Here is a 72,089-nt window from a genome sequence, read left to right as displayed (position 1 = left end):
CTTCATCTCTTTAGCTGAAAACAAAGCACTAGGTTATCAATAAATTATTACAACGTTAATGCAGTCTCTATTTCTTCACACATTCATAATTATTATATCTGTCGGTGCGCTGTGACAAGGTTCTTTGTGTGTGCTTGAGTGCTTATCAGGCTTTATTGGCAGTTAAAAGCTCATTATTCTGATTTATATTGTTTATTATAAAACATGCGATTAATAATGGACCAATGAATGACTACTAGTCAACCAGAAAAATCTTTAGTCGAGGGCAGCTGTAATATTTATATTGTATGTATTGAGAGCTATTTGAATTCTGTGGGATAATATTTATCCTTTATTTATATCTTTTGTCTGTTTTTTTATTGTTGCTTCAAAAGAAACCCCTCCACCTGCTTATATGCCCCCAGAGGAGCCAATGACACAGGACTGTCCCCAGCCAATGGACACTAACCTGCTAGGTCAGAACCTGCCACTGGAGCTCAACAACCAACCAGGTACACTCCATTTAAATTATAAAAACCACAGCAAAATGAGACATCACACTAAGCTTCAGCCACTCTGGCAAAGATATTGCCCGTTACTTACAGTATGACTTGGGCTGCTTAGCTATCAGCAGCTGCCTGCCCACACTGCAGGTGCAGGAAGTTCAAACACAAACATACTCTCACACACACAAAGTCGCAGACAGTCTGACTTTTTGTTCTTTAAATCTGGTTAATCCTGCAGGAAAGTATGTCACGTGATTATGAGCAAAATTGCATATGCTAAGTTACAGTTATACAGTATCAGAAAATAATGTTGTTCTTTAAATAACTGTAAACAGTAACTTTAATCATTAGTTCATTTTCTGTATTTTATTTCACATCCTGCTCACTGTTATCCTCCACAAAATGTTCAGATTGAAGGCAAAGAAAACAAATTAAAGGGATCGTTCAGCAAAAAATGAGAATTCTGTCATTAATTACTCATGAAGCCCTTTGATCATCTTTGGAATACAAATTAAGACAATTTTGATGAAATTCAAAGCATTCTGACCCTCCATAGACAGTAACGCAACTGACACATTCAAGGCCCAGAAAGGTAGCAAGGACATCGATAAAACAGCGACTTTATTCAACAGTTTTTTCACTTGCTCAGTTTTCAGGAGAGTATCACGACCGAATGGTGCTCTCGTGAATGTGCATCGAAGACTGACATGTAAGAGAAGAAATTGTTGAATAAAGTCATTATTTTAGCTTTCTTTGCGCACAAAAAGTATACTTGTAGCTTCATAACATTACAGTTGAACCACTGATGTCACATGGACAATTATAACAATTTCCTTACTACTTTTCTGGGTGTTGAACATGGTAGTTGTGTTGCTATATATAGAGGGTCAGAAAGCTCTCGGATTTCATCAAAAATATCTTAATTAGTGTCCCAAAGATGAACAAAGGTCTTATGGGGTTGGAACAACATAAGGGTGATTAATTAATGACAGAATTTTCATTTTCTGGTAAACAATCCCTTTAACACAGTGTTTAAAACACAAATTGGTGTTCATGAGGCATGAAAACAGCCTTGCACTTCAGAATCCCCGATTCCAGGTAATGTCCTTATGCAACACATTAAATGTACATTTTGTATGTAGTGACACACGGGAGGTGAGGGTGTGCGCAGAGAGAAGGCGAGCTGTTGAAATATTTGTGGAAGTTGTGGTACCATCACAGTTTTGGGATGCACACTCAAGCTGCATCCTGTGGAGTGCTCGCTTCTATTGTGATAGGCTACTGGGAAAATTGTAGACAAAACACACCTGTGGCCCAGTGTCACAGACCAGAGGAAGCTGGGTAGAAATATGCCATAGATAAACACATTACCCTCTCTTTGGGATTTGCACAGTTGGCACAGATGAGCTGTGGATATCAGAAAGAGGACATTTTAATGACTGGTGTTTTATGGGACCCACACATTTGCTTGCACTGTGGTGGGATTTGATACGGACACTTGTATTATGCTGATTTGGATGTATTTTGTTGGCCCTTGAATAGTGCAGGGTAATAACCACCAATCACTGCAGCCTATTGCTAAAGTGTTACCATTAATAGCCTAGCAACAGTGACCTCATAGAAATACCCTAGTAAAATCGATATGCCCTCTGCTGTAAGAGATGAGATGCAAGTCTAAATCTGTTAATCATATTGCTTAATCACATTCAAAGACATTGGGGGTTGTGTCAATACGGTCAAAAGCAAATAAAAATAATAATATAAAACATGTTAACCTGTGAACTTGTCTTAAAAGGTCATAAATTTTATAAATATTAATATTAAAAATACACACTGCTGTTAAACAGTTGGGGGTCAGTAAGTTTTTTTTTTAAATAATAATACTTTTATTCAGCAAGGATGGATTAAATTGTTTAAATGTAATAGTAAAGGTTTATAATGTTACAAAATATTTCTATTTTAAATAAATGCTGTTCTTTTAAACTTTTTTTTTTCTAAAACAGCCTTGGTGATCTTGGTTAGTTCACTCAAAAATGAAAATTACCCCATGATTTGCTCACTCTTAAGCTGTCCTTGGTGTATATGACTTTCTTCTTTCAGACGAATACAATTGGAGTTATATTTAAAAAAGTCTTGACTCTTACAAACTTTATAATAGCAGTGAATGGGTGTTAAGATAAAGTAGCCCAATAAAAGTCCAAAAGTGGATCAATCCATTATAAAAAGTACTCTACATTGCTCCAGGGTTTAATAAAGGCCTTCTGAAGCAGATCAATGCAATTTTGTAAAAAAATCCATATTTAAAACTTTATAAACCGTAATCTCTTCTGCTAACTGTCGTACGCATGTAGCGCAAGCTCTGGAGAGAAGTGATGAAAGCGGAAGTGCAGTAAAGAGAGCAAAACAACACACCGGTCACAAATTAGAAGTACAAAATGAGGATTTGTAAAGAAAAATGTCACACGATTTTGATATAAGCCAAGAGGAGACTGGTTTTCCTTTGTTAAACGAAGGAAACTTTCCTTATTTTGCTCCTGTAAACAAAACAAGACTAATATATTCTCACCAGAGCTTACGCTACACCTACGTCCTATTTCATCCGCTGGAACGCATATGGATAAGTTTCTTACACAAACGCATCGATTCACTTCAGGAGGCCTTTATTAACCTCCCAGAGCGATTTGGAGTACTTTTTATGATGGATGGATGTACTTTATTGGACTTAATAATGTCAACACCCATTCACTGCCATTATAAAGCTTGAAAGACACTTTTTAAAGGACATTTTTTAATATAACTCCGATTGTATCCATCTGAAAGAAGTCATAAACACCTAGGCTGAGGCTTAAGGGTGAGTAAATCAGAGGTAATTTTGATTTTTGGGTGAACTATCCCTTTAAGAGTTACTTTGTTTTAATGTAGTAAGTGTATGCGCGCTTGTGTTAAGTGAGTTCCTAATCATCTGTGCAGATGTTCAGCCTGTGGCGTATGCGGAACCCAAACACTGGTGCTCCATTGTGTACTATGAGCTGAATAATCGTGTGGGAGAGGCTTTCCAGGCCTCCTCAACCAGCGTACTGGTGGACGGCTTTACCGACCCCTCCAACAACCGTAACCGTTTCTGCCTTGGTCTGCTGTCGAATGTCAACCGCAACTCGACCATCGAGAACACTCGACGCCACATCGGAAAAGGTTTGACTTGTCACTCAAATGATCTCTGTGTAAAACAAATGTTGTTTGTTGAATTGCACTAGATATGTAATTAAGTTGATGTGATAGTAACTGCTTGTCTCAGAAATACTGTTATTAGCTAAATATTCATAATGCAAACTCACAATCACCTTTTCATATATTTTGCAGGAGTCCACTTGTACTATGTGGGAGGAGAGGTATACGCTGAATGTTTGAGCGACAGCAGCATCTTTGTCCAGAGCCGCAACTGCAACTATCACCATGGTTTCCACCCCACCACCGTATGCAAGATCCCCAGTCGCTGCAGCCTGAAGATCTTCAACAACCAGGAGTTTGCTGAGCTCTTGGCACAGTCCGTCAATCACGGCTTTGAAGCCGTCTATGAACTCACCAAGATGTGCACCATCCGCATGAGCTTTGTAAAGGTAAGGTAGACTATATAAGCAAATAATTCAAGGGTACGGTCAGCCAAAAATGGCAGTTCTATTACCATTTACTCCTCATGTGGTTCCAAACCTGTATGACTTTTCTTCTAATGGGAAAGACAAAAGAAGATATTTTGAAGAATGTTACTGTCAAACACCAGCCAAAAGTTTGGCAAAATGATTTTTTTAATGTTTTTGAAATAAGCCTTTTATCCTCACCAAGGCTGCATTTATTTGATTAAAAATCCAGTAAAATAGTAATATTGATAAATATTACAATTTTAGAGAACTTTTCATTCAGCAGCATTACTTACACTACCGTTCAAAAGTTTGGGTTTAGTAACTTTTTATTTTTTATGTTTCTTTTTTTTTTTTTTTAGAAATTAATACTTTTATTCACCGCGGATGTATTAAGTTAATAATTAAAAGTTTATTAAAAGTTAATAATAAATCATTTACATTGTTATAAAATATTTATATTTTGAATAAACACTGTACTTTTTAAACTTATTCATGAAAATCCTGAAAAAAAAATCACAGGTTCCAAAACATATTTGGCAGCACAACTGTTGATATTATCCAACATTGATCATTCTAATAATAAATCAGCATATTAGAATGATTTCTAAAGGATCGTGTGACACTGAAGACTGGAGTAACAGCTGATAAAAATTCAGCTTTTCATCAGAGGAATAAATTTTATTTTAAAGTATGTTAAAATAAAAAGCATTATTTTATATTGTAAAAACATTTTGCAATATTACTGCTTTTCTGTATTTTTAATCAAATAAATGCAGCCTTAATGAGCATAAGAGACTTCTTTAAAGACTATTACAAGTCTTACTGACCCCAAACTTTTGAACGGTAGTGTATTACAGTATTCAGTGTCACATGATCCTTCAGAAATCATTCTAAAATTTTGATTTATTACCAGTGCTAAAAACAGTTGTGTTGCTTAATATTTTTTTGGAACCTGTGATACTTTTTTCAGCATTCTCTGATGAATAAAAAGCTAAAAAGAACAGCATTTATTCAAAATAGAAATCTTTTCTAACAATATACACTACCTTTCAAAAGTTTGGGGTTTTTTGAAAGAAATTAATACTTTTATTCAGCAAGGATGTGATAAATTGATTAAAAAAAGTGATAGCAAAGACTTATATTGTTAGAAGGGATTTATCCTAAGGAAAGAATCCTAAAAAAAAGTATCAGGTTCACAAAAAATATTTGGCAGTACAACTGTTGCCAACACTGATAATTCTATTAATAAATCAGCATACTAGAATGATTTCTTAAAGGGATAGTTTACCCAAAAATGAAAATTTTAAGTTTATCCGCTTACCCCCACAGCGTCCAAGATGTAGGTGACTTTGTTTCTTCAGTAGAACACAAACGAAGATTTTTAACTCAAATCGTTGCAGTCTGTCAGTCATGTAATGGCAGTCAATGGGCACCAAATCATTGAGAGTAAAAAAAACATACACAGACAAAACCAAATGAAACCCTGCGGCTCGTGATGATACATTGAGGTCTTAAGACATAAAACGATCGGTATGTGCAAGAAACTGAACAGTATTTATATCATTATTTACCTCTGATCCACCGCACCGTTCAATTGTCCTGAGCGCGTTCACAACAGCCGGCGCGTGTTTGACTGTGTTTGTACTTCTGTTTCAGGGTTGGGGTGCAGAGTATCATCGACAGGATGTGACAAGCACCCCATGCTGGATTGAGATTCATCTTCACGGACCCCTGCAGTGGCTGGATAAAGTCCTCACCCAGATGGGCTCTCCTCACAACCCCATTTCCTCCGTGTCCTAGACAAAGCTGACCAAAAGGCAACTGCAGATGTAACCCTGTCCGTCTGGGTTCCCACGCAGAAGCCGATTGGTCGAAGGGATGGCTGGGAGGCGGGAGGAGGGTGGGGTTTGTATTCTACTTGAAGGCAGTTTGTTTGGGGGCATCAATTTTGGCTGAAGAGTCCTCAGTTCTCAGCCCGTGAGAATCTGGAAGATACTTGACAACTTCGTGTGACCAAGCATGTTAAATGATGAGGCCATCATACTTGTGGCAAGTATCCTCCTTTGGTCTTTGTTTGTGAGAGAAGTTGGGTTTTTAAGCCAATTGTTTGTCTTTCTTTTTCTTTTTCTTTTTGTTCTCTTTTTTGCAGTTTACAAATCAGTATTCCATTGGCGAAAAAAAGATCTGCATCGTAGCTTAGAGACTAGTACAGTGTTGTACAGAGTAGCGTATAGCGCGGAAATGTCTGGTAGACAGAAACGTGCAGAAATATAATGCTTTAAACGAACTGAACGGCATGTAGCTGTGAGAAGGATAACGAGGTTATTGATGCAAAATTTCTCACAGCTGGCGAGAAGAAAAAATGTAGCAAAAGTGGACAAAAATGTCTATTGTAGAATGAAAAATACATATATTTGAACACAAAACTTTTGAATGGGATAAACGTATGGGAGTTAGGGCATGTTAGTAGTGGGTAGGGATGCATGAGCAAACTCATGCGTATGTTGCGCTACTTTTATTGCAGTTGTCTTCGACTGATTCAAAAAATGGTGTGTAAATGTACTTATTAGTAGAGAAAGTGCTGTGCAGTCTGTTTTTTTGCAAGTGTGGTTTGATCCCCGGGATTGTAAGTCTTTGATATCTATGAAAGCAGAGGCAGGCTTTGTTTACTTTGTCCGTATATTGTGCATCGCACCACTGTGCTGCACGGAAGAACGTCCTCCTTTCTCTGTTTGTTTTTTTTTTTCTTCTGAAATGCCATGAATAATCTGTTTTCATAAAACACCTTTAAAAAAGCAAGAGAAAAAATGTATATGATGCCTATGCGTTTTTGGCATTTTAAATATTGACCTTTTTTTTGACTAAGTTCTAAATGGCACTAGTAATATTGTTTTGTAAAAAAAATAGTTAATTTTTGATTAACTTGCTCTCAGTTTTTTATTCATAGTGAAATCCCATCCACTGTTAAAATGTAAACATTTTTGTATTTTTTGAAGAAAATATATAATGTTGTTCCTTCATATCTGCACTTTCATAAGCGGCTTCTTGTCTCTGTCCCTTTTTTTGTGCTGTTCTTGCTTACTTGTACTATCAGAAAGCAGTTTTATTCCATGAATATCAAGTCTCTACTGGAAGATTCAATAAAATTGTTTCATTACCACTGTCTTTTTGTCTCTTTATGTTTAGAAAGTTTTAAGGCAAACAAACACTTTTACAAACGTTACCTGCAAATAATGTTACGGTACCAGTCAAACGTTTTTGAACAGTAAGATTTTTAATGTTTTTTGAAAATTGTGAAATAGTTTTCTATTTTGAAAATGTAATGGTTCCTGTGATTTCAAAGGTTTCAGAAATCACTCTAATATTCTGCTTTTTTGCTGCTCAAAATAAAATGTTGAAAACAGCTGAGTAGATTTTGTCAGGTTTCTTTGATCAACAGAAAGTTCAGAAGAACAGCATTTATCTGAAATAGAAATCTTTTGTAACATTAGAAATGTCTTTATGATCACTTTTGACCAATTTAAAGCATCCTTTCAAAATAAAAGAAATTTCTAAATTAAATGAAAAATGAAAATGAAAAATTAAGATAATTAGTGTGTTACAAAAGCTTTTAATTTCAAATAAATGCTGATATTTGGATCTTTCTGCTCATTAAAGAATCCTGAATTTTTTTTACTCAACTGTTTTAAATATTGATAAAAAATAAATGTTTTGAACAGCAAATCAGCTTATTAGAATGTTTGCTGAAGGATCATGTGACACTGAAGACTGCAGTAATGATGCTGAAAATGTATAGTAATGTAAGGCATTTCATAATATCTCATTTTAATGTTGAAATAGTATATTTAAAAGTACTCTTCATCAACCTGTTAAGTAGCCTAACTGTAACCCTACAATTATTATCCCTGACAGTAAAAGCTATTGTACACTAGGCGTAAATTTACAGTTGCAGTTAAATTGCAGTTTTATTGGAACAACACACTAGCTTTATTCATCTGATCCCCGTCTTGTCTTTTGTTTAATGTATTTGAAATGAAGACCTGTTGCAACATCAAGATAATGGTGGTGCCTGTAGGATCAAAAGAAAAGAAAACAGCTCCCTCTAGTGTCAAATCTGAAATTTGTATAGAAATATTGCAAACTGTGGATATGCCACACACAAAAGGTACACAGCTGTTGAAAGTTTTTGAACAGTATGATTTTTTTTAAAGAATTCTCTTCTGCCCACCAAGCCTATTTGATTCTAAATACAGCAAAATGAGTAATATTGTGAAATATTTTTACTTTTGCTATGTATTTGAATGTTTTAAAATGTAATTTATTCCTGTGATCAAAGCTACAAATTAAATTGATCAAAAGTGATGATAAATACATTTATATTGTCACTAAATGTTTTTATTTCTGATAAATGCTTTTTCTGAACTTTATATTTAATTAAAGAAACCTGAACAAATTCTCCTCAGCTGTTTTTAACACAATCATAATGGGTTTTTTAGGCAGAAAATCAGAATATTAGATTTGACTGGAGCAATCACGTTAAAAAATCAGCTATGAAATCACAGGAATAACTTATATACTCAAATAGAAAACAATTGTTTTAAATAGTACGAATATTTCAACATTTTTGACTAGTAGTGTAAGTTGGGAGCTATGCATGTTTAGGCATATTTGTGACCCTGGACCACAAAACCAGTCATAAGGTTAAATTTTACAAAACTGAGATGTATATATCATATGAAAGCTCAAAAAATAAGCTTTCTATTGATGTATGGTTTGTTAGGATAGGACTATATTTGGCCGAGATACATCTATTTGAAAATCTGGAATCTGAGGGTGCCAAAAATCAAAATACTGAGAAAATCACCTTTAAAGTTGTCCAAATTAAGTTCTTAACAATGCATATTACTAATCAAAAATTACATTTTGATATGTTTACAGTAGGAATTTTACAAAAAATCTTCATGGAATATGATCTTTACTTAATTTCCTAATGATTTTTGGCATAAAAGAAAAATCTATAATTTTGACCCATACTATGCATTTTTGGCTATTGCTACAAATATACCCCAGCGACTTAAGACTGGTTTTGTGGTCCAGGGTCACATTTTATTTATGTGTACAGTATGCATACCCAAAACAAATAGTTAATAATCTAACTACATTACCTGTGTCTTGAAATTAATTTAAAGGCAACATTTTTAAGAAATGATTAATTAATAATATTAAATATTATTAATAACACCTGTACATCACTGAATAAGACTGTATGCAAGTATTTTATTTATTTACTACTTACCTTGAATATCAGTTTCAAATCTATGCTATTACACACTAAGACTTTTTTTATTAATTTATTTAACCCAATATGACTAACATGTCTGTACACTGTGTGCACAAAGTCAAAACTTCTCAAACCTTGTCCAAATGGAGAACAAGTTAGTTTGAAGAAACATGCTTAGTTTCGTGAATTTTTAAAGCTGTATTAAAAAAAACAAAAAAAAAAACAAGGAAAACTTTCTTTAAAATTTTATTATACATTTTCTTACAAAGTTTTTTTTCTTATACAATTATCTCATACACATATCTATCTTATACATTTATAAACTTATCGTAGACACATCAATCTTATACACTTTTCTTAAACTAAGGTGTGAGTGGAGGGATGGAAAGGCCACTCATGTCAGCTCGCCAGACGCAAAGCTGACCAAAGACAGAAAACAACAGGACGGCCGTGACAGCTGTTTTCTTCAGAGTTGCTCTTCATGTCTTACTCCATGACCTGATAAAAAATAATTCAGCATTTATAGTCTAAATACATTACATTTAGAGTAAGTTTGATTTGGCAAGAAGTTTATGACTGAAGATCAAACCAAAAAGGTACCTGAAACCAGTCATGGAGATGCATCTTCTCCAGATCGATCCTCTGCTGTGGATCAGACTGCAGACATGCAGAGATCATGTGGCAGTATTCTGTGCAAAAAGGCGAGAGATGTTTGATTCATTAGCTTATTCTTTACACCTGCTCTCATCCAAGCTGCAGGTCTTATTTATGTGTGTGATTTAGAATACAGATTGCACTTCGTTCTCCTCTGATGAAGATCTTACCTTGTGACAGGCCACATCTGGTCCAGGTCTTCTTATTGATCAGACCCAGATCGTAGGACAATATCCGCACACCATCATGAATAGGAGGATCCCTAACGACCACACTGTTGTCGGCTTTGGATACATGCCGTTCACAATGACCTCTGGTGGACTGTTGCCTGGAGAAAGACATTTTGTTTATTAAGTACATTTCCACATCATGTTGCCTGTGTGGGATGCAAGTCTGTGAGATAATTAATAAAGTAGTTTATATCACATACCTCTAAAGACTTCATAGGCAAATTTCTTCATTTGCGTGCTACACCCGAAGTCAATCAATTTCACTTCCATGGCGTCTGTGTTCACCAGCAGGTTCTCCATTTTGATGTCTCGATGAAAGACACCATGTTTAACGCAAAAGTTAGCGGCTTCAATGACCTGCCGCATGACCTTTTGTGCTGTCCCCTCATCAAGACACTCTCCGTGGAGCTTCACGAAAGTTTTTAAGTCCATGCAGGGCATGGGCCGCTCCATGACCATGATATAGTGGTCTTTGTTGTCCTCCCAGTCCAGAAGTTTTATGATCTGAGGAATTCTGGAGCTGTTATTGGCTAGGAGTGTCAGGCCTATCTCCACAGGAATGGCTTCAGGATGACCTGGCTAAAGATAGAGAATACAGTCAAACCAAAATTTATTTAGAGACCTTCAACATTTCTGACATTATCACAGTTTATTTGCTATAGTTTAGAAAATGGTAAGAAAATATGTCAAGAACTCAGAGTTAAACTGTGTCAGAACAAATTCATCTTCATACTGTCAGATAACTTTGATAGAAAGGTATAACAAAAGCCAAAGTGTCAAATGTTTTTATCAATTTTACTGGTAGTCCACTGTATGAAGAATTTTTGGGTATGTCAGTTTACTTTATTTCGCAATCCTCACTTACATATATCTTTTATATTTTATTATTTTACATATATGTTTTATATTTGTTTTAATTTATAAATTAACTATAGTGTCCTGCACCTACTAGTAAAAAAATATCAAAAATAATATCTTGAATTTCAATAATTTTTTGGTTTGACTCTTAGATGGAGATGTTTTTTCCCAAATAATGATTTGGTCCACAAATCATTTGTATTCACTGATTAATACTAATATAAGATGTTATAAATGGAAAATGAAGCCGTAATATATAAAGCACAGCCTACTTACCACTCTGATGTATGGCATGTTTGGTGACTTCACTGAGAATTTCACAGCCACCTGTTCAACAAAAGAAAGAATAAAATAACAATTAACATTGCACATAGGTCATATCAGTCCAGCTATTAATTCTGAAGAGATGTGCAAAGTTTTGTAAGTAGAAAAAATAGAAACCTCAGGTCCGTCCTTGCAGAGAGTCCCTTGGTAGACAAAGCCAAATCCTCCTTGACCCAGTTTTGGGCCGATTTTATAATGGCTGCGGATGCGGCCTATTAAAAGACAAGCAATTGCAGTTAGTATGAAATACAATTTTGTATATACATTTTATTATTTCATTATAAAAAAGTTGCTGACTTAAATTTTTAAGTACAATCAACAACGCGTATATATAACATATGTTATATGTCATTCGCAAAATCATACAGTCATTGCTGGAAAGGGTTCAAATACACAAAAATGCTGAAAAACCAAAGAATTTGTGGGACCTAAAGGATTTTTCTAAAGAACAGCGGGCAGTTTAAATGTTCAGGACAAACAAAGGACTCATGGTTTGACGTTTATTACGCTGTAAGAAAAAACATGCATTTATCTGCATTTCCTCAAAAGGTAAAATGTTTGCCACTATTGTATCTTTAAATAAAATATGTTCTGAAATGTTCTAGGCATGCTAGGAACTTTCAGGAAGGTGTGTTGTGGCAAATTGGAGCTAAAGTCTGCAGGACACCGGCCCTCCAGGAACAAGTTTGGAGACCCAAACTTTTTGAGTCTCCATTTCATGACACCTTTTTAACCATATGTCACTAAATATCATCTTAACAGATTTATTGATTTACCTTTTTCACCAAGGCCCCCCCCCCCCCCCCCCCGTTTTTTTTTTTATCCTGCAAATGACATGAGAAAATAAATTTCCCATGAGTTTTTGGCATATAAGTGGCTATTATACCATTAAATCATTCTGCATGTTTCTGAGCTTTAAATAAAAATCCTCATTATAAAAAAGCATTTATTTAGCCAAGCTCCAATAACAGTTTGTGTGTTTTTTTATTTTTATTTTAATTGAAACAAGGAAATAAGGTGAACTTTTTTTGACTAATAATTTACAAATTTTGACAAATTTTGTGTTTATGCTGCAAATTAAGTAATCTGATGTTTGAAAAAATGTATTATAAGTTGTTATAACTGAGTAAGATTGATGCATGGTGATGCATATTGGATGGTACACCATCATCCTGTACATGGTATCTCGAAATACGTTATAATTTAGAATTAAATGTACACTGCCATTAGATTTTGGATATGTACAGAAGGCAGCTGTACAATGGGCTTAGCCCATTTAATGCTCTTATTCACTATGAACTTTAAACACCTATTAGATGTCATGTAACTCATTGACCACTAGAGGCTGATATTTCCTAACAAATCCTATTCACTAAAAAACAGTTCTGAAAGCCTAAGATTAAACAGCTGATGCCAATAAGTTTCATTAGCATCTTGTGTTTTGGACTGGTTTTCTCATTTAATTTTTCTCTGTGAGATTTTGGCCTGATTAACAGGAAATGGAGATATTGTTTTACTATTATAGTAATTCCTTACATTAAAAACAGTTCCATTTAGAAACACTAGACATCATTAGTTTAAGTAATGGGTGATTTAAAATGTATTTATGTATTTATTCTTTTATTTTTTATATTGATACACTGCCATTATTTTTCCAGGTAACCGAGTAACAGAAGCTTGGCAGGTGCTAGTGAGAGGCAAGTGATTCTACCACAGAGTGGTGCACCTCTGACAGATTTCCAGCATCCTATATATTCCAAATGTGTTTACGTAGTGCTATAGCTGTTCATACATGCAATGTGTTTCATGGAGCTTTACCTTAACCACAAGAAATACAGCCTAACAGAGAAAGTACACACAGTAAGCCACTTAGCTAACCATTTAGAATCGTCCCACAGCTGTTCTGACATAATCCACAACACTCCCACTGTTCCACTCGTATTATGAGTACGTTTTAATATTCCATCTCAATCACTGCCAGAAAGTGTCCACCCTTTGACCCCCACCCTCACCAGTAACTGCTGCCTGAGAATGCATATTTGAATCAAGTTACTGGTCTTTTCAGAGCTAAATTTAAGGCATTTAGGCCTCTACTTTGAATTTTATTTTTGGTACAGCTGACACATTTTTCAGCAGCTTAACATGTACTAGATGTGCGAGAACAAACCTAGTTGGTTTTTGTGTGAATTCATCATATAAAGTGTTAAACTGCTAGATTTTTTGGATTGCTTTAATAATGTCTATGAACTTTGTAAAACTAAAAATTATGATGGAATGGACTTTTAATGGATGGACAGAAATCTCTCAGGTTTCTTTAAAAATATAGACAATTGTGTTTTAAAGATAAACTAAAGTCTTTTCGGTTAGGATCTTTTCAAATGATTACATTTGGTCATCTCCCTGTCGAAAAAAACAGCATATGCTGATTACAGTGCCTTGCAAAAGTATTCATTTTTTTCACATTTTGTTTTGTTGCAGCATTATGTTAAACTGCTTTAAATTACTTTTTTTCCCACATCAATCTACATCTCATACACCATAATGACAAAGCACAAAACAGGTTTGTAACAACTTTGGAATTTTATTAAAAATAAAAAACTGAAAAGATCCCGTTGCATAAGTATTCATACCCTTTTCTGGGACACTCGAAATTTAGCTCAGGAGCATTCATATTGCTTCTAGATGTTACTACACTTCGAGTGGAGTTAAACTGTGGCAAATTCATTTGAATGAGTATGATTTAGAAAGGCACACACCTCTCAAAAAAGGTCTTACAGCAGAAAATGCATATCAGAACAAAAAACAAGTCCTGAGGTCAAGATAACTGCCTGTAGAGCTCAGTGACAGACTTGCGTTAAGGCAATGATCTAGGGAAGAGATCAGAAAAAAATCTGCTGCATTGAAGGTTCACAGAAGCATTATCCATAATGGAAGACGATTGGAACAACTAGGACTCTAGAAAATGTCTGCCAGCCCCCATCCAAGCTGACAGAGCTTGAGAGGTGAAAGGTGAGGCAAAGAATGGCAGATAAAGCTTGTCACATCATACCCAAAAAGACTTGAGGCTGTAAAGGTGCTTTAACTATGTACTGAGTTAAGGGTATAAATACTTATGCACTGCACTTATTTCAGTGTTTTATTTTTAATAAATTTGTAAAGTTTGCAAATCTGGTTTTTGCTTTGTCATTATTATGGTGTATGGAGTGTAAATTGATGTGGGGAAAAACTAATTTAAAGCAGTTTAACATAATGCTGCAACAAAACAAAATGTGAAAAAAATGAAGGGGTATGAATACTTTTGCAAGGCACTGTAGGTAGGTTTTGATGCTGGTATGCTGGTTTAAGCTGGTCCTTTGCTGATGACCAGCTGAGGACCAGCATAAACTAGCAAAGGACCAGCATAAACCAGCTATAAGGACCAGGATTAACCAGCAAAGATCCAGCATAAACCAGCTAAAACTAGCATCCCAGAATCAAAATCTACCTAACCAGCATATTCTGTTTTTTTTTTTTTTTTTTTAAATCCTGCAAATGACTAGTCAACAATGCAGTGATGCAACAATGAACATTTGGTTTTTATTTGTGTCAGTTTGCACATTCTCTTGATGAGAAGAGACCCTCATGTGTGGACTGTGGCATTTCCATTTCTGAGGTTTATACATGTAGCTTGAACAACCAGATTCCTAATTGAGCCAGTTGCATCTTGTATGCATATTAACAACCTCTTGAGGTTCTCCATCTCAAATGTGTCTTAAAGGGCATTTACACTCGTGTTTTCATGATCAAATTGCAATCTGATAAATAAGAACACATTAAGTGACCTTTTATGCAGCTGTCATGAATGTTTTCTGGCCCTGTTTCTGAATAATCTTTGGGAATTACAGAAAAAAAATGGTTTGATGAAGGTTTAGAAGTCTTCTCCTGACCTCATTCTTCACCCCTGTACATTCTGGAACATAAAAGTGAATTCAACATCAGAAAAGCATACCTTTCTAGATTAGTTTCAAAATCTTTCCTGTTCTTACAGGATAATCCTTGCGGCAGGGTGCCCTGTGAACATATCTTACATCATTACAGCCTTCATATTCTGGCAAGTTTTTGTGCTTTCTAGGAGCTCTAAAAGATGTTAAGCCTAGTTGGGGACTTAGTGGATTTCAAGCTTTTTAATATACAAATTTGAAGATTGTATAATATATAAAAGCTGTTTATATTAACATTCTTAAACATATATGAAGACAACTTTTCCAAAAGCTCTTTATTTTCTATTTTCTCTTGTTTCTGTGCCATCCACATTATAAACGTACAGTTTTTGGATAGAGCAATTATACGATAGTTGAATTTTCCCAGAATATCATATGAAATTTACATTATGACGGCTAAAGTTTCAACACAAGAACTGCAGGCCAGACCCGACCCATATAGGGCCAAATCCATATTTAGCAATGCAATAAACTTTTGAAGCCAAAAATGTGAGGGAAAATTAAATCAGTCTGTTAACATCTGTCTTTCAGAAGAGAATGTCTTGGTATTTTGTTGTTATTATAGAGGAACTTGCATAAATGGCATCGAAGGTGTTCAATAGGCTATGATTTTTTTGGAGTATTCTTACAAAAAAAAAAAAAAAGAAAATTACCTCAATATTCCATGTTTTCCACATGGTCTTGTATGTGAGCCTAAGCATGTAATTTCTATATTTGTTGGTCATAGTTTCATAACCATGCTTCATAAAGAGGCTCAAATTTACCCTATGGATTTTTGATATTTAAAAAAGAAAAAGAAAAAAAGAATTATAGATAGTTTTCATTTGTACAGTCGTGGCCAAAAGTTTTGAGAATTACATAAATATTGGAAATTGGAAAAGTTGCTGCTTAAGTTTTTATAATAGCAATTTGCATATACTCCAGAATGTTATGAAGAGTGATCAGATGAATTGCATAGTCCTTCTTTGCCATGAAAATTAACTTAATCCCGAAAAAAACCTTCCACTGCATTGTTAAGAAGGCTTCAGGGCATCCAAGAAAGTCCAGCAAGCGCCAGGATGGTCTCCTAAAGAGGATTCAGCTGCGGGATCGGAGTGCCACCAGTGCAGAGCTTGCTCAGGAATGGCAGCAGGCAGGTGTGAGTGCATCTGCACGCACAGTGAGGCCAAGACTTTTGGAAGATGGCCTGGTGTCAAGAAGGGCAGCAAAGAAGCCACTTCTCTCCAAAAAAAACATCAGGGACAGATTGATCTTATGCAAAAACTATGGCGAATGGACTGCTGAGGACTGGGGCAAAGTCATATTCTTCGATGAAGCGTCTTTCCGATTGTTTGGGGCATCTGGAAAAAGGCTTGTCCGGAGAAGAAAAGGTGAGCGCTACCATCAGTCCTGTGTCATGCCAACAGTAAAGCATCCTGAGACCATTCATGTGTGGGGTTGCTTCTCATCCAAGGGAGTGGGCTCACTCACAATTTTGCCCAAAAACACAGCCGTGAATAAAGAATGGTACCAAAACACCCTCCAACAGCAACTTCTTCCAACAATCCAACAACAGTTTGGTGAAGAACAATGCATTTTCCAGCACGATGGAGCACCGTGCCATAAGGCAAAAGTGACTCGGGGACCAAAACATTGAAATTTTGGGTCCATGGCCTGGAAACTCCCCAGATCTTAATCCCATTGAGAACTTGTGGTCAATCCTCAAGAGGCGGGTGGACAAACAAAAACCCACTAATTCTGACAAACTCCAAGAAGTGATTATGAAAGAATGGGTTGCTATCAGTCAGGATTTGGCCCAGAAGTTGATTGAGAGCATGCCCAGTCGAATTGCAGAGGTCCTGAAAAAGAAGGGCCAACACTGCAAATACTGACTCTTTGCATACATGTCATGTAATTGTCGATAAAAGCCTTTGAAACGTATGAAGTGCTTGTAATTATATTTCAGTACATCACAGAAACAACTGAAACAAAGATCTATTTGTGTCATTCTCAAAACTTTTGGCCATGACTGTATATGTCGATTTCATATTTTGTGTTATAAAAAGAAAGGGTCAGTGTAATGTATTCATTACAGAATTTACAAAAAATAAATAAAAAATCGGTAACACTTTATTAGACAGGAATTAGACAGTAATTAATGACTAATAACTGCATTTGTAAATTACTAGTTATGGACTTGTATGCCATTACAAGGTATGTATAAGGCCTTTGTTGGCTGTTGTCTTATGTTGGTCTTATAGACCCTTTATATTTGTTTCTGTCCTAACAGTGTACTAATTAGCTAAACATAAAACAAACTAATAGCTTGTATTGTGCGAATTACAAACTTTATAAGTTCTCAGTTCACTATGCGAATGTGTAGCTTATAAGTATGAAATAAATATAGAATAGGAATTTCATCAGACATTTAAATTAGCTGAAAAACAGTTACACAAAAGTAGTCTTCTAGCAGTTGTTCCATACTAATAAATGATTAATAAACAAAATATTCCCCATTCCCTTAATTTATTAACAGCTAACAAGCACATTTCTCACTAATAAATGCTGTATTACTTAAGATTATGTTCCCTATTCTAAAGTATAAAAGAGACATGACAGATTGCAGTGAAGAAGTCTTTATTGTCTTTATTGTTTGATGGTTCAACAAGAGAACAGATGAGACACATCTGCAAACTTTCACGTTGCTTTTCTACTTTAGAATAGGGAACATAATCTAAAGTAATACTGAATGTATTAGTGAGAAATTAGCTTGTTAGCTATTAATAAATTCAGGGAATGGGGAATATTTAGTTTTTAAATCATTTGTTAGTATGGAACAACTGCTAGAAAGACTGTGCTTTTGTGTAAAAGTGTTTTTCTGTTAATTGAAATGTCTGTGATGAAATGCCTATTCTATATTTATTTTATACTTATAAGCTACACATTCACATAGTGTATTGAGAACTTATAAAGTATGTAATTCACACAATACAAGCTATTAGTTTGTTTTATGTTTAGCTAATTAATACACTGTTAGGACTGACACAAGTATAAAGGTTCTATAAGACAAAAATAAGACAACAACCAATAAAGGCCTTATAAATAGCTTGTAATGGCATACAAGTCCATAACTTGTCACTTACAATTGCAGTTATTAGTCATTAATTACTGTCTAAAGTGTTACAAAAAAATCATATATTCTGCCATTCAAAAGTTTGGGATCAATACAATTTAAAATTTTTCTTGTGCTAAGGCTACATTTATTTGATAAAAATAAATAAAAATTGTACTTTTTGTGAAATATTATTCCAATTTAAAGCAACATTTTTCTATTTTAATAAACTTTAAAATAGAATTTATTCCTGTGAAGCAAAGCTAAATTTTCATCATCGTCACTCCAGTTTTCAGTGTCACATGATCCTTCAGAAATCATTCTAATATACTGATTTATTATCACTGTTGCAAATAGTCGTGCTGCGTAATATTTTTGGGACCTGTGATACTTTTTTCAGGGTTCTTTAATAAATAAAAAGTTAAAAAAGAACAGTGTTTATTCAAAATAGAAATGTGTGTTACAATATACTCTACTATTCAAAAGGGTCAGTACATTTTTTCTTTCTTTTTTTTATAAGAAATGTATATTTTTATTCACCAAGGATGTGTTAAATGGATTAAAAGTGATAGTAAAGACTTATATTGTTAGAAAAGATTTCTATTTTAACTAAATACTGTTTCTTTGTAACCTTTTATTCATTAAAGAATAAAAAAGAATCATGTGACACTGAAGACTGGAGTAAATGGCTAATTAAAATTCAGTGCTGTGTCGCAGAAATAAATTACATTTTAAAGTATATTAAAATAGGAAACCATTATTTTAGACTGTAACAATATTTCACAATGATAGTTTTTTCTGTATTTTTGATCAAATAAATACAGCCTTGATGAGCATAAGAGACTCCATTAACAACATTACAAATCTTATTGATCCTAAACCTTTGAAAAGCAGTGTATATCTTTTAGTTGTTTATTTTTTATATATATTTTATATAAATATTACAACAGATTTGAAGTCATGTTAACCCTCTTTATGCATTCATGTAGGTTTTAGGTCAAGCATTCTAGGGTTAAACATCCTGGTTAGATGCCTTAGTGTCACAACAGGACGTACTTTGAGGACTTACAGGAAATGCTTAAGACCTGCGCCACTTTCTTCTATAACCGGGCAGGTGGCCACTTCAATCACCGGGCTAAGCCCTCGGAAACAGTGTGTTACGTCTCAGAGAGTGGGTGCGTGCCGGAGCACGGTCCCCACCGGGAGACTTGTAGTGCTGCAATAATCGTGGAAAGACTTGCGGATGAAAAAGCCTGTTTGAGATCACCCTAAGTGAATGGGACAGCACGAGTAATACAGGGGTCTGTGTGGTTTTATAGTTCAGTGCCTGAGTTTTGAGCGTGCGCTCTTTTCAGCAACGTGGGTGGCGGGTTACACTATCATCCCTCCACCCTCCAACTCCCCTCAGCTCTGTATTGTCATTGGCTCTTTGCAGCCCTTCCAGTCATCGCTCAGCTGCTTGGAAAATGGTAATATTGTTTTTTTTAATAATGAAAGCCGAGCTGAGGGCTGAATTCCTAAATAGATGGGCCGAAGGAGTTGTTGTAGCTGCAGATGTCCAAATTAGATTTACATATTAATTGTTTTCACTTAATTTAGCACCAATAGCAGCCTCGGTGTTACATTAGCACAAGCGTCCAGCCCTTTGGGCCCTCCGAGTGTCACATAAACAGAACTGAGAAAAATAACTAGAACTTTCCACTGCTGTGTGAGTTTCCTTTTCTCCCCAGGTTCGCTCTCACTCCCTCCTCTCCTTTCTTAGCTTCCTCCACTTGTTTGCTTTTTATTTGTAGTGCCAAGCTTGGCGTTAAATCTTATTTTTCGGTAAATAAACCAGTTTCTGGTAGGAATTACATACAACTTGGTGTGAGGTCTGCTTCATAAAAAGGGGCCTGGAACCTTTTATCTGAAATGTTTCTGTTTGTGTCCTTTGTATAGATGCTTTCTGACAGCTTCGAATGAAAAAGAGCAGGTTTTATCGCGTTTCTTGTGGTGAGTTTGTGGAATGTTTCCCCTCTCCAGGCATTGTGGTCTGAGTTATTCGATGAGGTTGTATGTTCCCCCATTTCGTTCCTTTGTTCTCGGCTGTCCCGTAAGTAGTTCCAGGGTTTCGAGTGCTCTCGATTTCTCTGTGAAGGTCCAAAGTGACACCTGCTGTGGTGAACGTGAATGGAGTAAGGGAGTCTGGATGCAGCTGCCCATTCCCACCGCTGCCAGATCTCTCGCGGTACCAGCAAGAGCTCGACCTGGGCTTCGGCGCACTCGCATTCTTACCGCTTTCCCTTAATTGTGTCAGTCAGCCTTCCCATGTACTCTTGAATATAAAATTCAGAGAACTTGACTGAACATTTCAAAGATCTACAAGATAAATGACTCTATGGAATCTCTTGGTTAAGGGCTAGAAAACATCTTTCCACCAGAGGTCAGTATTTTATTAAGAAGATCATCAGAAATTCTACTGAAACACTATATATTTTTGTTGTTATAACTGAAAGGTTACCAGTAAATCCAAATAACTAACATGCTCTCAAGTGTTCTTGGGGTAATTTTCTGATTTTAGATTGTATAACCATTAAAAAAACGAGGCTAAAGACCCATTTTTCATGACACATATTCTAATATTTTGATATCCCAGCACTGCAGTTGCTATACTGGCCTGATCTGTTTAGAGCGTTTATACTGGAAGTACATAGCGGCCCATGGCAGTCTGTTCCTCCTCTTCCAGCATCTGAAGCCATCTCCAGTGTAGCCCTTCTCACACTGGCAAGTGTATGAGCCTTCTGTGTTCACACAGCTGGCTCGGTGACTGCAGCGATGGTTGCCTGTCAGACACTCATCTTTATCTGTTTGTAAAACACATGAGAGAAGGAAACTCAGGTAAGAACGGTTAATGAACTGTTTTTTTCTGTAACACTATGAAGACTGGTGAGTTATTGTATTTTAGACTGGACATTTGAATTCTGTTAAATTTTTGAGTCAGAATGCTTTAAAAGGTTCCTTTAGCCTTAAACATGGTAGTTGTTTTGCTGTCTATGCAGGGTCAGAAAGCTCTCGGATTTCATCAGAAATATCTTAATTTGTGTTCAGAACATGAGCGAAGCTCTTATGGGTTTGGAACAACATGACGGTGAGTAATTAATGATTTTTTGAGTGAACTAACCCTTTAACACAAATTTACAAATTTACAAATTTCTCTGTAAATATCAAAATGTCAACTTTTAATAAATATCTTCTTTTTTTTCCAAAACCATCATTATGACTCAATTATAAAAATAGCAAATTCAGGTTAACCTGTATTTAATAACTGAGGATACCTCGACATGTGACTGCATCCTTAAGCGTTCCCAAGACATATCCATCCTTACAGACACAAATGAAGCTCCCAAAAGTGTTTCTGCAGGACTGGCGCTCTGTGCAGGAGTGGGAGCGACGATCACACTCATTTACGTCTACAAAAGACAAAACTGATTAGTAGATGCAGTAAGAAACTGTCAAAAGATCAAATTAGCATTTCCGTTGTACTGTATGTCATTGTGGTTCAGTTCAATCACAGGATCAATATGAATGCTCATACAGTGCCTTGCAAAAGTATTCATACCCATTGCATATCAGAGCAAAAACCAAGCCCTGAGGTCAAAAGAACTGCCTGTAGGGCTGAGAGACAGGATTGCGTCACAGATCTGGGGAAATGTTTTAGAAAAAAATTCTGCTGCATTGAAGGTTCACAGAAGCATGTAGCCTCCATTATCCATAATGGAAGAAGTTTGGAAGAAATAGGACTCTTCTTAGAGCTGGCCTCCTGTCCAAACTGAGCAATTGATAGAGAAGGGCCTTGGTTAGACTGGTGACCAAGAAGCTGATGGTCACTCTAGTTAAGCTCCACGATCATATATGCAGATGGTAGAAACCTACAGAAGGCCAAACATCACTGCAAAACTCTACTGATCTAGGCTTTATAGTGCGGTGTCCAAACTCAATCCTCCTCAGTGAAGACACATGAAAGCCCACTTGGAATTTGCAACAAAGCAGCTAAAGAACTCTCAGACTGTGAGAGATTCTCTGGTCTGATGAACCTCAATTCCAAGCATCATGTATGGAGGAAACCAGGCACTGCTCATCACCTGCAGAGTACCATCCCAACAGTAAAGTGTGGTGGTATCAGCCTCATGCTGTGGAGCTTTTTTTCAGTGGCAGGGATTGAAGGACTCATTAGAGGAGAAAGAAAGCTCAATGCATCAAAAAATGTAGATAGCCTTAATTAAAACCCAGTCCAGAGCATTCAGAACCTCAGATTGGGCAGAAGGTTTACCATCCAACAGGACAATGACCCTAAGCACACAGCAAGAGTGGCTTATAGACAATTCTGTGAATGTCCTTGAGTGGCCCAGCCACAGCCTGGGCTTGAACACATTTTTGGAGAAACCTAAAAAATGTCTGCCAGACCCTATCCAAGCTGTCAGCTCGAGAGCTGAAGAGGTGAGGCGAAGAATGGCAGATAATTGCCAAATGCAAAACTTGTCGCATCATACCCAAAAAGACTTGAGGCTGTTAAGGTGCTTCAACTAAGTAGTGAGTTAGGGGTATGAATACTTATGCAAAGTATCTTATTCCAGTGTTTTATTATTAATTAATTTGCTAATAATTAATTAAGTTGTCACAAATCTGTTTTGTTCTTTGTCATTATGGTGTATGGAGTGTAGATTGATGTAGGGAAAAAAGTAATTTAAAGCAAGCTGAAAAATAAAAAAAAAACGTGAAAAATGAAGGGGTATGAAAACTTTTACAGGGCACTGTAAATAATTCCACTTTTTAATTTAATGTTTTTTAATTTTATAAAACTATTCTTTGTGTTTTATTACTTTGCCATTAAATTAACTAGTTAATGCAGCTGTGTGAGAGTTTCTAAAACATTGTTTGAGAGAGTGACAACAAATTGGGAAAAATTAGTTTTTTTTTTTAATTCATAGAAATGCTATCATGGATTTTTTTCAAAGCAATTTTTTCAAAGCAAATGGGAATGCAGGACTTATGTTTGTTGTAGTTTCCATTCACTCAACCTTTACCCAACTATGACGACTTCTGAAATGTGAAAAATGCCCATATGATCAAACAACACACATAATCAAAAACTTTCGCTAAGGATTTCCAACAGACTCTAAACAAATATAACCCTGTTGTAACACTTACACTGGGATACAAGCCAGGATAGAACAAGTGACTGCTTTAACCACTGAAAGGTGCACCTCTGTTAACAACACGGTAGAAAGCCAAGGAGATATTTATGCCCTTTAAGCAAGTAAATTAAAGGCTCCCTGGAAGTCTACAGCAACATTACATGAATTTGCTCTGATGCTCTTGCTCAATGTTAATTTGTGACCTTTACGTTAGACTGTTATATATATAGGGCTGTAAACACCGTGGCTAGTAATTTCTGTAATAACAAAGCACAATATGCTTAAAGCGGCTCTGTGGTGACAGAAAAGGCTTAAAAGTCTTTAACAAGTCCATCTTCATTTAATGAACACTGACCTGCCTTATGGCTTATTTCATTTAGATGAGGACTTTTTAATATTGTTTCTACACAGCCACTGTGCAACTTTAGAGATCCTCTGAAAAATTAACCAATAAATGTCTTTGGCTGGAGGAGAGTATCATGAACATTTAGGCTGAGGGTTTGCTAATGACAGACTTTCTGGCTTGTAGGTAGGAGCCATTAGCTTGCTATGTGGGGGTTGCTGAAATGCCCTGTATGCTGCATGGGAAGCTGTCTCCACACCTGTTCTCAGTGGATGCCAGAGTGATATCTTTTGGCATAGGCTGCTTCACCTCACTCCAACAACTCTGACAGTTCAAAGGAGGCTGATTCCTACACCATCCCTTACCTAGCAACAATGTGCATTTAGAAAGATTTTCCCCCAAGGAAAAATGGCACATTTTTGTAACATTGCCATTTATACTGTATCACTAAGACATCCAATCACTGGCCTATAGTAGGACTCACTAACCACAGGTTTAATCGCTACATGTTAAGTTTACACACGTCTAGTGCATAATGCAAAAGCTAAACAATTATGTCTGTACTGGAGGTTCAAACAAAGTTTAACACAATGGAAAGAGGGATAAGGCAACGCTGGGAATACGGTATCACCTTTGCAGGTTCTGTTATCTGGAGCCAAGTAGAGCCCTGGAGGACACAAACAACCCATTTCACCATCTCTCTCAATCTGGCAACCAAACTGACAGCGAAGGGAGGTGCAATTCAATTTCTCTGGAGAGAGAGAGAAAAACAAACACGTGGAAGCTTGGAAAATGCAGTGTGTACTGTTTACACACTATAATACAGTACCTAAAGATGGAAAACAATTAGGACACATGGGAAATGCATACAGCATGAACTGAGGTTATTTTCTCTTATCACAAATTTGGCAAGCATTTGGTTCCCCAAAGATAATTTGATGCCTTATACATTGCCTTACTGATACAGGATTTGCCATCAGCGTCCAGCGTGTATCCATGATTGCAGAAACAACGGTAACTGCCCATAGTGTTCATGCATCTGTGGGAACAGGGCCTTATAGGTAGCCCACACTCATTGACATCTGTAGTAAAAAGAGTACACAAAAACAGTTAAGTTACTTTGATTTTGAGTTTTTTGCCCTCTAAAATGATCAGGGACCTTATAAAAATTGTAATTTCAGTCACGCTTTCCTAAGGATGGGATTCTTTAGGAAATGCAGAGCAGTAGGTGCTACACACTGCCATTAAAAGCGTGCATTTCGTCAAATGTTCACACATTTTACTTTTATTCTTAGCTCTACTGGTGTCATTTAATGAAGGTATCTGTCCTACTCCCTCTTTATTAATCACAAGACTGCTTTAACCAAATTTCTGAGCGTACACTAAAAAATAAATCACATTCCTTATGAGAAAATTTGTGCTATTTTAAAAATTATATTATCTACCTTACCTTCGTTGCAGTCTTTGCCCTTGTATCCCTCCATGCATGAGCACCGGTCAGGCCCAACACAGAATCCATTCTCACAGGGCTTTTTACATATTGCTATGAGCCAATAATTAAAGACACTAAGTGTTAAGAGTTTACACTATCTATATCCTTGGATTATGTGTATAAGTATGTCATGAGTATGATCTAGCTTGTGACTCAAAAATACAGGTAGGATGATTAGATTGCTCACGTTGGCAGACACCATTAATGTTCCTCCATCCATAGCAGCAGGACATAGACGGCTCTAACGCACAAACCCCTGGTTTCCTTTGTTCTGTTAGCGGGTCTGTCTTTAGTCTGACGGACAATTGAGAACATTTTATAAATGAAAGTCAACTAGTACATCTGCATTGTAACTTTTGACTACTCAAAAAATTTAGTTTGCTCCTGTATCTTAAGAATTAAAATGAACCACTGAAATAACAATTTTGGCAGAAACAGATAAAAGTTGTCCTCACCTCAACAGGTTTTTATCTTTTAACGTTTTGAGATCAATCAGAGTGGATCAAGAGGACAGACATTCAGATGTCATCAACATAATCTGCACTTCATATGTTGCAAACATATGTGACCCTAGACCACAAAACTAGTCATAAGAGTACATTTTTTGAAATTGAGATTTATACATCATCTGAATGCTAAATAAATAAGCTTTCCATTGATGTATGGTTTGTTGGGACAATATTTGGCCAAGATATCTGAAGGTGCAAAAAAAAAAAAAAAAAAAAAAAAATCTAAATATTGAGAAAATTGCCTTCAAATTTGTCCAAATGAAGTTCTTAGCAAAGTATATAACCAAAAATTACGTTTTGATGTAGGCCTATATGGTACAAATTTACAAAATATCTTCATGGAACATGATCTTTACTTAATATCCTAATGATTTGAAAAATCAATAATTTTGACCCATACAGTGTACTTTTGGCTATTGCTACAAATATACACAAATATACCTGTGCTACTTATGACTGTTTTTGTGGTCAAGGGTTACATATATTGTAAAGTATTATTGCAACATTTCAACAGGTTTTGAAAAATATGTACTTAGCTCTGAAAATATATTTTTATTACGGATGAAGGATTTTTTTAAAAAGTCTTAAAAGTTCACATTAATTTATTGTAGTCATGCATAGATCTTAGAGACCCACAATAGACAGTTTTATGGTGAAATAAAAAAATCAATCCTACTCACCTGTTGGGAACGGCTATATCAGGAACTACAAAGAGAAGTCCAATAATGACAAAGTGTTTAAAGATACGACTCTTCATGTAGCTTTTAAATGACATTATATCGAGTCAAGTTAGAAACAGAATTTTTTTCAGTAGACACTGAAAAGCACTTCCCTCACAGCTGTTTTGCTCTCTAGCAGAAGATGCATTTGTGTCAGACGTGACAAAGGACAGTCCCTGATAAATCCCTGACAAATAGATGGGAATTGTATGTGTGTTTTTGGGCAAGTGTAGACAGGTCATGTCACTTGTGTGCAGATGAAAGAGGACTCTGTCTGGTGGGATGTGACTCTGTGGGTAGTCGGGCAGTCTGTTAAGTTCACCATCTGCAACACATGTGGTAAATATGTTGTATATGTATATGTATATATTATCATATAAAATATCACTACAGTGTCACTTCTTTGGCTTTGACACACATTCTTAATCACAAAAAACAGTTTAAGATCAAACAATAATTTGCAGATGCCCTGCAGTACCACAATTGGCCACTTAGTAGGTTAATTAGTAGTCCTGTTAAAGACACTTACTTTAAAGGGGACATCGGATGCAAAATTCACTTTTACATGGTGTTTGCATATAGACTGTTTTTAGCCACACTGAATGTAAACAATGCCACCGAACTAAACGAAACTCGCATATTTTACTGATTATTGCTGCTGAAAATAATCAATTATTGTCATGTTTTGGGCTGTGCTAATTGGTCGGACTGGGAAAAACATTTGGAGTACTATAGACTGCCAAAAGTTATGACAAATCAAGGAGAAGAGGTCAAAAACTGTATGAGGAAAAATGTGTTTGTGGTTGGCCAAACTGAACCAGAATTTCCAGGGCAAGAATCTTAATAACATTTGTGTTTGTTCTTATCATTTCCAGTCAGGTAGGTGAAATATTAGGCTAATATCTTAATTAATACTGCTTGTACATATCTTTACCACCTATTAACTTCAGTTTGTCCAAATAGTGTGCCCTTTTTTGCTTACTAAGTCCTTCTTTATATGATTTAGCAACTTCCACGTGTTTTTTTCCCGTGGTTTAGACAGCATAAATTAGCAGAACAACATATTCAGTAGTACTCTAACATGCAATCCATGCTGTTGTTTACATCTGAGTATTGCCAGTATGGCCGCACATCCAGGAAACTGACCACATCGTGATGTAAGTGCAAACCCTCTACAAATGTGTCTTAGCAGTGTGTGGACACAACCACCCTGCAATGGTAAAAATCCCCCGTCCACAACCACTGACAGACTGTCCTGTATTAGCATATTTCTGCCCTCTTGTACACTGTCCACCATTTTCTCTGTGCTTGAGCAGCTGTAGCGACAGCAGTGTCTCATAATCAATGCAGGTGTTTTGTAGTTTTTGTAGAAAAAGTCTTCATGTTCTCCCAACAAAAGAGCCACTGAGGATGTTGTTAAAGGGGTCATCGGATGCATCTTTAAAAGTAATATCCCCTTCTTAAAATCAGGTCATTCTCAGCTTCTTGTCGGTGTTACGACACACAGTTGATTAACTTATCTTAGACCCGCATTCACCGAGCTGAAACAGTCAGAATATGATCGCCATTGTGTCGACTCCGGTGCAGGGGAAGACTCTAATTGAGCGATTGAGGTGTTCTGTTGTTGGATGTAATAATGAACATAGCAATCGTCATTTACTCCCGACATCTGAGCCGCTGAAGACGCAGAGGACAACGTCACTTTCATTTTTAAAAGGAAAGTGCCGATCTCGATCTACATATGCATCTATGTTCGTGCGAATCATTCGTGATGCAGCTTCACCCACAGCAGAAGTGAGTATAAGGTTATTTTTTATGCATCTTAGCAAATGGTCTTTCTTAATAATGTGCTTGTTTGCAAGTTTCACCGATAAACGCAGCTAAATGCGGCTAAACGCAGCTAAATGTGCCTAAAGTAAACATTACAGCTCGTAATCTCACAGCAGAGAGGGGCGGGGCGAGCAGAGCTCATTTGCATTTAAAGAGACCCTGCAATAAAATGAGCTGATATTTTGCAGAGCTGATTTTGACAAGGTAAAAGGGTGTTTTTTTTCACTACTATTGAGATTTTTTTTAACCAAAATATATTATACACTTTTCATTAAGACCCTAAAGAATCATATGAACTTGTGGAAAATGGCCATCTGATGACCCCTTTAATGATAATGGTCGTCTCCCCACTGAATTGGGAGAGAGGGGTGGAGTGAGCAGAGCTCATTAACATTTAAAGAGACATGTACCAAAACGGGTCACTGTGAACAGAGATGTTTTTGACAAGGTAAAACAGGTGCTTTACTCGTCCACTGAGGAATTTTAGCCAAAGTATGTTGCAGACATTTCATGAAGACCATAGAATCGTACCAACTTGTGGAAATAGGCATTCAATGTCCCATTTAAATCAGTCTTCTAGATACGTTTGTTTTATATTACATGGAGCAAATCACCCCCTCATGTGTGCTGACATCTTTACACCACATGATCAGCCATGTCATGCAATTCACTGGGTTAATTCACTAGTTACAAAAATAATGTGTACTTTATAAAGAGTGTTTTACAATGCATTAACAATATAAACAATATAACAAAAACAACATACCACAGACTGCAGCAAAGTCCAGAGTGATTTTAGGGATTAGCATATGTGCGATCCAGTGGTCCAAACACGAGTGGAAAAATGAAATGACCAAACAATGGTGAATGCAAACACATGACACACAGCAAATTGGCTCTGTCTAACACAGTCTTTCCATGAAGAAACTTCACTGCGGTCCTTTAACAGTGCATTGTAGCATCCAGCTGCATGCCAGCACGAACAACCAAAATGAAAAATACGTTTTTGAAACTGAATCCAAGAACTTGAATTATATGTATGTCTGTACTGAAAAGAGGAACAAAATAAATAGATAAACAACAGAGATGATAATTGGATTGCTTTAAGTTTATGAGTGTAAATTGTATTGGCTACACTCTATACAAAGGTGTGAATACAAAAGTGAATTTGAATTCAGGAGTGAAGGGTAAAGGTATTAATCAAAAATCTAAATATCGAGAAAATTGTCTTTAAAGATGTCCAAATGAAGTTCTTAGCAATGCATATTACTAATCAAAAATTAAGTTTCAATATATTTATGGTAGGACATTTACAAAATATCTTAATGGAACCTGATCTTTACTTAATATCCTAATGATTTTTGGACATAAAAAAAGTCGATAATTTTGACCCATACAATGTTTTTTTTTTTTTTTTTTTTTTTTTTGGGCTATTGCTACAAATATACCCAATTCTTCTCAGGACTGATTTTGTGGTCCAGGGTCACATATATAAACCAATTGAAATAAACTAAATACATTTTTATAGCTGGTATTTTAAACTTGTTAAGCTTATATCTCAGCACCATCATTTGATTTTCTAGTTAAAAAAACATCATTCTGGACTCAACCTAATTTCAAATTCAGACACAACTCTCATAAACAAACAGCTTTGTTGTGAAGTAGCAGCAGTAAATAAACTTTATACATCCACACCTATAGGTGTCAGTACAAAGTTCAAAACCACAGGCACAGCTGGTACAAATAATTCAATGTAAACAAACATTTGTTGAGTACACAATAAAGTCTGTTTAGTTTTAAGTAAAAATAAAGCATTTGACATTTCTTTCTTCTTTATTGAACCACACGGAGAAGCCAGTTAGCCAATGACGGGAGAAAACACACAGATCCTTGCAAAACAGAAGACACACGCAAATAACAAAAATGCTTTTTGTGTACGAAGCCTGCAAGGGGTAATATAGCTCCAACAGCTATGAACCTTGAGTGAATTACACTTTTTTTTTTTCACAGAACGTGTAGACAAGCAAAGTGGCAGAGCACCATGCTAATTATGAGATTACTGCACTTGATGACTCACCCTTAAAGCAGAACTCAAATCAGTCTCATATGGCATAGTATAAAAGCATGTGTGGTGTTTCAACCGCAGTACCTTTTTTAGTCTTTATAGTGACACAGTTGGTGCAGAGCAGCAGCAGTTTTGCGATGCATTTCACTGTGTAAAAGCTTCTTGGATTTGTCAAGTGCACCACTGCACATCACTGGGTGGGTAGAAAGACCAGTAAGCATTATCTGCCTTTGACTCGCCGCCAAACCTCAGAGCCTGTTCATCGTGATAACACAATTAAACATAATCCTGGTACTTGAGCGAGTGTGTTATCATGCAGAGGCGATGCTAAGCTCCTGGGTTGTCACACTGTGTGGTTTTAAGATTGATGTGATGCCACCCACCCCCTTCACCCCACCAGATGATTTAACTATTCGTACATCACATCAAATAACTCCACATCATTTTAAATGAATCTGAGACTCAGAAGGTCACTCATGAAAGTCATTGTACAAATTACAACACATATTTGAGTTTACAGTGACAGTGAAGTATTGGGAACACTCCACTTTTTTTTGGAAATAGGCTCATTCTCCAGCTCCCCCCGAGTTAAAAAGTTGAGTTTTACCTTTTTGAAATACATTCAGCCGTTCTCCTGGTCTGGCGATATCACTTTTAGCATAGCTTAGCATAGATCATTGAATCCTATTAGACCAATAGCATCACGTTAAAAAATGACCAACAAGTTTCGATATTTGTCCTATTTAAAACTTGACTCTTCTTGCAGTTATATTGTGTACTAAGACCAGCGGAAAATGTAAAGATGCGATTTTCTAGATAATAAGATTAGGAACTACACTCCCAATCCGATGTAATAGTCAAGGAAGTTTGCTGCCGTAATATGGACAGAGCAGGCGCAGTAATATCACGCAGCACCTGAAATTAGTTCCCAGCTAGGTAGCTTCTAATGAGGAACGCTCCCTGTGCATGTAGTTGGTCATGTTGTGCTGCGTGATATTACTGCGCCTGCTTCGCCCATGTTACGGCAGCAAACTTCCTTGACTATTACGCCGGAATGGGAGTGTAGTTCCTAATCTTATCGGCCTAGAAAATCACATCTTTACATTTTCCGCCGGTCTTAGTATACAATATAACTGCAGAAGGGTCAAGTTTTAAATAGGACAAATATCGAATCTCGTTGGTCATTTTTGAACGCGATGCTATTGGTCTAATAGGATTCAATAATTTATGCTAAGCTATGCTAAAAGTGATATCGCCTGAACAGGAGAACGGCTGAATGGATTTCAAAACGGTAAAAATTAACTTAATTGATTTTTTTTATCTTTAGTTACTCACCCTCATGTTGTTCCAAACCCTTAAGAACTTTGTTCATCTGCGGAACACAAATTAAGATATTTTTGATGAAATCTGAGAGCTTTCTGACCCTGCATAGACAGCAACACAACTGACACATGCAAGGTCCAGAAAAGTGAAAAGTGAAGTGAAAGTTGTGATGTATTGTCAAGTATGGTGACCCATACTGGCAGTGAGTTCCAAACGGGATATATCGCCCTCCGAAGGGCACTTCTGGGTGAAAACAATCATGGTCGCTATATTGAAGTGTCATTCCAAACCAAAGTGCTCATAACTAGCCACTTTAAAGGGCCCTTTGGAATGAAAGATTTCGAAGGGTACAAGTGATGGACACTTCAGACTCCCATGATCCTTTGCACAGAACGGCTGAGCTACCGAGCAAGCTTGTTACATCCGGTGTTATGGCCAGTTTTGACCCCCTGCCAAATTATTACCCACTCTCATTGAAATCGCTAGATGATTGCCTAATCCTAAACCTATACCTAACCCTAAACCTACCAATACTAAGGGGGTAGTAATCTGGCAGGGGTCAGAATTCAGCACAACACCAGAAAGCAAAACATATGGAGCTGTAATCATAACTGTGTATAAAAACGATTAAAAGTGCTCACTGTTTTTTTTATTTATTATTATTATTTTTTTTTGGAAACTGCAGTGATATGTACTTATTGGTACTCGTTCACATCTTGCGAAAAAGTTCCCACAGGTACTGTACATTTTCGTCATTAAATCAGGTAGTCGTTTACACACTCTCAAGCTGTTCCCAATGGGTATGACTATCTTTATTCTTTCATGACCTCTAGACTGGATTATTGTAATGTGCTACTAAGTGGTTGTCCTGCATCTTCAATAAACAAGCTAGAGTTAGTCAAAAGGTTCTTAACATATCAAGAAAATGTGATCATATCACCCTACCTTCAAAGGAACTGCTCTACATGGCTCCTGGGGGATAATAAAGGCCTTCCGAAGTGAATTGATGCATTTGTGTAAGAAGAATATTTAATGAGATAATCAAACAACAGGTGAACAGAATGACTAATTAAACAGATGGGGAAAAACTAGGGCTGTATCCGAAATCGCCCCCTATACCCTCAAATAGGGCACTATTTGAGGGGACAGCCATTTTAAGTGGTGTTCGAAACCATAGTGGACGTTCTCGAGTGCACTCATTCAATCCCACAATGCACCGCAAAAACGAGTGTACAACCGATGTACGCTCAACAGCTAGAGATAACCCGTAATGCACTGTGAGAGTCGCGCCGACTGAATTCCCGCGTCTCTCCAGACGATGACGCCCGCAGCTGAATCATCCATCTGTTCATTTTACAACGCGCTCGTCCACTGCGTAATGCAGCGTACAACACAGGTACAAATTTGTTGTAAATTGATTATTAAATTGTTTAACCAAGGTTTATACATAAACTCCTTGACATAGTTCAAGATAAATCCTTTAATCTTACTACTCGAACTGTCCGTTTTAAATGATTGTTAAACAGTAAGCAATACTATGCAAAAGCGGCAGTCCTTCCGGTGCACTTAGTGTCCGAATTCACTCACTCGTTTTCATTCACTCCTTCAAGTGAACTGTACGAGTGGACTAATGTAGGGAATAGTGAATAGGGTATAGGGGGCGATTTCGGATACAGCCAGGGTCAAACAGAGCCATTTTGATTAAAAAAACCCCTCTTAATTGTAATATAGAAACAAATCGAATATGAGGAGCTGAAGTGATATGGAAGGGCTGCCCTTTTTTTTTGTCCTGTGTGTGATTATAATAAATTCACAGATTAAGCTTTATCTTTTGCAGTTTATTCTGGAATGTCATTACACTCCATTTTAGACTTGATAAATGTCATTAGGATATACTGAATATGTCATATTACTTGAAAGTTGTGACATTTAAGAAGTGAACCAAAGATTCTTTCCCTCACAACCTGTTGACCTCATGTTGAAAGTCTCTTATGTGAATAGCAGAGCTCTCTGATGTGTTCAACAGGTGCCAGGCAGTGATGAACACAGCAGGGTCAAAAGGTTGTAAGTAACTGGGCTCCTTCCAGATGTTGGAGGTCATAGGCCAAGCCACGGGGTTCAGAGGGTGTGACAAGACACCTGCAGAGGGGCTGACGGGGCATCAGTGATGCATAACTTTGTGACACATTTGACACAACAGGGGTGGGGGACCAAAACGATGAGCTTTTGGGTGGGTCATAGATATAACAACTCAAAGTCATGAAGGCTCTTTGTTGTCCTCTGATTCTTTGAACTAGACATTCTATATACATGACACCTGTGGCAGTAGTGATTTATTGTGTTCTCACATGTCTTATACTTATCTTTAGTGTTGTTGGCATTTCAGCACACTGGTCAGGGTTGTTATTTTGCCAGTTAAACGGTAAAGTTGAATAATTTTATGCTCTTCACATTGTGATAAGGATAAGTGCTTCACCAGAGGGAGCCTCTATCTCACTCACTCACTCCATGTAACACTTTTTTTAACATCAACACACTCAAGTATGCATCTCAATGCAAAGAGAACTTTTGGAATCACCAACTTTTGGAGGTCTAAATAGGAATTATTCTAGAGGATAAATGTGTATTTTGGCACTGGAGATCACTCTTTCGCTCCCAGGTATTTGTTAAAATTGTACAGCTGGATTAAAAATAAATAAATAAATAACAAAACTGAGTTTGATGGATAAGAATGAGCATGAGTGGGGTTTGTTCAATTGTTTGGAATTGTTACTTAAACAGATAGTTCTACCAGAAAGACTCGGGAGAATTTATACTATACCGATTACGTTTATGTAGAAGCTCAGCAAGCAATCAGGTTCTTTGGCGTAGGCCCCGTTCGTAACTCGCGTTCAGAGGGTACGGAAACAGCGAGTCCTAGCTTTAGCTTTATTTCACCCAAAAATGAAAATTAGCCCTTGATTTTTAGCCCTGTTCAATGAATCCTAGGTATGTATGACTTTCTTTTTGCAGTCGAATCCAGTTATATTAAAAATGGTCCTGGCTCTTTCAAGCTTTATAATGGCAGTGGGCGGGTGTTTCTGTTCAACAGTCCAAAACAAGTCCAATAAAGTGCATCCATCCACAATAAAAAGTGCTCCATGCAGCTCCTGTGGTGAACTGATGTGTTTTTGTATGAAAAATATCTATATTTCAAATGTAAAAATCACTTTTCTCTAGCTTGCGCTAACTGTCGTACACGGAATTCGTTCCGGAAGGTGGAAGTGGAAAGGAGAGAGCAAAACAAAACACTGGTCAAGAATTAGAATAAAGAAAATGTTGGAGAGAGGATTTCAATATAAGCCAGGAGGAGACGATATTTTCTTTGCTAAAGTAAGGAAACTTTGCTTCCTTTGCTTCTGTAAACAAACGTTAGTTTTCGCAAAATCCTCCCGGAACAACTTGCATGTATGACAATTGGCGCAAGCTAGATAAAAGTGATTAGCACGTTTTAAATATGGATATTTTTCTAATAAAAATGCATGGATTCGCTACAGGTAGCCTTTATTAACCCCCTGGAGCCATGTGGAGCACTTTTTATTATGGATTGATGCACTTTATTGGACTTCTTTTGGACTGTTGAACAGAAATACCCACCCACTGCCATTATAAAGCTTGAACAATTTTAAGATTACTCCGATTGGATTTGACTGAAAGAAGAAAGTCATATACAACTAGGATGTCTTGAGGGTCAGTAAATCGTTGTCTAATTTTCATTTTTCAGTGAACTATCCCTTTAAAGCTGGGGTAGGCAATGTTTTTCATAAACTTATTTTGAAAGTCTCCTCACAGTCTGATAGTAATTTATTTAAAGAGGTCTGCTGTAGCAGGCTTAGCCAGAGGGTGTTTAGCCGGTGTGGAAAAAGAAATTCTGATTCTGTTAGAGAAATGCAAGCCAAAATGACCAAAATACAGAAACAATAGGATAAACATTGACTGTGTTTATAAAAGAAGGAGGAATTTGATGGAATCTTAAGGTTTCAATAAATACAACAAACATTCTTGACAGGTAAGCTAAACTTCAGAAATATTCTTACTGTTAACCTGTTAAATGGATAGTTCATCCAAAAAGGAAAATTCTGTCATTAATTACTACCCCTCATGTCATTCCAAACCTATAAGACCTTTGTTCATCTTTGGAACACAAATTAAGATATTTTTGATGAAATCTAAGAGTTTTCTGACCCTGCATAGACAGCAACGCAACTGACACGTTCAAGGTTAAAATAGTCCATGTGATGGTTCAACCGTAAAAAAAAACTAAATAAAAGTACGAACAAAATAATGACATAAAATAATTTATTCATTAATTTCTTTCCTTCTGTGTCAGTCTTCAATGTGCGCGTGCACAATAGCACCACAACGCATCCATGTGGTGCTGCTGACGCAGGAGCTGGCATTCTGACGTAGAACGTCCATCTCTCTTCATCATCTACATCTGGGTTCTATGTCAGTATTCTCGTAAATTCATAACATTACAGTTGAACCACTGACGTGTGTCGTGGTACTCTCATGAATGTTGGCAGAGAATGACTCAAAAGAGAAGAATTGTTGCATAAAGACATTATTTTTGTTTTCTTTGTGCACAAAAAGTATTCTCGTAGCTTCATAAAATTACGGTTGAACCACTGATGTCACATGGACTATTTTAATGATGTCCTTACTACCGTACTGGACCTTGAACGTGGTAATTACATTGCTGTCTATGCAGGGTCAGAAAGCTCTTTGATTTGTGTTTTGGAGATGAATGAAGGTCTTACGGGATTGGAACGACATGAGGGTGAGTAATTAATGACAGAATTTTTATTTTTGGGTGAACTATGTCTTTAAATAACAGTACAATCAATTGGACAGACTAATTCTATCCCTCACAGCCTTGTTTTCATTCCTGAGAAAAATTATAAGAAGATAAGACTTGAGACTCTTCAAACCAAACAATCAGTGAGAGCAAGGTTACACCTGAGCAGAATGAAGGTGTCTCTAGACACGTCTTAAAGATTTAAAAACACAAAAATGTCAAAAATCAACCAATTGGACACATTTCACGCAGTGCTTTGTTTTCTATGTTCTGCAGCATCTCATAGCTTGACTTTTCCAATTCACTAAAAAGAAAGAACTTAGTTAAAAACTGTAAATGATAGCCATTAGTCAAGTGTAATACAGGACACATACTGTAAAAACATCTAAGAAACATTCAGAGTGCTCATAGTGCGTACAACTGCAGGTGCCACAGAATGGGTCATTAACAACTGTCTCTCAGCTTTTTCAGACACATCCAGTTAAATAACTGAAAATTGCATCACTCAAAAATATCTTTTCATTTATGAATGATTGACAAATATGCATCACATTGAATATAATTAGTTTGTTAAAACTGTGTAGTCCAGTTGGATGGAAATTGTATATGCAATTCAAATATGTAAATATTAAATTTAGGCCTAAATATTTTTGATTCTCTAGCTTGTTGAAAGGTTTGAAACTTAACAATGTGCTAAAAAAATCATAAACCCATAGTACATCGGCTCTCACAACACACTACAGACGCTGATAACAATGTCAATATACACAAATTCTTCTGATATTAAATGATGCAGGTTACGTTAGGATGATTAATTTATTTTCAGCATGCACATCTGGTTCAGGGTGGACAAGACCACAGTCAGATCAGGATGTTTCCCATTAAAGATGTGTGTGTTTGTGTATTTCTCTGCATGCACAAGTACATGTTTATCAGGAGCGTGTGTGGGCTGTCAGTTTTGACTGTTATCCCTTCAGATTCACAATGCAGCTTGTAAACTCCAGATTCTCAGGGAGTTGACAGACAGTAAGGCAACTTACACAGACAACAGCAACACAAGAAATCATCACGCACATCATGGTCCAGCTATGCCTGGCCTCATTAACCAAACCGATACACAAAAGAGCCATTGTAAACACAGCGTGCTTGAGTCATAAGCACATACTGTGCTGATTAAGTTCTATGGCGAGGAATACAACGCAAAAACATTTATATGACTACCATGTCTATGTCTAAATTTATCAGTCTGAGGATTTAAAGTGGATTTTCTTTTTGAAGAGGGGGACAAGTCACAGTTGTTAGTCTGGTAGGATCTTGACTGTATTGGTTTAGATTCAATGAATCATTTATTTACACTATCAGGTTAGTAAGATTTTTAAAAGCAATAAATACTGTTATTTATGGAAGCCCATTTCCGCCAGATAGGGAAAAAAATCATGCCTTAAAAAGTTGAAATTATGACATACTTAAGTTATAATTACGAGATAAAAAGTGTGACTTTACAAGTCATAATTATGAGATACAAAGTCGAAATTATGACTTTAAAAGTCGTAATTACGAGATAAAAAGTCGAAATGATGACGTATAAAGTTGAAATTATGACATACTTAAGTCATAATTATAAGATAAAAAGTCAAAATTATGACTTATAAACTGTCAATATTATGATTTACTAAATCAAAATTATGATTTAAATCAGTGAGCCATCAAGTCAGTCACGGCACGGCAGAGCTCAAAACTCAGAGCTCAAAACTCAGACATCGTAACTTTTCTTTCGCGGTCTCTCACCGGAATTATTTGATTACTATAACTCTGTTCTTGTTCTCTCTCTTCTCTCTCTCTCTGTTTCTCCTCACTCATTTACAATTTGTTGAAGTGAATCAAGTAACGAGTCGACAATGCGCAGATTTCTGGTTGCTAAAGCTAAACCTAGCAGTAGCAGCGGAGCTGCCAGCAGCAGTGTTACGGATTTAGCAGCAGTGGATGCTTTAATGATTGTTATAAGCCATGCTGTGTACAGAACTAAGAAATAAAAACGACAAAAATACACACACACAAAAAAAATAAAAATAAAAGACAAATAAAAAATGAAAGGATAGATAGATAGATAGATAGATAGATAGATAGACAGACAGACAAGCAGACAAAAGCAGACAGACAGACATTTAAAAAGTAAAAAAAAAATAAAAAAAAAAACATAAATGCAGCCTCAAAAGGGCACAAGCCAGTGTCCTATTTGTGCCGGTCCCAAGTCTGGGTAAATGCAGAGGGTAGGGCATCAAACATAAAACCTATAAGACAAATCAACTGGATCAAAGGAGAAGATAGAGATATGGATAGGTGGACTGATATGATGACAGCATAGTTAGTATAGTTTTCTTTGCATAGATGATTAGAGAAGCTCACCCACACTCGCCCCCCAATATTCTACATGCACCCCCTACTGGGGCTGGCTAAATCCAGCCCTGTTGCAAGGTCTTTAGTGCACATCTTTAAGCCAAAGCCCATTCATCCCCTTTGATCATACCGCAGAAAGCTTGACTGTGGCTTTTGATGTAGCCTGTTGACTTTTTAGTTAGGTAAGCTCAAGGGGCCTCACAGATCTGAAGCGCAGAAACAGGGCGAGTTTGCCAAGATGAATGACCGTTTGCACAGGTTAATATAACAATACGCTACGCAAGTACCATCATAAAACATTTGCATAGCTTGTTTTAATGTGTTTGGGAAAATTTGCGGCCACAGTTTGAAAAAATGCCTCAACATGGAAACTTTTACCTAGGTGGTCCCATTCTGTTGATACCAATTGTTTACTAAGCCCCGCTAAGGACCGCGGTACAGGAAGATGGACAAAAAAGACAAAGTGTCTCATTGCACAACCACATGAGTGCAGTGCCACACACATTCACCCATGTTTTTATTCACATCCTGCATCGAAAATACCACACGTAAACACCAAATTGGCATGCGAACTCAAGTCCTCCACACCCATCCCCCTTCTATCATTCTCTCATCCTGACATCTACCTGTCTCCTCCTGCCAATCTCCAGACCTTGCCCTTGGATGGGGCTGGGTGTGTGTTTACATGACAGATTGGGCCCCAGTAGGAACCATAATTGCATCATTTCATGGATGCGAGTCAGGATTGAAGATCCAAGGCCTTGGAGAGTGTTTCTCTTTTAAGCTAATCTGCCATATGCAATATGCTAGAGTGCTTGACAAAGAGAGATTAGTTCTACTAGAAGTAAAGCCTGGAAGATAGCATGGACCTGTTGGCATGTAGGGTATAGCACTACCTTATGTGCTGGTTTAAAGGGATCATTCACCCAAAAATATATTTCTATCATGACAACTCTCTGAGGGTTTAGCATCATAATGTACATGACAATGTTAATGCTACTTACAATACATCCACAACATGCTGCTGTAAGCATGTAAGAAATAATAACATATATGAAATAACCCCCATATATAACATACATGAAATCACCTCATAGCAATGTTATACAAGTGGAGCTGGGGAAGGTGGAGGATTTCTGAAGCATGCTGCAACTGCTAAAGCAAGCACTAGCAAAGTATTTGAATGTTGATCTGTGTGCAATCTCATTGGCTGCTGATGCCAAAGGAACCAATCAGCTGCACCATGTGATAATGATACCATTATGCCAGATTGAGTTCGGACCCATCAGACTGCACCAAAGAAACTGTCAAATTCTTATTAACTCACCCTCATGTCATTCCAAACTCAAATGATTATGTTTCTTCTGCGGAAAACAAAAGCTGTTTTTTGGGGGTCAATGGGGTCCAAAAGCTTAAAGGGGTCATTGGATGCAAAGTTCACTTTTACATGTTGTTGTTTGTTGTTGTGTTGGCAGTGTGTGTATACACACCCTATAAGGATTAAAATCAACCCAGTGGTTTTTATTTAATTTGTAAAAATAATTTCCCTTTTTTCAAATCGAGCAATTCTCAGCATCTTGTCAGAGGCTGCTCCCACGATAGATTGATTGACACGACTGTCTTACCTTAGACCTGACTTGAATGAGCTGTAACAGTCCGATCGCCATTGTTTTGATGATGGAACAGGGACATAGACAAGGATGGCTCCTGAGCGATGGAAGAGTTCTGTTGTTAAATGTAAGAATGAACAAAGTAGTTGTCATTTACTCCCGACATCTGAGCCGCTAAAGACGCAGTGGATGACATTTGTTTTTATGAAGGGAATGCGCCTCCTGATCTACATAAATGCGTCTATGTTCATGCGAATCATTCATGATCCATCTTCACTTACAGCAGAAGTATAAGGGTTTTTAATGAATCTTTGTAATTCCTAATAATGTGCTAGTTAGCAAATTTCGTTCCGAAACGCGGCTAAAGTAAACAAGCTTGTCACTCCACAGAGAGGGGCGGGGCGAGCAGAGCTTATTAGCATTTAAAGCAACATCCAGCAGAATAGGTTGATTTTTGCAGAGCTGATTTTGACAAGGTAAAAAGTATGTTTTTTACACTACCATTGAGAAATTTTAACCAAATCATGTCATTGACTTTTCATTAACACCCTAAAGAATCATATCAACTTGTGGAAATTTGGCATCCGATCCGATGACCCCTTTAAAAAATAAGGATTCCTTTAAAAGTAATCCAAACAACACCAGTGGTTCACAAGTTTTCTATAAAATAGAAAGATAATGGTAAAGATATAGGTTCCTCATTTATAAAGCGTGCATGCACTCAGATTAAAATCCATGCCAACCAGTGTTGCCAAGTCCAAGTCCGTGGAATTGGGCTACTTTAACACTGTTGCCACAGGTTGTTTTTCATGTCCGTGGGTTGAAGCGATCCCAATAACATGATATTTAGCCCCTGGAATGTGAATTTACCAGGGGAACCCCATCAAAAAAAAAAATATTTTTGCAGTTTTTACCAGGGGACCCCCCCTTGAAATGCGATTGGGCTAGTTTAGAGTGGCAATTTGGGGTTTTGTTGTGAAAACCTGGCAACCCTACATTTGTAAAAACTGTCTTTGACATGGAAAAGTGCTTAGCGTCATGTCAGGGTCCGAGCAGACATATCAGCCTGATCTCACGGCAATACGTACATATTTTATATGTGGAGGTGGCAAATTCATATGAATTCAAACGACCTCACTCATACAAACTCATATGTTTTTGGCTAAACTGTATGTATTTTATGAGTTCCCCAGTTCGCATCAATTTATATAAATGCCTCACCTAACCCTGTCCTTAAACCTACCTATCACTGGGGTCTAGGCAAATCGTACAAATCGTATTTTACGAGATACTTTACTTCATAAAATCAGTACGAATTGTTCATGAGATAGCGTTGGACATACACACTTTTTCTTGTTGGAGCGCTGCAGGTTTTTGAAAATGAAAGGATTTGGATGGTGATGGCAATCTTTTACATGTTAATGACATTAATAAGGAGTCGTTTACAAGGCAGATAGCTCACACCATACAGTTTCTTTCAAGTTTAAGATAATTTGCGATTCATAGATTTCTCATCTGAAAGAGATGTTTAGAATTTAGAATGGTTTCTGTGCAACATTTTATAAATGAGGCCCATAGTTCTGAAAATCATTCTTAAAATTAAAGAATAGCAGAAAATGTAGTTATCTTTATAGTTATCGTTCTTGATGTGGACAGGCCTTACAGTCTTTACAATGGCACATTTTGTATTAAAGCCTGAGATCCTGTAATTTTCACAACTCACAAATTTCAAAACTGTTTTATGGAGTTTTTGTCTACTGAAAGCTTCTTATGGAAGTATGTTTCATCATATCAATTGGTATGTTGTTAAATGGCAGTACAATCCATTGAATGCACTATACTTCTATCCTTCATAGCCTCGTTTTCATTCCTGTCAAATTAAATATGACACTACTCTGACAACAGTCTATTATTGCCATATTTGATTTGGGTTTGATTTGATTTGATAGTAAATTTCCATATATTTTGCTTTGTTTATCATAGTAAGTGATAATACTGCTTTAGTAGTATTTTATAGATTACTTCATGTGTTTTTTGGTGCTGTACACCATTGTACTCATTAACAAAAACAGCTGAAACATTCTCTTAATATTTACTTTTGAATTCCACAAAAGAAAACAAATCATATGAATTTGGAATATCGTAAGTGATTAATGACAGAACTTTCATTTTGGTTGAACTATTGCTTTAAGAAGGTGATTTAAGGAAGACTACCGATGCACGTTTGCTCTAATTTTGAGGGTGCGTTGTGATGCATAGCTTCATCAGTGAGGCTCTGAAGGGACTCAGACTTCCTCAGTCATGACCACACACACTTCAGCAGTAGTCCTCACTGACTCAGTCACATAAATATATGAGGTAATAGAATACTCTGCTAAAACACGGGTGTGATAAAAGTAGATGTGTGTGTTCTGTTTAATAGATTAAGAACGGTGTTCGTGCAAGTTCACTGATATACATATATCCACATATACAGTCTAGATAAAGTAGTACGTCCCTATCTCTTGTCATTCTCTTATCTAAACCCATTATCTGCCCGATAAGTCTTTATTCTGTGTATATGATATTATAAGCGAGTTTTCCAACCATCAGAGTTTCACAAATATTTAGTATACAGACTCGTCATGTTTATGCTGAGTGCCGGGTTACACTGTTTATGAAATATAGCCAGGCAAAGGCCCTTTGGGGAAGAGAAAGAAAACCATTCCAAATGAAAAGTAATGATTCATGCCACAGATAGTATATAAACTCAAATACACCCCTATCGGCCCTGTTCCCCCAACACAATTTTGATTGGCTCCGAACAACGCACAGACAACTTAGTATTGCGTTACTCTAAATACATTGGGGTGACTATGGTGATGTGGGTGGTCCTCATTCATTATTATAACGACCACTCAACCTGATTGATGTTTGGAGATGGAATTTAATAACGCTATCAACCTACACCGCTCTGTTTGTTAAGTTTCCAGTAAAGCAGAGGACGGCACTGAACGGGCATTTGTGAAGTGAACGTTTTTTGTTTTTTTTTGTGGGCATAACACCCTTATTTAAATACGGTACATTCAGTGAACGACGACGGAAGATTGACATCCACATTGGATAAAGACTGAGAAAATGCTGTTGACCTCACAGTGCACCTTTCTGTCCACTGTACCTTGATGGCTGAAGAAAATGGAAATTTGGATGGTGACAGACAAGAAATTAGACATGTCTCAGCACAAAACGAATTTAATGTAAAATCTATAATACCTTGTTTTGACTCCAAAATATTCTCCTTTTTCCTTAGTTTAGCCGGAGAACACGAAGAATGCATGTTTCACACGAAGAATTGCATTCTATACACCATTAGGCCATTACATTATGACCACTCCCAGCCTTGAGCAATGAGTGCATCTGGTAACCAAATGGTGCCACAGGTGCAGTTCACAGAGCAGTATAAAGTGGAGATCAAAATTAGAGAACAACCTGCAATTTTTATAAATTTCAAGGTCACTGCTTAGTCCTATTTGAAGTTATCCTAACAGGAGTAGAAGGACTAGTAGTAGTTTTTAAGCATATTTCATAAATCAATTGTATTCTGAAGCACAGTATAAAACACTTAGATGAGATATTTGAAAAAGAAAAAATTAGAGAACACTTACAGATACCTCCAAGTTATTGGTGTTAATCTGGCACCTGGTAATTTCAATAATTACATCACAAACCCTATTTAACTGGCAGCATTCCTCCAATTTTCACTGAGATTGCACGATGACGGGTTGCTCTAAGGTGACTGAAACCCTGCGACAGGAGGGTGTCCATATGAAGGTCAAAGGGATGACCCTTTCAGCCACTGCAAGAGAAGTTGGTCATTTCAAATCTGTAATTTCTCGAATATTGCTCGAATAGGTTTACAATGACAATAATTCATTCAAGTACCCCAAAAAGGCTGGCCGTTCATATAATACAAGTACACAAGAAGACAGGATAATGTGTAGACTCTCAATTGAGAAACGGTTCAACAGCTGGAATTGCATGCCAGTTCAGTGCTGAACAGGGTAAGTATCATTCTTGGCACATTTAAGAGAAGTCGGACTAAAAGCGCACTCTGCAGTGACCAAACCTCTCATCAGCAGACAGAATCAAAAGGCCAAGCTCACCTTCGCTTAAGAGCATGTTGTGTGGAGAGAAGAGAACTGGTCCAAAGTTCACTTTAGTGATGAGAGCAAGTTTAGTTTATTTGGGTCTGATAAGAAACATTTTCTTCTGCGTCAAACTGGGGAAAGACTGAAGCCCAAGTGCGTAAAGAAGTCAGTGAAAGGTGAAGGAGGAAACGTAATGGTTTAGGGGATGTTTTCTGCAGCAGGAGTTGGACATCTTATACAAATACATGGCAGGGTGGAAACTAATGTTTATCAGAACCTCCTTCAACAACATGCAGTACCTTCCCTGCAAGCATCTCCCAATCAGCCTGCAATTATCATGCAAGACAATGCCCCTGTCACACTGCAAAATAGGTAAAGCAGTTCCTAAAATAGGCCTGCATGAGTCCCAGAGTCCTGATCTAAGCTTGACTAAAAATCTCTGGAAAATCCTTCGCAACAAAGTTATGGCTAAGAATCCCACCACAGTTACTGAACTATGGAAGAAAGTGGAAGAAGAGTGGACCAAAATCATACCAGCATAGGGTGAGAAACTCATGTCCTGCGCCGCTGATGTGCTGAAGTCAATGAAAGACATGCTTCTACACTTCCTACTAATTTCTGACAGCTGTAACCCTTAAAAATTTTAGTTGTATTCTTATTTTGTGCTACAGTGGTTACTATAATTTTGATCACGGTGTTTTCCACAAAATAAAGGTTTTTGTTGAAATGTCATGTAGAACAGTGGTATACCTACCACCTGAGGACCGGCTTTCGTTCAGTAGAGTGTTCGGAGTTTGATAAAGGACAAATTGTGATGGCACTGCTCATTGAAACTTTGACCTTGGAAATGGTAGGCCTTGTGGGTGGTTTATGTGCCACTGTGGTGAGTATGTATCAAAAGTGGTGCACAGATAGCCAAACGCCAAACCGTCGTCCAGCCATGTGTCGTCTGTAGGGGAGTGAAGACTGTCACATATTGTTCAAAACAACTAGAGGCAGTTCAATGTTCATCACAGCCTTCTGTGTATGGGCCTGCGAAGCCAACCATCGAGCTGGGTCCCCATGCTAACTGCCGTCGCCAACAATGCATATAATGTGCCCAAGATCATCAAGATTAGACCGTGGGTACTTGAAAGAAAGTAGCCTTGTCTGACAAATCAAGATTCCTGGTACATCACGTTGATGGCTGAGCACAGATACGCCAATAACCAACTGAGGGTATGGCACCTGGATGCACTGTTGGGCAGACACAGGCCAGTTATGCTGTGGGGAATGTTTGCTTGGGACAATTTAGGCCCAATTATCCCAATAGCACAGTTCCTAACAGCTGTCAGGTATCTGAACATCGTTGCGAACCAAGTGCACTCATTCATGGCAACTGTGTTCCCTGCCGGTGATGGCCATTACCAACAGGAGAAGGCACCATCAAACTGCCAGAATTGTCAAGGAATAGTTTGTGGAACATGTTGGTGAATTTCTGTAAATGCCTTGGCCTCCGAATTCACCCAGTTAAACATTTGTGGTTCGACTTGAAAAAGAGGGTTCTTGCTATATCTTTACCACCACACAATGTATGGGAACTGGAGGACATGATGTTGATATTATGGTACCAGATACCCCAGAAGACCTATTGCCACCTCACTGAATCAATACCTGGCCATGTGGCTGCTGTTTTGTGGGCTAATTGGGTCCTATAGGTTATTAGTTTGGTGGTCATAATGTAATGGTTCATCGGTATAAGAGGCGGTAAAACAGAGAGTCAGATTGTAACCCTCCTAGGCAATCATGTAGCAATTTCAACGAGAGGGAGTAATAATTTGGAAAGCTTGCTTGGTAGCTCAGCCGGCACGGAATTGGACTTAGGATGTGGAATCCTTGGGTACGAATCCCATAAAATACATGACTCGCGATGAAAGAGCTGAAAGAAAGATCGAAAGACAAGCTAAAATGGCATGCTTGCGATTGCGTTTTTACGTCATAATTGCTTTTGTCCATACTACCAGGTAGGTTTAGGTGTAGTGCAGATGGTATGTTTTTTTTTTATTTCCTGGAGCATATAGCATATAGCGAGTTATAGCGCCACTCAATGGACATTTCAAGTCAGAACTGAGGTGACACGTACTAAACCAATGTCAAATAAAACATTTTTTATACCACCACTCAGTGGAGATTTCACATCGAATATGTCACGAAACTTACATGGCGCTACTTATTTTGCATCTTGCAAAGAAGTTCCCACAAGTACGTTTTCGTCATGAGATCAGGTTGTATAGATTAATGTAGTAAAACATTCATGTTAAGTTATATCACATATTAGATCAAACTTTATAGAGAGAGAGAGAGAAAGAAAAAAGTAGTCGTTCATTAAGTTCTCAAACATGCTATACACTTTAATAAACATATTGATATTTCTGAGAAGAACCCAAGATAAACCTAGTTATTTACAATAAATGACCATATTTCTTCACATACAACAGTAAAAACATTGTATACAACTTAAATAACTTTAAGGCGTAACTACTTAAATAATAAAAGAATCAGGGTTACTCTATTCACATGACACCTTCCCAGCAGCTCCAATGCAGGTTTCACATTAAGTGCTAAAATTATGGAGTAGATTTACAGCATGGATTCCTTACATGTAATGTAACAAAGAATGTTAAAATTCACTGAATAGAAAGTCATAAAAACGTGGGGGTTGTTGCTGATATACTCGTCTTTGGGAGGAATAAGTGATTATACTAAAAACATTAAATACACCTGACTATTTCAGAGGGGACTGTAACCTTTCAATACCAAGAATCACATCAGAGTAATACTAATGACCAGAAGCTGAACAGAATGTGGTCCCATTTTAGAAATGATCTGATGAGGGACTATAATGAAGTATGGGAACATTTTTTATTGAGTTTTAGTGCATTTTGCTAATTCGTCTACTGGATAGCGCTCAACCAACAATTCACTCTATAAAGCATCCAGTTTTGGAGGGATACTATGGGGTTTTGATTTAACATCCTCTTCTAGTCATTCATGAGCAGGTTGAAAAACAAAACTGGCTCTAAAATTATAGCTTGAGCCTTGTTTTAGAAAAACATCACATAGTCGGAAGGAAAGATCTATGTTTAATTTTTTCTGTCAAAGCACTCTTGTAGTAAGAGAACAATGTTATAGCTTTAAATTAGACTTTTATAGATGTCGTATTGTCAACAGAACTGTGTAAGTATCTAGTAAAATACATAAAAATGAATTTACAGGCTTAATGCAAAACTGCTCCTCTCCCATATATTATTCCTTAAAAAAATAAACCCTCCTCTATTAGAACAATGGCAAATCTAAGCAGTACGTATCTCAGTACAGTACTATATGAAATGTACACCAGTCACCAGTCTTGTTCCCTTTTGTATATGACAAAACTGAATATGGTTTGGTGTTTAGAAAAAAAAAAAAAAATGGAGAACATTAAATGAAGCTTCCCATTGTGAGTCAAAGATTGTAGTACTTGCTAAAAGCACTTTACGAGGGTTTTCCATACGAAGAAAAAACAAACTTCTGTGCTTGATATCACACAGGAAGAAGATATATGAACATTTTAACATATGATAAGATATACAATTTGCAATGAAAGCAGCGTGCATGGTCATGAACAACTATAGGAAAATAATATAGCTGATACTGCAACTTTAACCAGAGCAGTTTCATCTCAAGGGCAGTTTCTCCGCAAACCAGTCATCTCCAACTAATGTATTAAATTAACTGTCCAAACATTTCATTTGATGTTTTCATCTAAATGAAACAACCAATACTCAGTTTTGACTCTGCAGGATCCTCATCGATCGTTTCAGCAATTACATCAAGATGGATGACATTTTAGCAGATACGTTTCTAAACTGCATGTAAACTGGCATCAAGTCCCATCGTAATGATTCTCCAGCTATACACAGACCCGCTGGATAAGACTAAGTCTGTTGTATGGTTTTGTGGCTGTATTGACAGCTACTTCCCCTCCGTTCTTCAAACAACCTGTGAATCCATGGCAGTGATTTTCTTTATGGTGCAGTTCAGTTTGATAGACTGTCCCTTTGACTTTGATAAATGCGTGTTGCTATTCTTGACTCCCTAAAATCCCAATTAGTCCTGTAGTACAAACCGGTGCCCTTGTTGGAATTGGGCCGAACATCCGAGTTGGTCTCATGTGGGGCTTCCAGTGCTTTGTGAGTCCCCTTGCAGGGATGCTTGACTTTAAAGTGGACCAGACTTTACACCATACCAGCAGTAAAAACCGGGGAGCCCTGCGTGGGACCTCCAACATGCGACCCCTTCAGCTATGCGCCTTGAGGTTCCATTGGCCACCCTATTATTGTTTTTTCCGTGTGTGTTTGTGCATAGGGGTGGGAGTGCAGATGGTGTAGGGGAGCATGGAGATCAAAGCCTGTGGCTCATGAAACAGTGGTGGGAGAGGAGGATCAGGTGAGGGGCAGTTGGAGATTGGGGATGGTGTCCTGAAGGCAAACTCTTGAAAGGCCTCCGTAACGTTTAGTCTGCCAACTGGTGAAGAGCGCTTTATTATCCTGCTCTGCTTTTTATACAATATAACTAGTGAGGTCCAGCAGGTAAGACGTCATGTCAATGATGTGCTCCAGAATGCTGTCTTTCTCACCGTCCCCTCGTGTCCCTCGCTCTCCTTTCTCGCACTGGCTGCCAGAGAATCCTTCCTTGCAGAGACACTTGTTGGGCTCCACGCAGACCCCGCCGTTGCGACAGGCTGGCTCACATTTTGCTGCAAATGACAAACAGAAATAAGTTAAAGTCATTCAAAAAGATTAAAAAAAAAACTAGGAATCAAAGACTCTGATTGGTTCTGTACCTCGTAAGCAGAAGGGGCCTTCCCACCCAGAACTGCAGCAGCACTTCCCAGTTGGCATACAGTGGCCGTTCTTGCATTCACGGGAGCAGGCGGTGCTTAGCATCTCTGGATCCTCTACTGGCCGTCTGCACTCCTTTGGGACTTGTGGCCTGCATGAGTCACAGAGCATTGATGGTCAACTAAGAGTCTGATTTTCTCACCCTACACTTGCATGTTTTCCCTTTCAGATCACGAACCAAACACTTGCCAAGCATGCAGACGTGTACTAATCAGGGAAGTATTTCATAAACAAGCTTACGTTTGGAAAACTTGTTTAGAGACAAAGAGCCATTCTATCATTGGATGGTCACAGCTCCAGCCGAAGAGCTCCAGCTGAAGAATAAGGGTCTAATCTAATGAAATTATCAGTCATTTTCTAAAAAAAGTTTAAATATTTATACTTTTTAACAACAACTGCTCATCTTGCACTAGCTCTGTGATGCATGTCCGCGAATTCATGCATTATGTAATCACGTTGGCATTGTCACAATTTGTGTACTTTGGTTAGAAATGGTAGGATAGAGCGAAAAACTCATTTTGTCTCATTTTCTCTTCCAACTTCAAAGTCTGACATCGTTGTTTTGCTGTTTTTTTGTAAAAGAGCATTTGACTTTCTTTGCATTGTTGCTTTTTAAACACTGGGTCGGTACTTCCGCCTACATAATTATTACCTTTCCAACGTGAATACGTAAACTATTCAAACTAGTGCAAGATGTGCATTTGTGGTTGAAAAGTATATAAGTTGACTTGATATAAGTATATACATTTTTTTCAGAGAATGACTGATCGTTTTACTAGATAAGACCCTTATTCTTCGGCTAGGATCATGTAGAACCCTTAGAAGCTGCATTGAAACTGCAGTTTGGACCTTCAACCCATTGGCTCCCATTGAAGTCCACCATATGGAGAAAAATCCTGGAATTTTTTCCTCAAAAACCTTAATTTCTTTTCGACTGAAGAAAGAAAGACGTGAACATCTTGGATGACATGGTGGTGAGTAAATTATCAGGAAATTTTTCTTTTTAACTGGAAGTAAACTAATCCTTTAATCAGGTTGTTAAAAGTACAAGTAAATATTCAACACAGTCCTTCAAAAAACAAGTAACTGACAATGTTTTGTAGTGTGAAATGACTGTTTGTTATGTTGCAGCTTATTATTCAAGCAACAAATTCATCTGGCAGTCCATCTATTGCCAAAGTTCTGTAAATGTGAAAAAAGATGCTAGACAGAATTATTGATTTAATTAGTTGATGTTTGTGAATTCATTCTCACCTACGTCTTTGCATTACACCTACATCCAAGTGTGTGGGAACTTCCTGAACTATGAACAGTTTGTGCGTAATACCTACAATAACACATCAAAATTCAGGCTCTGTGTGGCAATGTCTGGAAACAATAATGCTTTTGTGTGTAATGGATTTCAAATGCAAAACCTCAGTGTCAAACTAAGTGGTTTGTGATGAACCTGTCCTGAAGTTCAGCTCTCCAAACATTCTTATGCCTCACTCAGCTAAACACACTGCTTAATGAGCCAGGCAAATCTCTTCAAGGCTGTCTATTAGTGAGCAGCAGGGCTGTTGACATACCCAACAGGCCAGCACACACACAAACACACTGTAATTGGACTCCAGTGAAGCAGTAACTGTATGGGAAACAGGCTGGAGAGCTCTTGGTGAGTTCACATCCTGTGTATCTCACTAGAGGTGGCGTATGGGAAAGTTAGGTGGCCAATGATTCTCTGCTTAACGATGAGAGTTGTGGAAAGAATGGAGGTGGAATCTGAGCATTTAAAGCTGAAGAGTGTCATTTTTCCTATGTTAAAATACTTAAGTTTATTGTGCAGAAACTAATAAGTAAGCAAGTAAGCCATTTTAAACTTGACTTTATGAAGAGTGTAAATAGTGTGGGCTTAGGCAACACTGGCACAAGGAATAGTATGAAATAATGTATTTTTTTAAAACACAAATTAAGATATTTTTGATTGAAATCCGAGAGCTTTCTGACCCTGTATAGACAGCAACGCAAGTAAGATCAGTAGTTCAAACGTAATGTTATAAAGCTACGATAATAGTTTTTGCACACAAAGGAATCAAGAATAACGACTTTATTCAACAATTTCTTCTCTTCCATGTCAGTCTTCGACGCATGTTCATGAGAGTACCATGATACATGTGTGTGATGCTGCTGATGCAGGGACCAGCGTTCTAATGTAAAACATCTATCTCTGGATACACCAAGCTGATGGTCGGCTGTCGGCCAAAGTTGGGCCGTCGGCAAGTGTCAGTCGGGTTAGTTTGTTAAGTGTGTTCCACATATCAGATCTCGTCTGGCTCACGTCAGCAGCAGTTTCGCCAATTCAATGTCGGCAAGAGTGAGAACTCTGATTGGATGTTCAGTTTAGTGAATGAGTCAGTGCCCGAGAATTTAATTGAAAGTGATTAAGAAGAAATCATCCTCTCGAAATCTTCAAAGATGTTCACGGTAACTGCTTTATGTACAGCATGCGCCTTCTTTTGCTTTTAAAAGGTTGGTTCATCCACGCATGCTTCAAGAAGACTGCGAAGACTGACACAGAACAGAAGAAATTGTTGAATCAAGTCATTATTTTATTTTTCTTTGCTCACAAAAAGTATTCTCGTCGCTTCATAAAATTACGGTTGAGCCACTTTTGTCACATGTACTATTTTAACAATGTCCTTACTACCTTTCTGGGCCTTGAACGTGGTAGTTGCGTTACTGTCTAGATCAACAAAGATCTTATGGGTTTGAAACGACATGAGGATTAGTAATTAATTAACTATCCCTTTAAATACTAAATGCTAACACATTACTGACAAATATCAACACTTCAGTTATCATCTCATTAACAATTTACTGGTCTAAAGGCAAAATTAACTGCATCCAGTTAGCTTCTAATTTCCTAAATGCATACCATTGTTCTTATTATGAACAATTAGTATTTGTATGTGTCTTTTATTGACTTCTAACTGGCAATTCCTTGTAATTAGTTGTATTGGGCTTTTATGGTCTCTTTTTTTCTGCTTAAACCTAAAAGCTTTCAGCCAATCTGCCTCCATCCAGTCAACAACTGATAACCAAGTCAGAACCAAGTCTCACTTGTTTCTATAGAGCTGGAGCTGGCAGGGATGCTCACCTCATAGTTATAACAAGCGTTCACAACTAGGTCTTATTATGGTCCAACTGATGATGGTAAAAACAGATGCCATTAGGTTTAACAAACCGATCAATTGGATGTCGGTGCTTGTCAGTATTGTATGAACGTATGAACCAGCCTTGGGAGTTTCTATGCAAGAGAGTGGGATGTTGGACCTCAGAGTACCACTGACAGCTTCAGTGACTGATGGCAGGAATAGGGTGGTAACAAGGGAATTGTGGCAGGATGTGCTGGGGGGTCTAGTGGGGGTGCAGTTCCCATGCTCCCCTCAACCACTTTCAGCACCCATATCAGGTCTCTCTTGTCTCTCATCCACACTTTGGGGTTTTTGTGTTGTTGTGACAGGCTGTTACGTTGTTAAAAAACAGAGAGCGACAGAAAAGATGAGGGACAGAAAGAAATAGAGATGGGTAGTGAAAAAGAAAGAGTTGGAGGGAGGGAAAGGAGAGAAAGAGGTGCTCCCCAGAGGATTGGACTAACACTGTTAATGACGTCGGGGTCAGCGGCGCTACTAAACAGTTTGTATTACTGGCAGGGTGGCCGTGAAAACAACACCTGCTGCCGTGGCACTTGACAAAGACAGCTGGGTCAACAGGCACTGTGGGAATGTATCAGCTCTGTGAGGCCACTTGCATAAAACACAGACTGATAAATTAAAAGAACGCCCCAGCTTATTAGTTTAAGACTGTCCTGTAGCTTGAATGGGAGGTTGAACACATCAGCTGCCCAACTTCTCCAACTTCTTTTTGTCCATCCAAGGACTGTTTGGCACAACATGCCAGCCATGATTCCATTCGCTGTTATCTACCTAGGCAGAAATCATCTACAGTGGAATTGAGAAGTTTAAGTATTGTGGATGTTTTTAGCACTGTAAATGTGTGGAATTCTATGGAATAGACACTTATTGCTAATTGAAAACATAATTATTAAGCCAAAAAGTTTCATAAATGGGGTGGGGGACTTGGTGAATGATGGGTGGTCCAATTCTGTGGAAATCTGTGGTGCTTTTTGCAGAATTGCGGAATGGGTAATGACTCCAGTAGCTTCGAGCTTTTCTTCGGGAGACAGTTTAATATCTCTTGGCTTAACTGTTTCTTACTATCAAAGCCAACAAGTTGAGTTATTTGATGAAAGCAAGCGCACGGGTAGAGGAGTTAAGGGCTGAGGGGTGTTCAACGAACGCAGCATAAAAAAAAGCCTTCATCAAGGCACTCTGTGTGACTCCTCTGTCCTTTTTGTCATCTCTCTCTTTTGTTAGCACCTCTTTGTGGTTACATTGTATCAAAAAATTTACTGTGTATTGTAGCTGTAGGCCATTCAGTACCACCCCTAAGGGTCTTTGTCAAGGGGAGGAACACGGTTGTGAGCAGGAGAGATTTAGGACAGGCCGTGAAATAAAGGAGGCTTGTGAGAGATGGGGACTAAGAGAATGTGAGCACTTTTTAAAGTGTTTGTATATCCAGCTCTTGACACGCACACTTAAGCCTAGAGGAATTTGCAACTTACATATTGCTAGAGAAAAGTGCATCTAAAAAGCCTGTTTAACACATTCAGCCAACAAAATCTAAAGTCATGGAAGATAGGTGGTTATATGTGACCCTGGACCACAAAACCAGTCATAAGGTTCAATTTGAAACTGAGATTATACATCATTTCTATTGATGTATGGTTTGTTAGGATAGGACAATATTTGGCCTGAGATACAACTGTTTGAAAATCTGCAATCTGAGGGTGCAAAAATTTTTTTGATATATTTATGGTAGGAAATTTACAAAATATCTTCAAGGAACATGATCTTTACTTAATATCCTAATGAGTTTTGGCATTAAAGGAAAATCGATCATTTTGACCCATACAATGTATAGTTGGCTATTGCTACAAATATATCTGTGATACTTATGACTGGTTTTGTGGTCCAGGGTCGCATATTTGATTTCTTTCTGACATATCTTCAGGTCTGTGGTTCTAAAATGTAGCGAGTGAATAAAAGTCACTTCAGAAGTAACACTCAACCACAACTCTACATCTATTTTGGTGACAAAATAATGAGAAAAGTGTTTCTGAGTTTCTACTGCTATGTGTGGATGTTTGTCATTCAGCTGTCAGAACAGACTGAATTTGCCAAAAGAATCACTATAAAGTTTATTCGCTGGGCTAAATTTTGCTTACAAGGAGTATGCCTACTGAGATAACAAACATTTTAACATTGCATACACTGGACCAGTTAAATAACTGAATAAGACTGAGGATGTGCGTCAGTTTGTGCGTCAAGCACTCGGATCAAGACTGAAATCAAGATGACGCCGTTGTGTGTGGCTTGCCGCTTGCTTCCTGGTGTGTTTTCTTGTTTGTTTGTTTTATTATGTTTTATGCTAGTTATTCTACGAGAAGCCTTGTCACTTTTAACGTATGATAGACAAACTCTGCTTGACATTAAATATACAACCGAGGAGCTACTTTATCATGGCCAGAGTGGCATTCAGTTTGTTCCCCCACCATCGCTGAAGTCTATACCTGACTGTTTATGCCGCGTCCCGTGCCTTTTACCGGGGAGGAAACGTCGCAGGAGACGGGGTCGACGTGGAGGTATCGCGGTCAAGCTTAAGCTGCTTTTATCATCGGGATCCCTGGCTGGCATGGGCCTACGCGCGCATGAGGCAAGCTTCAACCGCTTCTCTGTGCGACGTGCACTTGAGCCAGCAAACGCACGGATTGTACCGATTGTGTCAGATAACTCAGATCAACCTACTATATGGCTTGTTCACCTCGTCTTCGCCGGGGCGGAGTCCGTTCCGACCACCTTCGCTTACTGAGCCGGGCATCGCGGTCAACTGTGGACTCGCTGCGGATTAGAATGGCTCTGATCAACGCGAGATCAATGGTAATGTCAATGGACGTTTATACTTAACGACTTCTTTACTTCCCGCGATCTTGACTTTCTGTTTGTCACTGAAACGTGGCTCACTCCGGGAGATCTGAGCCCGTTCACTGATTTGGTACCTCATGACTGTAAATTTTTTAATACTCCCCCCGGTCTTTGGGACGATCGAAGGGGGGGACTGGCTTCTATTTTTAAACAGAGCTTTCGTTGTCGGACATTAGCAACTGAAGTCTATGCGAGCTTTGAACTTCAGCTGTTTGTACTGGAACTGGATAACCCTGTGGCGATTTCAGTAATTTATTGTCCACCTAAACTACATAAAGACTTTATTAATGAGTTCTCTGACTTTCTAGGGGGACTCATTCCTAATTTTGATAATAATAATAATTTTTAATAATGTCCACGTGTTCTGTCCAGCTAATTCCTTAGCTAAGGAATTCTTGAGTCTTATTGACTCTTTTGATCTGGTACAGTCTGTAAATGTTCCCACCCATGTTCATGGTCATACTCTTGATTTGGTGTTATCACATGGCCTGACAGTATGTGATTTTGATATAGAGGACCATGTCATTTCTGATCATAAACATATAGTTTTCACAGTTCCTACTAGTTTTAATGTTACTCAGCCTATTAAGGCTACTTGCATGTCTAGGACCTTTTCTTCTACTACTAGCTCTGAGTTTTCTGCTGTTTTTAATGAAGTTTTTCCTGCATATGAGCAGTTTCACTTTGATGGGACTGGAGCAATGTATCTCAAACAGTTTAATACTACCTGCACTAATATTTTAAATTATATTGCTCCTTTGAAAGCCAAGAAATGTAAATCAAAATCTGAGCCTTGGCTCAATGACACTACTCGTGCTTTACGTCTGATCTGTCGAAGGGCTGAAAGAAAGTGGAAAAAAGATAAAGTTGCAAATTTCATATGAGATGTTAAGGGATTCCCTATCACAGTATCAGAAAGCAGTGAAATCAGCAAAGTCTAAGTATTTTTCAGATCTTATTGAAAAAAATTGCCATAGTCCAAGAGCACTTTTTAATACCATAAATGCTGCTGTTAATCCCTCTATTAATTTATACTCTACAACATCTCTGTCTATGTGTGATAACTTTTTGATTTTCTTTGTGGACAAGATTAGGGATATTAGGCTGAATATTGCGCCTTCTTTGCATGATCCTTCCATCCTTCCTGATTGCTCTACAGTTTGATCCTGTAACTTTGCCTTTTTTGCAAGATATCGTAGGTCAGCTTAAACCATCTGGATCTGCCCTTGATGTTCTTCCACCAAAGTTTTTAAAATAAATTTTTGAGGTAATTGGATCAAATGTCCTAACAATCATGAATAATAGCCTTGTAAATGGGGTTGTACCAGAGGAGATGCCATTATTCACCCACTTCTTAAAAAACCCAATCTAGATCCAACAGTTTTATAAAACTTTAGGCCAATCTCTACCCTTTCTTTCATGTCCAAGATCCTAGAGAAAATAGTTCTCCTTTCATGACTTGAGTATTGTGCAGGCATTCAGGGAGATGCTCTTAAATGGTTTCAGTCTTATTTCTCTAATAGAAGCTTCTGTGTCAATATTGGAGAATTTACATCAGGTTCTGCCCCTTTAACTTGTGGTGATCCACAAGGCTCTATTTTGGCTCCGATTTTATTCTCACTGTATATGCTTCCTCTAGGGTCAATTTTTAGGAAATACAATATTTATTTTCATTGTTATGTGGACGATACCCAGATCTACAGGCCCCTAGAATCTGATAAGAGAAGTATGGATACTCTGCTGGCTTGTCTTGCTGACGTGAAAGCTTGGATGTCTGCAAACTTTCTTCATCTTAATGAAAATAAAATGGAGATTATAGTTTTTGAATCTTCCAAAGCATTTAGCTCCTCTTGTTTAGACATTGATCCACTGTTTCCTCTTGTCAAACCAATAGTGAAGAATTTGGGTGTGTTCTTCGATAGCTCCCTTAAATTTGACAAACAGATTCCATGCATCTCCAGATTCTAGTTTTTTCCATCTCAGAGTCCTAGCCAAGGTTAAACCATTTCTTTCTTTTAAGGACTTTGAAAAAGTGATTCATGCTTTTGTCTCAACAAGATTAGACTATTGTAACTCCCTTTATATGGGCATTAATCAGTCATCTCTGAACCGTCTTCAGATGGTACAAAATGCCGCTGCTAGGCTTCTTACAGGTGTTCAAAAACGAGAATACATTACTCCTGTTTTAATTTCTCTGCACTGGCTTCCAGTACATCTCAGGATTGATTTTAAAGTGTTGTTACTGGTTTTTAAATGTCTGAATGGATTAGCACCTGTATATCTCTCTGAGCTACTCTCAATTCACAATCCAGTAAGGTCTCTGAGGTCATCCAACCTGAGACAACTAAATGTTCCGAGGGCCAGGTTGAAACTGAGCGGCGATTGTGCCTTTGCTGTCGCCGCACCAAAACTCTGGAATAGTCTACCTGTTAATATTAGAACTGCTGCCACGGTACATGAGTTTAAGGGAAAGCTAAAAACATACCTATTCTCTCTGGCATTTCATGAATCTCTTTAGTGATCTTAAGTGTGTAAATGTATTATGTTGTAATGTGTTTTTATTAATTTATGTATTTTTACTGTACTACTGACTGACACTTTGTTCAGCACCTTGGTCAACAATTGTTGTTTTTAATGGTGCTATATAAATAAAGCTGACATTGACATTGACATTAATATTACTGAAAAACCAAATTATAAATAGTTCGGTTACTGGCATCTTCTCACCTATTTTCCACCGGCCAATAAACAATCCTACAATCTCTCTCTTGTTCACATCTGACATCGATACATGTACATTTCAGTGTGCGGTGGCTTATTTATTATTCTACATTAACAGACTGCTAAACAAACTTGGATGGGTGCAGTCATCCCAGTGAGGTTTACTGCAACATCTCAAACATTTGACTTTTTTATATGATATGATACTCTTATGATATATTTTATGCTCTCTCCCCTACCTCCCCCAAATACGCAATGTGGTAGATCATATTCCAAACACAACATAGGTATTTTGAAGCCCTCAACCCTAGCCAGAACGCAAAGGTTAAAAGGTAAAGAAAAGATGTAAATGTAGATACTAGAAATGTAAATGCTGGACCACCCCACTTGACAGTGCTAGTCACTCAGAAATGTTATATCACTTCTTTTATTTAGTAATTAGATCACAAAAAGTGACATGATATATAAAACAGTGAACCCAACACCACAGGTCCGACAGACTAAACAACCCCAATCAATGGTGGAAAGAATTGTTCTTTGGAAAAATGCAGCAATGCCAGAAAACATAAATAAAGTAAGTTTGAGGGGCCTTGTTTAGCAGACTCATGGAAACATCTGTGGTAATTAATAGCATTAGACTTGGGTGGGACTGTCGTCACCTGGGTATACAGTGCCTCACAAAAATATTCAGACCTTCAAGCATTTTTCTCTCAATCCTTGCTAAAATCCTACTTGCAAATATTGGTGTCTGTGATAACAGCATTTCATAGTTTGCATACTGATTCAATACATGTTTTTAAAGGAGAAGTTCACTTTCAGAACAAAAATTACCTGATAATTTACTCATCTCCATATCATCCAAGATGTTCATATCTTTCTTTCTTCAGTGGAAAGGAAATTAAGGTTTTTGAGGAAAACATTACATGATTTTTCTCCATATAGTGGATTTCAATGGGAGCCAATGGGCTAAAGGTCCAAACTGCAGTTTCAATGCAGCTTCAAAGGGCTCTACGTGATCCCAGGCGAAGAATAAGAGTCTTATCTAGCGAAATAAGTCATTTTCTATGGAAAATACAAATGAATGTACTTTTTAACCACAAACGCTCATTTTGCACTAGCTCGACCTCACACATTATGTAATCACGCATGTGTATTACTGACCCTGTATTTACAAAGAGAACGCGCAAACAAGGTCAAACACCCTTTACAAAAAAAAAAAAAAAAAAAGGGGAAAAATAATACAGAGTTTTTTGCCCTACCTCACCTTTTTTAACTGAAGTACACAGATGAAGAAATGAAGCTAGCGCAAGTTCTGCCAGGAAGACTCAATCGGTCGCGTCACTAATTACCTCCTCATCTCCCAATCATATAATTTACTGTAGCTTTAAAGGGTAGCGCTTACCATGTCTGAGTTCGCAGATGCTGTCGCTCCAGCACCTCCATCCTCCCCACCTCCACCAAGATGGAATCTTCCTCCAACTCCTCTAATCCACCAAGCTGGGTCATCCCTCTATTTACCACATCACTATCAATCAGGCTATCCCCTCCTTCGTGAAGACTCAGATTGTCGTTCCTCAATCCACACCATCACCAGTTGGCCCCTTCCTGACTCCGCGGGGGGTGAGCGGCGCCCCCGCCTTCGTCTTCAGGCGGAACTCGCTGTTTCCGTACCCTCTAAACGCGAGTTACGAACAGGGCCTACGCCAAAGAACCTTTCTGGTAGAACTAACCACGTGAGACTTTTCCAATGTGATTACACAATGCGTGAAGACGTGCTGCGGAGAGCTAGCGCAAGGTGAGCATTTGTGGTTAAAAAGTATATTCAGTTTTCTTTTTAAGAAAATGACAGATTGTTTTGCTAGATAAGACCCTTAGTCCTCGCCTAGGATCGTGTAGAGCCCTTTGAAGCTGCATTGAAACTGCAGTTTGGACCTTCAACTCATTGGTCCCCATTGAAGTCCACTATATGGAGAAAAATCCTTGAATGATTTCCTCAAAAACCTTAATTTCTTCGCATCTGAAGACAGAAAGACATGAACATCTTGGATGACATGAAGTTGAGTAAATTATTAGGAAATTTTCATTCTAAACATGAACCTCTCCTTTAAAAGTCACTTTTTACAGTAATGACAATCTCTGTTTATGTTTTACTGTAAATGTGATATTGGCTCATTCTTCCATGCTGATTTGCGTTAGGTTTCGTTATGGACTGGAAAATGCTTGCCATTTCCTGCTGATGAAACACAGCCCCCATGATGCATTCACCAACAAACTTCACTGCAGGTATAGCGTACACTAAGATGTGGGCAGTGTTAGATTTGCGCCACACATATTGCTTTGAATCTAGGCCTTATCTGGAGCACAACTGCAACAGGGCCACTACTAAGGCAAACTTCAGATGGGCCGTCTCATGGTCCCCTATACCTATCAGTGTTGCAAAGATGTCTTATCTCATAATTGACTGGTGCACCTCTATGTGGCTCTTGGAAACTGAACTTTGTAGCTTTTTTTCCAAAGTGATCATCAGCCTTTCTGCTTCTTGTTTGAATGGAGAGTTTTAAGAAAAAACATAGCCAGTGTCTGGGTGGCTTCCACTTCTAGATAATTGAACCTCTTGGATAATCACTTGGATATTGTTTTGTACCTTTCCCTGGAATGCTGGTAGTTTTCATTTTTACAGCCTTCAGTCCTCACTTAAATAAATGTAATATTACATTGAATAAATGCATATTATAATGATTGTAAATTAATTTAGGTAACTTCCTGAACAAACATTTACAGATAATGTACTCACCCCCTTGTCATTCAAGCTGTTCATGTCTTCATATCAAGAAAACATTCCAGGATATAATGGACTTCTATGGTGCCCCAAGTTTGAACTTCCAAAATGCAGTTTAAATGCAGCTTCAAAGGGCTCTAAGTGATCCCAGTCTAAAAAGAAGAGTCTTATCTAGCGAAACGATCTGTTATTTTCTAAACAAATTCACTATTTATATACTTTTTAACCTCAAACGCTCATCTTGTCTAGCTCTGCGTGAACTCTGTGTATTCCGGTTCAATACAGTTAGAGTATGTTGAAAAACTCCCATGTCGCTTTCTCCTCCAACTTTAAAATCATCCTACATCGCTGCAGAAGTATCGACCCATTGTTTACAAAGTGAACATGCAAAGAAGGTCAAACGCTCTTTACAAAAAAATGTAAAACAGCGATGTAGTTTTTTAACATATCTTAACTGTATTGAACTGGAATACACAGAGTTCGCGCAGAGCTAGAAAAGACGAGTGTTTGAGGTTAAAAAGTATATAATGTTTTTGTTTTTTAGAAAATAACCTATTGTTTCGGTTGATAGGACCCTTCTTCCTTGGCTGGGATCGTAGAGCCTTTTGAAACTGCATTTTGGAAGTTCAAACTCAGGGCACCATAGAAGTCCATTATATGGAGAAAAATCCTGAAATGTTTTCCTCAAAAACATTTCTTTACGACTGAAGAAAGAAAGACATGAATGTCTTGAATGACAAGAGGGTGAGTACATTATCTGTAAATTTTGTTCTGGAAGTAAACTACTTTAAAGCCACACAAGTACGTAAAATGAGACTTGATATTGTTGCAAGGTGGATTCATTAAAATGTGAGATTGAATTTGAAAATTCATCTATTTTGTAATTTCAGTGCTTTGACATATAACCGCTTAATCTACTTTTCATTGTAGGATTTGTACTTTAGCAAAATTATAAACTTGGTTAGGATCGGAATCATTTAGCTTGTAACTAATAAACAAGACACAGTTTCTGCTCAAGTTCTGCTTTGAATCATTTCACCTGATAACTGAGGGTAATTTATTTAGTTCTCATGGTGTAAAAAAGGTCCAGTAAAAAAAACTATGAATGGCGTAGAAAGCACAAAAACAAGTTTCATGAGCAATTGGTTTGAATTAGAGACTTGACAGATCTGCCTGTGCCTATTGTAATGTCCCTTTTTTTCTGCAAATGATACATTTGATCTATTAAAAATGCAAACACTTTTGGCAGTTGTTATGTGGGAATTCATATGCTCATTTCTAATAGATGATATGCCTTTCATATGTACTTGGCTTGGTGAGAACGACATATTTTCGAGATCTGTCGTAAAAGTGGCTTTTAGTGGTGTAGCACACACGGGTTAAATTACGCCATATTGAAAAAGCCCACAAGCATACAGAAATGATTAAATCCTTTAACCAACTCCATTCACATGTGTTGAATCTCTCGCCGTGAACTCGTGCACATGTATGTCAATTGGATCAATTTTGTTCAGCCACAGATTCACCAGCATGGAACCGTACTCAAGGTTCTCATGGAAAACATTCCCTCCGTTGAAGAGAGGTGTGTAAGTTTTGTCAAAGCAAGGAAAACACCAGACCGACCACACAGGCTCGCTAGTTAACCAGCGCTGTGTCCGAGCCACCTTGACTGTGTTGGTGTTAGAAACACGTTACACTAACATTTGGAAATGGTATGCTTACTCTCCAATTATGGCCGAGGTTTGTGTTGGCTAAGACCGGCAGTTGTGTGATGATTTGTTTAAGGGAAGCTAGAGTCCTCGTGCGTGTCTGTGAGCGAAAACGAGTAATGCTTTAACGGGATTATTCACCCACAAATGACCATTCTGTCATCATTAACTCACCCACAAAAGAAAGATATATTGTAAAACGTCTTTGTGTTTTTGTCCACGCTTTGGACCCCATCGATTTTCATCGAATGAAGAAATCCAGTTGTAAAAATTTTCAAAATAACATTCGCTCTCTTGGTATGTACTAACCACGCAGATGTTCAAACCATAGCACGTAAGAAGAATACCGGGGGATGTTTTGTAAAGCGGAATAAAAATGGATTTAATTACGCGAGTTTCAATATTAGCATTGCTCAGCAGTAACATCACATATTTCACATGCGAGCAATGAAAACGGAAAAACAGAGAGGCTGTTGCATAAACTCCATTGTATACAATATGTTGCTCTGTGTATTCGAGGCTCAACGCACCTTTTAGGGTCCACCAACTTGTAGAGTTTTCCGTTGTGCGACTGTATCGCCGTGCTTTTGCTGGAAGCGAGGATGTAGACCTCACCTGCGGAGGAAAGAAAACACGTCGGTCTTTTAGGGATCTCATTTGTCTTCTCTCACCTTCCTTCCTTCCTTCCTACTCGTTGCACTTGACACTGGTGCATGAGAGGGTTTCGAGAGGGGCTCATTAAATCGTCATGCAAGTAATTTAATGAGGAGCAAGCTTGCAGCACTGTGCACAGATTGTAAACATGTGTCAAGAGACTGCCATGTGGGTCTCCAGTACAGCCTTCCACTGAATTCCTCTTACAAATCAGCAACAAATGCTATCTCTCCCTCACAGAGGCCCACTCTTGGCAAAGCTTGAGATTTATTCTTTGTCACACTTGACCTGGTGTTTGGATTCGAGAGTTTATGTTCCCTGTGATGCACTGAGCTGTGGGGATATTACATGGTGGCAGAGACTACAGCCTAGCAGCAGTGAGCAGGCATAATTTTGCACTGTCGGAGGAGCTGGCATCCACTTCACATAAAAATTACCTCCATTACTATTCCCGTAAGTCTGAAATCAGTTATCAATGTTGAAAGTACAACTAAGGAAATGGAGGAGATTGCGCATATAAACTCTATATGCTGACAGATTGAGCTGACCTTTGATTTTCAACTGTACCGTTTGTTAGCAGCAAAAAAGAGGAAGTAATCTGTCAGGAAACTAAAGGAGTACTGTGTCATAGCAAAATTTTCCTTAGAGGAAAGACATTTGAAAATGGGACGTAGGGCAAGGGATTGGTTTTCTTTCTGTTCTGTATCATTCAGATGATTCTTGGATTCGGGAGCCATTTTTTTCTCCTTCCTCTGACTACAGTATACACAGTCTAATGTAAAACGATTGCTTCATTAGACCTTGTCTAAACTAAAGAAATCCTTTGTTTTCTTTTTTGCATTAGTGCTTTTGAGAAATGCCCATAGTTACACTACTGTTCAAATGTTCAGAAGCCTCTTATGCACACCAAGGATGCATTTATTGGATCTGTCAAACCAGAAGTATTGTGAAATATTATTATATTAATATAATAATATTATAAGGTTTTATATTTTAATATATTTTTTAATGTGTTCCCCAGTCTTTATAATTTCTAGATAATTCGGTGCGATAGATTTGGTGTTTGAAAAAAAAAAAAAAAATCTTATTATCAATGCTGATTTTTGTGGAAACAACAATACTTTTTTTAGGATTTATTGATGAATGGAAATATTAATTTTTTGAGGAAAACATTCCAGGATTTTTATATAATGGACTTATATAATGGACTTCAATGGTGGCCAACAGGTTGAAGGTCCAAATTGCAGTTTCAATGCAGCTTCAAATGGCTCTATGCAATCCCAGACGAGGAATAATGGTTTTATCTTGTCATTTTCCCAAAAAAAGTATATACTTTTTAATCACAAATTCTCATCTTGCACTAGCTCTGCAATGTATGTCTACAACTTTGTGCATTACGTAATCATGTTGGAAGATCACGCACAGTTAGTTCTTTATCTGTGCACTTCCAATCAAAAAGGTAGGGTAGAGTGAAAAAACTTGATCCAACTTAAAAATCATCTGTAATCATTGTTTTACCTTTTTGTAAAGGATGTTTGACTTTCTTTGCACATTTGCTTTGTAAAAACTGGGTCGGTACTTCTGCCTGCATCACGTGTGACCTTTTCTAACGCGATTACGTAATGTGTGAAGTCGTGGACGAAGAGACGAGCATTTGTGATTAAAACATATATAATTTATTTTTATTTTTTTTTACAAAATGGCTAATCGTTTTGCTAGATAAGACCATTATTCCTTGTCTGGGATCATGTAGAGCCCTTTGAAGCTGCATTGAAACTGCAACTTGGACCTTCAACCCTCTGATCCCCACTGAAGTCCACCATATGGAGAAAAATCCTGAAAAGTTTTCCTCAAAAACCTGAAGTATTTCTTTTCGACTGAAGAAAGACAGACATAAACATCTTGGATGACATAGGGGTAAGTAAATTATTAAGAAACTTTAATTCTGGAGTGAAGTAATCCTTTAATTTCTTTAAATAAATATATAAAAAAAAAAACATTTGAACAACAGTGTATGTACCTTTGCCATAATATAGTTAATAAGGAAACTTGACAGAACCATGAATAACGGTTATGACAGAAGCACACAAAATGTGCGGTAAAATGACCACACATAAAGCTTTTTGAGAGCTCACTGACCTAATTCATCTTCGCCAAACCCCAGGATGTGGCCTACCAGCGAGGAACCACAGGAACTGCCTGTACCAAGACAAAGAGGCTTCTCTTGCCACGACCTGTCTTCTGAGGGCCTCTGCAGAATTCTGAAGTTCCTGAAACAATCATAAAGTCAGGGGTTAAAAATCTACCCAGCAGAACATCTTTATTTTTTATAAAACAAAATCACATGACAAAACATCAGGCATAATTTAATGCTTTGGATTTCCAGAAACAATTTCTTTTCTACAGTTTATCTCTCACTGTTGACAAAAAAGGCAGGCTGATAGTGAGGATGAATTACAAACCTGCGTAAAGTGTGAAAAACATATACCAGCGGCCCATTGACCTGGCAGGAAACCTGCTATCAATTTTCCCTGAAAAAGCTCTTTTTTTCATTGGGGTATGTGCCGAGTGTGTGTGTGTTGGCACAGTCAATAACACAGAAAAGATGGCAGTTTCCATTCTCAGTTTAACAACTACCAAAAAAACCCAATGAGTAAGCTTAATATCTTTTTGCAAGCAAAACCATTCTGTTTCTCTGATTGTTTTGCATGTTTAATCATTATAATATCACATACCCATTTTTGTCTCCAAATACATAACTTCCATAAAGTCTTCTTGATTGGCATCCCCTGTAGATGAATCCACCCACTGGGACAGCACCTTCATTTGACCCCAAATCAAACATAGATGGCTCATTTTCTGTGGGCAGACACACCAAAAGCTCACCATCAAGAAAGAAAATGAGCAAGGTAACAAGTCGACATGTGGGTTGTACATTTTATGAGTTTTAGGTTATTTTTATGAGTTATGGGTTACTTGAGCTCCGAAATTCAAATGAGCTAACGGAAATCATCTGCATTGTTTAGATAAGTCAATTTTACACATTTTACAAACTAAATGTCTTCAGTCACCACCCTACATGTGTCGCTAAGTTGATTTATCCCCATAATAACAGTTTTCTTTGTTTGTGTAAGGGATATCCATGTTTACCACAATCTGTCAAGAGACCATTAGCACTTCACACAGGCTGGTTTTAATTAGCTATTCCCCAGACGGTTATAAAAACACTATGTAAACTTGATATGGAGGGCCATGTTCATTTCACTAAATGTCCTTATTAACGTTCAGTTTAAGCACTGTTAAGTTCACATTATAGCTCAAATAGATTAGGAAAAGGACACAAGAGGAAAGGGTGAGGTAATCCTACAATTACTTTTGAGTGTTTGTGTATATTTGTGTATGGCTACAAAGATTACAGCAGCTTAGGGAATGGCGAGTATTATAACGTTACAGTCAGAGCCCCGTAAAACAATAAAATGTGATTTAATGAAGTAAGTCATTCACCATAGTGATGGTTTAACATCGTAAATGGCTTGGTGTTTGGGGTAATTTGGCACACTCGCCAGACAATCTTTTTGGGGTTTAAATGCATTGGTTGGGAGAGAGCCATATTTGTTTGCTGCCAATGTGTAAGGGGGAGTACAAGAAAGCCAATCCATTACTTTGGCCATAGGAAATCATATATATTCACTTCTGGTATTGATTTAGGGTCTTAGTCAGCACGACTGAGAGATGGACTGCCATGCTGCTCATTTTGTGTTTCAACAATGTACTAAATGACCATATAAACGCACTTTGACAGCGATACATAATACAGTTATATATGTGCTTGCAAATCCCCAGGGATTAAAAGAAGTATTTTAATATTTTAAGTGTGTTCTCACGTTATGAAATGATAGTGTTGTAATGGCACTCATGAATAAAGCGTTGATCGGTTTCTACGGAAAGTCTTAAATCATTTTTTGGAACACAGCCCCATTTCATCGAAGACATTCTGTTCTCAGCATAAAAGCTTAACGTTATTTCATAACCAGTACATGGACGGAGAATTTAATGTTTTGTGAAATACAATACAGGAAGTTCTTGAGTGGTTGCCTGGTTGGAACTACTTGGCTTGTTGAAAAGCTTTTCTGCTTGTACAGTAATCTATCATGTTTTTAGAAACCAGCCACTTCTAACAGACATACCGTAGTCTTTCCCTTTGATGACCTGTAGGATCCTGCCTGTTGTCGTATTTTTGCCAACAGTATCTGTGCACAGGATCAGCAGACTCCCATTGGTGTCCATGCGGAGCTTATCCACTGCACACCTAGAACACAAAGTACCATTTTTATGCATTTTGCAGTAAAGAACACGGCTATTTGTTATATCACACTTTTTAATTATAAAATATATGTGCTGGCATTCACTTCTAATTCTAAAAGGCAAGATTGGCAACAGCTTTTAATTTCAGACAAATCTTAATACTACGGCACACAGTTGCATTCTTGAGAAATTGTGTGTTTCCACATTTATGGTAACAGTTTGGGTGGGCCATTTTCCAAAGTGAGGTCTATAAAGAAATGATTTACTGCATCTGGTGTAGAAGAACTTGACTAGCCTGCACAAAACCCAAACCTGAACCCCAATGAACTGGAATGACGACTTCAAGACAGACCCCATCGCCCCAACATTGGCACCTGACATCACTGCCATATTCCAACATATAATCAACAATCAATTTTTCAGTAAAATGTTTGACCTTACCTCCCTGGGTCATGCAGCCCATGAGCAAAGATTTCAGGGGGCTGATTTGTGCTGTTGAAATAGGGGTTGTTTTTGGGTATAGAGTACGGCATACTACAGCAATCTGTGTCCACGTCCACCCGAAGGACGGATCCTGTGAAATCACTATGGCAAAAAAACACTCTATTGAAAATATTTGAAATGCTGATATATATAGCTTGACTCATCAATAGAGTCTGATTTATTACAGATATAAGCATTCAATGCTTACCTCAGACCATCCATTTCCTCCATATCATCCAAAGTGATCATGCCATCACCTAAAAAGATGTGCAGAAGCCCATCAGGGCCAAAGAGGAGCTGCCCTCCCAGATGCTTTCGGTGGAGCTCAGCTACTTCCATTAAAACCCGAGTGGTCCTTGTGTCCACCTGGTTTGGGTTTTTCCTATAACCAAATATTAAAATATATTTAAATATAAAACTAAATCCATCAGTCTATCAATTTTCCAAATTGCTAGGTTTAAAAAGAAACCCATGTAGGGTTGCAAGGATGCTGGACTCTATCCTAAGGTAGAAAATAGTAAACTAAATACATTTAAAAACTAGATTTAATGAATATATCCTTTTTTGGTCCCACTTTATATTAGGTGGCCTTAACTACTATGTACTTGTCAGAAAATAAGTACTTATTGTGTTCATATTGGGTTAAGGTATAAGGAATGGGTCAACAGTGTAATTATAAATGTAATTACAGAAATTAATTACTGATGTAATTACATGCAGATTTCTTTTCAATATTCAAGTACAATAAGTGCATTCTATCAAAGTGGGACTTTTTTTTCTTAAATAGTTTCAAAATAAATTTATTTTAGGGCTGTGAAGTGCTAACTGCGATTTATCACATCCAAAATAAAAGTTGGTGTTTATATAATAAATGTGTAAGAACTGTGTATATTTATAATGTATATATAAATACATATACATACATGAATATATATATTCATCATATGAAAGCTCAATAAATAAGCTTTCTATTGATGTATGGTTTGTTAGGATAGGACAATATTTGGCCGAGATACATCTATTTGAAAATCTGGAATCTGAGGGTGCAAAAAAATCAAAATACTGAGAAAATCACCTTTAAAGTTGTCCAAATTAAGTTCTTAACAATGCATATTACTAATCAAAAATTACATTTTGATATATTTACAGTAGGTATTTTACAAAAAATCTTCATGGAACATGATCTTTACATAATTTCCTAATGATTTTTGGCATAAAAGAAAAATCAATAATTTTGACCCATAAAAAGTATTTTTGGCTATTGCTACAAATATACCCCAGCGACATATATATATATATATATATATATATATATATATATATATATATATATATATATATATAAAATTTAAATTAAATATACATATAAACATTTTATATATAAATATATATTATAAAAATATATATTTTTTCTTAAATATGTGTAACTGCAAGTGTATTTATATATACATACGTAAACACAAACTTTTATTCTGGATGTGGTTAATCATGATTAATCGTTTGACAGCCCTTTATTTATTTATTAGTTTACAAGAGATTATTCCCTAAAAATTTGCAAAGACAATGCAAAAATAAGGAGCTGATTGTCCGATTGTCACCAAGCAGATGAGACTGGCAAGTTGTGGCATTTGAAATAATTTCTAATTTACAAAATGTGTACTTGAGCTTGTTTCGTTAATGCTGAGTGTTTTGCATTGCAGCTGGGGAGCTGAACACAATCAGAATGGATGTCAGCTTTCGTGATAATTATATGTTGTGATTACATATCTCTATAAAACATTCATCACTGTCAGCGAAAGCATTTCATGAGGAGCTTGGCTTCTCATGACTTATCCAAAACCGCATGGAAAACAAACATTACACACACACGTCCATGTGTAAAGTGTTTTATCCAAGGCCGTAACCACATATTGGCATGTCTCTAACAGATTTTTTATTGTTTTGCTTTTTTCTGAATATCAAGGCAGACAGTTTGACAATAACTGATTATGATGGTTGGTCAGGTGTTGACTGATTTCTCATTACCTGGACACAGTGTACTCGACTACACGAAGAATGTGGTCGTGTGGTCCGATAGCCCAGCGCTCTTGGTTGGTCGTGTAGGAGACGTAGAGCTTTCCATTTTTCTTATAATTGGGGTGGAATGCAAGGCTTAGCAAGCCCCTTTCATCTCCTCCCTGCAAGTCAGATGGGGTACACAAAGAATCCAGAAGTTAATTATGTCCCTTTTTTAGATTGGGCTGGGCTGCAAAAAGCTAAAGCCGGGCCTCCCCATGTCCCCCTCTCTTTCTCCTTTTTCTTTCTGTCTTTCTCCATCTCGGTCTCTCTCCATATGGGGGCCAGTTACCCCATGCCCTCTTGCCCCCTTGCTTTTTTTCCTTACCTCCCCTCTCCTTGACTACTGCATTACAAACGATTATAAAACATTTGACTTCAAGCAAACCCCCCCCACACACCCACCTTTTCACCAACCCAGTCTTGGTTATAGACGCTTGTATTTGGGGCCAGGCTCCTCTGGGATGCCCAGGCCCTCCTTGCGGCCTCCATTGTGCAAGTGATTTGTGTGTGTAATCTTTGGGGGATATCCGTGAATGCAGTGCAGAGTGGCTGAAACAATTCATTAGCTCACTCGCAGTTCATAGAGAGCACAAAAGTCCAGGATTCCTTTAGCCCCCCCGTCCACCCTCTTCCCTCTCGCTCTCTTTTTTTTATTTTTAAACCCATGCAAAATTTGAGAGAGGCAAGAAAAAGAATGGGCAGAAAAAAAAACACTCCCACTGTCTTGGCAACAAGTTAGAAAACAGTGAAATTGCTTGTGTAATAGGTAAAACCTCTCATCCCAAAGACTACTACATGAGTTGTCACTACTCTGGTGGTCCACTCATCATAGGCCGTTGTAATAAGTAGCTATGTCGCTTTAGTTCCTGGGGAAAGTAATAATGTTGGGCTTTCCACTCTTTCATCTTTCCAACTTTGTTTTCCTTCTGGTAACACAAATGAAAGGAATGAACAGATTGCTAAGCGCACGCCTCATGAATGAATCAATGAATGAACAAATGGCTTTGAGGAAAGTCCCTGAAAAACGAGTATGATTTAATGATTTGGGATAAGACATAACGCCACTTTAATTACAATTTAGTGATATTGGCTGTGAAGTAAGTAAACAAATAGAGTTTTCATGAAATTAGCTGGCTGTGCCATCTCTGCGGCATTCCTTTCGGATTTCTCACAGGAATTCAGCAAAGAGAGGTCTTCTGTGGATTGCTCAAGTTAACGGCGTGGTTCAGCTCACAGTACACGCCAAAACATACAGATCATAAATTGGTCAGAGCGACTCTGTTGGGCTGTGCTGAAGTAATCCAATTCGAATAGGCTTCAAGTGCTAGCGCTCCATCTCTGGAATGCTCCGGAGGAATTCGAATTGGATCTGTAGGGACGTGAATAATAACACTCGGGAGGACTCTTT

The 72,089-nt window shown here is 37.6% G+C and overlaps 2 protein-coding genes across 2 annotated transcripts in view; one reads left to right on the top strand and one right to left on the bottom strand.

Moving 5' to 3' along the window:
- smad1 (SMAD family member 1) overlaps positions 1-7,280 on the top strand; it is a 28,102-nt gene extending 20,822 nt beyond the window's left edge. The window contains exons 4-7 of the mRNA XM_073826521.1: positions 375-491; positions 3,456-3,677; positions 3,846-4,102; positions 5,780-7,280. Coding sequence (XP_073682622.1) covers positions 375-491; positions 3,456-3,677; positions 3,846-4,102; positions 5,780-5,923 — 740 coding nt within the window. The 3' untranslated portion in view covers positions 5,924-7,280. The remainder of the gene's footprint in view (positions 1-374; positions 492-3,455; positions 3,678-3,845; positions 4,103-5,779) is intronic.
- A 40,051-nt stretch (positions 7,281-47,331) lies between these two features.
- On the bottom strand, positions 47,332-71,170 carry hhip (hedgehog interacting protein). The gene is made up of 10 exons (XM_073827469.1): positions 71,084-71,170; positions 70,649-70,800; positions 68,832-69,005; positions 68,582-68,725; positions 68,023-68,144; positions 66,571-66,694; positions 65,975-66,105; positions 63,712-63,796; positions 49,832-49,980; positions 47,332-49,744 (listed from the first exon to the last, which is right to left on the bottom strand). Exons 1-10 carry the CDS (start codon positions 71,168-71,170, stop codon positions 49,548-49,550), a joined length of 1,365 nt encoding a protein of 454 aa, XP_073683570.1. The 3' UTR covers positions 47,332-49,547.
- Positions 71,171-72,089: the final 919 nt, after the last annotated feature.

This window comes from Garra rufa, chromosome 21 (assembly GCF_049309525.1).
Source record: "Garra rufa chromosome 21, GarRuf1.0, whole genome shotgun sequence".
Classification (NCBI taxonomy): Eukaryota; Metazoa; Chordata; class Actinopteri; order Cypriniformes; family Cyprinidae; genus Garra; species Garra rufa.
This window is presented reverse-complemented; position numbering and strand designations above follow the sequence as displayed.

What these genes read in the sequence shown, in the direction of transcription:
- hhip (XM_073827469.1), bottom strand. Translation starts at nt 71,170, where the DNA reads ATGGAGGCCGCAAGGAGGGCCTGGGCATCCCAGAGGAGCCTGGCCCCA. An exon ending in GAGGAAATGGATGGTCTGAG is followed by an intron (nt 68,726 to 68,831) that starts GTAAGCATTGAA and finishes TTTTTGCCATAG; the next exon opens with TGATTTCACAGGATCCGTCC. An exon ending in AAGTTGGTGGACCCTAAAAG is followed by an intron (nt 49,981 to 63,711) that starts GTGCGTTGAGCC and finishes TGACTCATGCAG; the next exon opens with GCCACAAGTCCCAAAGGAGT.